The 72,089-nt window shown below is 34.0% G+C and overlaps 3 protein-coding genes across 4 annotated transcripts; 1 reads left to right on the top strand and 2 right to left on the bottom strand.

The window, feature by feature from the left end:
* Positions 1-40,390: 40,390 nt before the first annotated feature.
* On the bottom strand, positions 40,391-41,408 carry LOC148176426 (nitric oxide synthase-interacting protein homolog). Its single transcript, XM_088034088.1, has one exon. The coding sequence runs from the start codon at positions 41,323-41,325 to the stop codon at positions 40,453-40,455; it is 873 nt and encodes a 290-aa protein (XP_087890214.1). The 5' UTR covers positions 41,326-41,408; the 3' UTR covers positions 40,391-40,452.
* A 3,380-nt stretch (positions 41,409-44,788) lies between these two features.
* On the bottom strand, positions 44,789-49,937 carry LOC148176425 (BTB/POZ domain-containing protein 9-like). 2 transcript variants are annotated; one of them, XR_015769941.1, is made up of 14 exons: positions 49,598-49,937; positions 47,902-47,955; positions 47,779-47,842; positions 47,476-47,729; positions 47,166-47,427; positions 46,848-47,119; positions 46,537-46,798; positions 46,287-46,488; positions 46,072-46,231; positions 45,903-46,024; positions 45,769-45,854; positions 45,509-45,711; positions 45,334-45,459; positions 44,789-45,250 (listed from the first exon to the last, which is right to left on the bottom strand). XR_015769941.1 is itself a non-coding variant. In XM_088034158.1 (13 exons), the coding sequence occupies exons 1-13, from the start codon at positions 49,739-49,741 to the stop codon at positions 45,418-45,420; spliced, it is 2,127 nt and encodes a 708-aa protein (XP_087890284.1). In that variant the 5' UTR covers positions 49,742-49,937; the 3' UTR covers positions 44,789-45,417. The 2 variants fall into 2 exon arrangements, 1 of the variants encoding a protein (XP_087890284.1); XM_088034158.1 differs by having other exon boundaries at positions 44,789-45,459.
* A 5,001-nt stretch (positions 49,938-54,938) lies between these two features.
* On the top strand, positions 54,939-70,607 carry Cdc16 (cell division cycle protein 16). The gene is made up of 7 exons (XM_088034974.1): positions 54,939-55,102; positions 55,147-55,473; positions 55,522-55,684; positions 62,058-62,504; positions 62,555-62,954; positions 69,980-70,332; positions 70,386-70,607. The coding sequence occupies exons 1-7, from the start codon at positions 55,031-55,033 to the stop codon at positions 70,541-70,543; spliced, it is 1,920 nt and encodes a 639-aa protein (XP_087891100.1). The 5' UTR covers positions 54,939-55,030; the 3' UTR covers positions 70,544-70,607.
* Positions 70,608-72,089: the final 1,482 nt, after the last annotated feature.

Raw genomic sequence — 72,089 nt, 5'->3', positions numbered from 1 at the left:
TCTGAACACATCGGTTGCTAAATCAACTTCATCAAGAGCTATGGACGTCCAACAGAAGATTGAAAATGAAAAAGCTTCTACTAGTTATGAATTAGAAGCAACAAACAATAGTAACCAGCTTCAAGCGGCCGGCTTTGAAATTTCAAACAATAGTAATTGTAATTTTCATGTTTATATTATGAATAAAAATTGGTCCTGACATTTCACTATTTCTTGTTACCAAGACGACTTTAAAGCTTTAGTGTTTTAAAGAGCCCTTTTTGCACGCTTTTGCGTGTTTTAATTTAGAATTATGATGCAACTATAATAAAAAAATAATTTTACACAAAAAATCAACTTATGATCGTTTTGTTTTATTGTACAATTGACAAACATTTCGAAGCTTTTAGAATTTCATTGTCTTTGTTGACTGGGCTATCAGTTACATCGCAGTTATATTAGATTTGCATACAAACACAGAACTGCAATTCTAAGAACTATCTAGACACCAGATAAAATACGGCATTTTTTGTGTAAATTATTATTCATTTCTGGAAAAACTCGGATAAATTCCGGATAAGATCGGATAAGGCGGAGGAATTCAAAACCACAGGTTGCTCGAATAATTGGGAGTCGGATAATCGAGAGTCAACTGTATTGTGTTTTGCGAAAAAGTAACTTAGAATGTAAATTTTAATATCACTTAATAAAACGTTTGTAATGTATTGACTTTAAATTGCTTTAATTTAAAATCTAGTGAGTATAGAAAACTTTATTTTACAGATTCGCTCTTTTACAGCAAAACAGTGGAAACCGAAAAAGTGCATTTAGAACTTAGAGCTAAGTTATACTAATCTTGCAAGAATTTACCAAAAAAATGCTATTTTCGCCCTTTTAACAGACAAATAGCTAATAATAACATTAATATTGAAAAATTCGGCGTTAATCATTTTTGTTTAATGGACGACATTTAAATTTAAATCCTAAAGTGCAAAACATTAAAGGTAAATAATTTAAACATGTTTCATTAATGTCCCCATTGTTTTCAAAAATGCATAATTTACACTAATTTTAGTTGCTTATTTTTGCAGGACCGTATTTAAATTTTTATGATAAATTTTATAGGGGGTGATTTTTTAAAAACGGCAGGCGTTGTAGAATTTTAAAAACAAATTAAATGATTTTTAATTTCTTATAAACTGATAATTTTAAAATTTTTCTAAATGTCATAGTATCTTTTGGGCAATACTCAACTTTCTTATTTTAAATTGACACCCATATTTCTTTTTTCATAATTTAGAAGATATTAATTTTCTTGATTCAGAAATGTGTAATATGTTCTACTTTTAACAAAAAATATTTAAAAAAAAATATCAAAAATGAAAAAATTTAGGCAATAAAAGTTAATAAAATCTAGGTGCGTGGTGTCAAATAACACAATATCGTTATTGTAATGTCAAAAAGCAGCAAATAACAGAAAGAATAAGTTTTCTTTCAACAAGATGGGGCTACACCTTACAATGCACAATGCATTTTTCGTAGGTGTCAATTGCGCAATAAATAATCCAGCATGGTGTTTCAACAGTATTTTAATTAAATTAGGTAGTTGTTTTTTCTGATTTGTAATTATTATTGTCTTTTGTTATTAATAATTTCAAAAAAAATGCCGATCCTTTCTGTTATTTGCTGCTTTTTGACATTACAATAACGGCATTCTTTTATTTGACACCATGCACCTAGATTTTATTAACTTTTATAGCTTTTTTTTCCATTTTGATAATTTTTTTAAAAATATTTTTGGTAAAAGTAGAACATATTACACATTTCTGAATCAAGAAAATTAATATCTTCCAAATTATGAAAAAAAAATGGGTTCCAATTTAAAATAAGAAAGTTGAGTATCGCCTAAAAGATACCAAGAGATTCAGAAAAATTCTAAAATCATCAGTTTATACTAGTAAATTAAAAACCATTTAATTTGTTTTTTAAATTTTTGAAATCGGTTTATAAATAAAAATTCTACAACGCCTGCCGTTTTAAAAAAATCACCCTGTATAACATTATGTTTCATACCCAAAGTGATCTAATAACTCTTTAATTTTTTTCAAAAATTTTAGAAGAATTTGTACTTTTGCTTTAAATTATGTTTATTTCTTTCTTTTATTTTAGCAAGAATAAATTTTTTAGGCGACTTAAACTAAAAATGAAATTTTTAGGCCTTAAAAGCGGCCTAAAAGTGAGTCTTTTCTGGCCGCAAACATTTTCGGCCGATCTATGGTGGCGCCATCTATCCATAGTTTTGCATATTACATCAAGATACCGATATTACCCTCAATTTTATAATTATTAGGGTAAAATCAAATCGACAAACGGCTGTAAAGTGCAACAAAGGCGCATGTCTAGCAGTGCTGCTTCAACAACATTAAAAAACACATTAAAACTAATTCATACAAATTGTGAAGCTACACGTACTGAAACTGCAAATGTAAATAAAAAAAATATGAACTTTTCTAAAGGACTCATAAATATTTCCAATTATTCAGTTGTTATAAATGATTAAATTAATAAATCATAAGTAAAAATTAATTAACTAGTAAATTTAATGATGTCGCCTAAAAAATCTTGTGTGTATCACGGCCAAAAAGTGCCATTTTGCCCTCGCCTTCTTTCTGGCTTCGGCTAGCGCCTCGGCCATTAAAAAAAAGCTCGGCCAAAAAAGAAACACTTTTTGGCCTTGGTACACAAATAACTATTATTTTAAATTGTTAAAAAACAACAACTTTTTTTAGATTTAATTTTTTTTTCAAATACAGATGTACGCGTATAAAGTTCAAAGATTTTAACCCCAATATCAGACACCGAAGTAAATAATGTGCTTGTTTTGTTTAAACATGCGCAAAATAAAAAAATTGCGTATGATAGCTCGTTTATACTGGATGTTGTCGCACTTACTCCTTTAACCCGTGCGTGCGACAAAATCTTCAGTATAAAACTCGTATCATAATATACTATTTTGCATGTTTTAACATTATCGTTTTCTTTATTGTAAACGATAATATAAGTTAAGTGAGTAAAAGGTTGCCCACGAACAGGCTCAGCACACAAAGCTTCATTTTTACTCTTAATGACATAACGTACTATTTCCGGCGGTATTTCAGGTATTTTTAATATCAATGCATGATTTGCCGGCTGAAATCATGCCGTAAAGTGGGTTATTAATAAATGATTTAATGTGCTTATTATAGGCAATCAATTACACACGCAATTCAATAAATTTTAATTTTATTTTAATTTTAAATTTAATTTTAATTGTAAAATATTCGTTTCTGCTGACGATCTCAAAGTAGCTAAACGAATATCAGATCCTGATGATTGTGAACAGCTGCAAATCGACCTGAACAAATTTTGTACTTGGTGTGACAATAATGGTCAATTTATGAATAAGAATAAATGTAAGTTGATAACATTTAGCAGGTCTAATACAATTGTAAACCATCAGTACACACTTAATGGAGCCGTTATTGTGAGAGTCCATCAAACTAAAGATCTGGGAGTTATTGTAGACTCGCAATTGTCGTTTGTCCCGCATTTTAATTACATAAGTGATCACGCTACCAAAATGCTTAGTTTTATATACAGAAACACTATAAACTTTACCAGCATTCAAGCCCTCCTTGCATTATATTACTCGTATGTTAGAAGTAAGTTAGAATATTGCAGTACCGTGTGGGACCCATATTACAATGCGCATGTGCAAACCATAGAGCGGATACAAAGGAAATTCTGTAAACGTATATATTTTATAAAGTATGGTAAATATCCTGATAGATCATTTTCTACTGAGGTACTATTTAGTGATCTTGGATTAATTTCGTTAAAAGCAAAGAAAACTTTCTCAAATTTGCTTTTTTTGTATAAATTGATAAATGGTATAATTAGCTGTAATAATCTACTAGAAAACAAATCAACATACAGGGTGTTCAAAAATAGCGGACCAACTGATAAGAACGTCAAACTCTAAGACGCTGTGAATGCTGTTTAAAATTTATATTTGAAGCTTTGTACGGGAGCAAAATAACTTTAAATATTGCGAAAAACGGCAACACTGTTCTATTTTTTTGGAAATTATTAGGAGTATAATTTTGAGACCAGAGCAACACTTTGGTAGTTACAATTATTAATAAATCATGTAATTGGTTACTATGGTTTGCAATTAAATTTGGTAACACCTGACCAGTAAAAGTCACAAAGTAGATCAAGAACCATTTGTTTTCTTCTTGGTGTGCGAATAGTCCTGGGTCCTCCATGATCCTGATAAATTTGGTTCCAATCGGCCCATCTCAGGTACCTGTTGATAAACTCGTTGAAAAGTATTCTTGGAGGGAATTTGCCAATTAGGAAATTCACAAGCCTTACTGTCCCTTACTGCTTCTCGACTGTTTCCTTCACGTGTCGGTATATTCAGCAAAATTATACATCTTTAGAGAAATAAACTCCTCTAGTTTGTGACACCTAAAAAATGTTTGACTTTTCTAAAAAAATGGTTATTGTCAGGCACTAGGCAACAATTAATTACTGAATTCTTGAAGTGAAATGTTGCCAGATTAATTTTGCGCTTTTGAGCTTAATTTTAAAAGTGCAAAATAACGTTTTGCATCAACATTTAAGGCATTTAAGGCATTTAGGTATGTAAATATCACCCAAAACATGAACTCTAGTAGAATTTTGTAAACCTTGAGTTCATTATAAGGAAAAATTTGTGCCATAATTAGCGCCCCTTTAAGTGGCTGTAGATTTCCAACGAAGCACTCAATAATTGAAAAAACTTCATTTAGCTACTAGTTGTTATCTGAAGATTCACGTAGGGAATAGTTGGTCCGCCATTTTTTGAACACCCTGTATGTATGCACCTCTAAATAACATATGCCGATGTTATAATTCTATTTCACAAGTAGCGGACATATTCAACTGTAATTTATATGGTTTTTGTCGTGAATGTAAGAAAGCCATAATGTAATTATGTGAATAAGTTTCTGTTATGCCTATGAAATGTAATGGTTATTTTTATATATGTATTCATCTGTATTGAGATTTGTAACAATCCTATTGGACACACAGTCCATTAGGACTATTAGATAGAACGGATCTGAAGGCCCTGGTTCTGTTTGTTTACTAATACCAAATCAAAACGACGATTTTTAGACTTCACATAAAGACTCGTAGTTCGATAGACATTGTTTGAAATTACAGTCAAATTTGACAACTCCGGACAAATCGGGCACATCCATCACAAACATAACCTCACTTTAGTATTTGCATATTTGGTTGCATAACCACCTTTGTTCAAATTTTTTTTTGGTGAATTTTTCAATATTCGATCACCGAAAAGTTTTGTAACTAACTCTATGGTTAATGAGCGGTTAATCTTGCTTATTGACGACACTTACTACGTTCGTGCCGGTTAAAATCGTGCAATTCTTAATCGCTTTCATTAACCAACCTGTTTGTTAAATAGCTAATTTCCGCCGACCGTTCATTAATTCACGAATTTGATTTAAAAACGTTCCTTAATGATACCTATTAATAACCGGCTTTTTTCGAATTTGCCGCTTTTTCATTAAAGTACTCAATTTGGAGTCAGTCGTTTATAGGTATCTATAAAAGAATTCAAAGTAGGAAATTTTGTTTTTTAAGAATTGACAGAACTAATTCGTCTGGCTGTCACCTGTGTCGTGTCAAGTTCTTGGTCAATTTGGATTTTACAATTCGTGTTTAATAAATTGCTGCGTGAATAAAAAATGTATCAATATAATTGAATTGTCCTTTGCGACCAACTATAATTGTACCTAAATATAATAGATGTGAATACTGGCTGTGAAGTTAGGTTACGTTAAGTCAAAATTCAGTGATAGTGAAACTCAATAAATGTCAAATTTTAAATTGAATTTGAAAATCAAGTGGCAAGTCGTGGTTAGAAAACCATTACCAAACGTGTAACACGAAAACTCTTAGAATTAGAAAATTTAATTTTTTTAATTAAATTAATAAATAATTCGGAAAAAATAGTATAAAGGACTTGTTTTATAATGGCATTGGTGCACTCGTCCCATACAAAACTCTCCTACGGCTCGTTTTGTACTCCGGGACCTCGTACACCAAATTGGCCATTATAAAACACGTTCTTTAATATACTATTTTATTCCTGCATGCAGTACATTTTGGCGACCACTAACAACACCGCAAATTGAACCGGTGAATTCTAGGTTTGCCAGCAGTAGCCAATTGATTTGTTAATGTAGTCGATAAATAATTACAATTTAGTAATTATCGATTGTTATTAAGCATCTTGTTTGTTAAATAGAGGAGAAACTATTAAATAGTATATTAAGTATTAAGAACGGTCAGGACACTTTAACAATCGAAGACAATTGTTTGGAGGAGGAGCGCAGCGACGACTCCAATTATTGTCTGAGATCGGTAAAGTCCTTAACGTTCGTGATGCTTATAATATTTTTTGCATGATAGACAATTTTTCAATATTTTTATAAAACTAAAAATGTTACAAATAATTGACAATAATTGTTCTTCAATAATTCCTGAAAACTCAAAATTTCGGTATTAGAATGTACAGGGTCCGGCAACACTTGTGTCCACCCCCAAAATCGTCTTTAATTTTAAAGATGAAATTTTTAAAGTTTGCATACGCTCAAAGTTGACAAAGCTCTAGAAGCTGACCCAAACATTTGCTTTTTATCACTGATAGTTTTGGCGTCGCGACGCCTTAAAAATTGTGATGTCAACCCCTGATTTAATTTTCTTTTTTCAATATAAATATGTTTAAAATACCTCAGTTGTTATTTTAGATTCAATGCAAATTGTCTTCAAAATTTGAGAAAAAAATGCTGTTTTAACAAGTTAGTTTCCAATTTCATTACGTCAAAATTGGGAACTACGTTTACACCCATCTGTCAACATCTTGTGTCACAAATGACATCTATCCTTTGGCTCGCTTTAGATTGTAACAAAAGTCTTACTTGGTGAAATTGTCTTTATAAAAGTGAATAAAGTGACTTGTGAAATTTTGGTGTAAACGTAGTTTGCCACTGCACTGTCATAATTTAGAAAACTAACTTGATAAAACAACGTTTTTTTCGCAAATTTTAAACACAATTTGCATTAGATTTAAAATCCCTTATAAGATTTATGATCTTGCTTCCAAGCCGCAAACTGGCCCCAAAGTACCTAGGAGATTACCATGGGCCTGATAACAAACAGTCGGTCTGTCCGATGGAAGATCCAGCCCATTGTGGGTAAAAATATTACCCATCATAAATGGCTTAGTAGGGACTAGTTTGCGGTGAAGAATCAATTGTCGTAAACCTGTCTAAATTTTAAGAATTATTTAATATCTCGGTACCAGATATTTTCATTCAAATTTTAATATCATTTTCATCCTTTTGATGAAAAATGGGACAAGACAGGTTGATTTTTCCAAACGTAGTTTTTTGCGTTTATTTCACATATGGTTAACACAAGATTAAAACTGATCACATCACTTTGTGGCGCTCCTATACCTCTTCATGTACAAAAAAAATTATTTTTATAACTTCATAATTAATAGCAATTTTGGGACGGGACACTAGTGTTGGCGGACCCTGTATATAAATTCTTTGTTTTAATGACTATTTTTAAATTTTTACTTACCGTTCTAGAACGGTATATTTTGTATTTACCGTTTTGTTTATCTTGCTAACCAGTAAACGCAACTTACTGTTTCAATAGCAAGCGCGGTAACTAAGTAAAATTGTTCTATCGTGCAAAATAGTAGATCTTGTTATACGGCAGAAAAGTGGTACTTTTTGTCGAGCAATACCTATGCAAAATTGCGAGACAGCAAAGCCATTTTTTCTGCAAACATTAAATTCAGTTCCACGACAGAAAATGAGTGAACGCAAATTGAACTATAAACATGGATAGCTAGACATGCAGTTGTCATTAATGACATTTACTGTGAAAAATGTTAATTTCAAAGAATTTCAAAGTTAAGATCGTGCAAGTTCCATACAAAATGTAAGTCTCAAATAGTAACCGTCACAAATAGTAGATTACATACCGAGGTGGGAAGTTCATGATTCCACACGAGAGAAAAAGTTTGTCACCGAGGCGTCAGCCGAGGTGGACAATTTCTCGAGAGATAGGAATCGAACTTCTACCGAGGTTTGTATACTATTTTATTCACAATCATATTTAAAAAAAATAATAAAGAAAGTTAAAAGTCCAATATTCTTAAACGTTTATTTGCTTTCAAAAACTGTTACCAAATTACTTCCGCCCATGCTCTACATTGGAAATGACTCGTCTGGAGTGGATATATCTAGACAATCACTTTTTCACACGCGCATGCATCAAGAGAATAAGTAGGTAGTTCAACTGTGGTTCAACTTAGTTTAACCCCCTCCCCCAACCAAAGTCGCTACTGTCAATTCATGAAGTTTTAGGTTAAGACTTTTTGTTTTCAATACAGCTTTATTATTATAACTATCTTGAATGAAGATGAACAATATATTTAACCAATGACACTTAAAACTAACAAGTTAAATTATATTAGAGGGAACACCGTTAATGGTAAATGTGAACTAAGAGTGATCATAACCTACAACATTCAATGTCAGACCTTGTTTCAGTTGTTCACTTGAAAAGTTAAACTTCTGTCTTGACGATCCAGGGACAGCAGAACCAGTGTTGCTATTTTCAGCTGACAACAAACTTGCAGTTTTTAATTGCCCGTCCAGCGAACTGTCGATATAACCTTCGGCTACCGTATTTGATTTCCACCCTCCAAGTCGTTTAAGTTGCAAAAGATCTCCACCGTTGTTTGCCAGTAGGGTAGCTGCCGTTCTTCGAAAACAGTGTCCCGTGTATGTTTCCACATTTTTTAACTTCAAGTAAATTGCAATTTTTTTAGGAATCTGGACAATACTGTTGTGGCCTAGAGGTTGTTTGGTGATTTTTCCAAATCTCAACTGCAAAAATAGCCTTTCGCTGTCCACATCCTTACGCAAATCGATATATTGCTGTAAAATTTGAATCCATTCTTGATCCGTTACCACAAATGCTCTAGGTTTATGTGTTTTGGTATCAGGGATCACAATAACAAACTTATTGTCGGAGAAATTGACGTCTTTTAGTTTCATTTTAAAGAGCTCGTCACCCGACATGCGCCCGAAATTCCAATGATCAAAGCAGCCTGCAATGTTCAAAATGTGTATTTCATGTTCAGATTTAAATAGGTAATTTACCTTTTGGGGTAAAAACTCCAATAGGGCATTTTTCAAAAACGCGGTAATTTCGCTTTTGGAAAAAGTGCTCGACTTTTTAGCTTTATAGCCTGTATTTTGCTTCTTCAGAAAGGCTATGACTTTTGTATATTTCCCAATATTGACATTGTTCTTCAAATTGATGGTGCTTTTTAACATTGAATATGTGGCCATAACGTGGATGCCTTTTTGTTCTTGGCTTCAGCTTTCAAATAAGCTAGCACCACGCTCTCCGACGTTGTTTTGAGCTCCATGCTCGCTTGATCAGCTGCCGCCCTAAGTTCCGGAGGGGTGCAGTTTGAAGCTTCAGCATCCATTTCACACATTTTCAAATCAACCTAGACGCCAAATGACATAAGATAGAAATGTCAAATTCAGTAACGCGGCCTACTTCATTTATCAAAATATAGTTATCTGGCATTTGGACGTCGGGAAATGGTCACTTCTCAGCGAGTTGGGAAGTGAATTACCGTAGTAACAGCTCACTTTCCACCTTACGAAAAGTTAGAAAATGAACAATTGTTGACTGATTGTGAATAATAGTAGATTACAACCCGAGGTGGGAAGGCTTCCATTCTTCTCGAGAGAAAGATAGTTTACCGAGGCGATAGCCGAGGTGAACTATTTCTCGAAAGACAAGAATGGAGCTTCCACCGAGGGTTGTATACGATTTTATTCACAATCATAAATAATACAATTTCTAAACAGATGAGTTGTGACAATCAAGAAACTTCAATAATTTGACGTTTTGATCAGAATTCTAACCAAACTGTTTGAGCTAACATTCATTGTCACAAAATAAACTTTGACGATGCTTCTGATGCATAATTTCACACTCCCTGCTGGGCACACTAGTTCTTAAAAAATTTTTCGTACCGACCTTTTTTATTTTCAGGCAGCAGGTCCGCCGTAACCTTTATGCTGCCACCCGCAACTCGAGAGGAGTAGGTACATTCAAAATTAGTCATCACAAGTCAAGATCTACACAATGCTAGCCAAATAAAATTTACGTTTGACACTTATGAGAAATGTCAGTTGCAGAATCTTGCCTACTTTTTTAATCAAAATCTAGATATCCAGCATTTTGAGGGTGGGAAATAGCTATTTCCTAACCCGCGGGGAAGTAAACTATCATGGTAATAGCTCATTTCCCAACTTTTAAAAAGAATGGAAACTTATGTATTATTAACTGATTGTGAATAAAAGTACTTTTTCTGCCTAGGCCTAGTGTTTCCATGTCAACGAGCGCTTTTCATTAAAATTGCCTACTTTACTGTGTAAAAATGACTAAAAAAATAGTGACTTTTTGTGACGTTTGGAGAAAAAATAAGTTTAATTAAAAATAATCAGCAATAAAGTGTTTTCTTCTGATTTGGTATATATTACAGAGTTGCATTTTATAATTTCCTATAAGAAAAAGAACAAATTTTTGTAATTTAATACTTCTGCCAATTTTTAAACCCTCCGTATCAGTAATCTTCAAAAAACGTTGAAAAATCTAAAATAATAAAAAACATTTCCGACAAAAAAGTATGTTTATTAGTTTGTTAAAGACATCCAAGCCATTCTTTCAGTGTTGCAAATTTTACTAATGACATCAATCTTAATAAAGACTATCCAAAAGCAAAGAATGTACCATAAAATGTTAAAGACGAAAGACACAACTTTTAGTCTCTCAAGTTTCTTCTTAGCCTTTTCAAAGTCATCTTCTTCCTTTAAGATGAACTTTTTCAGACCTCTAACCATGCTGAAAACATAAAATGACACGTCAATGTTTGATATCTTATATTCGAAACCATCGACGTCATTTGAAACAAGCTGCTTCTCTAGACTCAAGAAATTGTGATTGATAAAATCCCATTGATGAAAGGTAAAATATGACAGCGCCATAGACGAGTTGTAGATCTTTCTTTGCAGCTTCATTACCCTAAAAAAATTGATAACCGAAGCTATGGAAAGCCGTTTGCCTTACATTGGTTTCTTTCCAAGAATTTTCAGGATAGCATCGATGACCACGGCTGAAAGAAGTTGATAAAAAAGCATTTTTACGTAAAAAATGAAAAAGGATTGAGTGTATGACCACGTGGGGTACCAAAAGAGTTTACTAAGAGGCGTCTTAGTCGTGGTTTCGTTTATACACAGTCCTAAGCTGTCCTTTTGCTTGTACGGTATTACCTCACCGTTACTACAATTATACACATTGAGATTCAATTTCGAGTCTTGATCTTCGAAAGTTGCTTGTTTCCACGCAGAAATGATGATGGATTTGACGACGATGTCCACAGGCACAAAATCCAGAATCAAATCAGGATCGCCATAGATGATCCTCATGATGCCAGTTCCACAGCCGGCGGTATAGGCTAAAGGACCATTAAGGGAGTCAATCCAACCGGGAAAGGGCTCCACTAAACTTGCCATAACTTTAAAAGTGTAAGTACGGGACTGGATTTTAATCACTCACCAACTGATGGTCGATGGATCACTGCAGGGATCCGTCCTTGGCACAAGTCTTGGACGACATGCTCTGCCAGAGACTTAGTGAAGGTGTAGGTGTTCGGCAAAGGGTGGATGTACTTTTCAGTCAAGAAAGTCAAGACGTTGTTATCAACATTTTCAGCTATTTCAATGGTTTTCCTCCAGTCGGCGTGGGGAGCATATATTTTCTCTTTAACGACTTGCTGATCCGTGTTACAGAAAGTTGTAGAGACATGCACCAAAACGTTAAAGCTCTTCGTTTCAAGTGCTAGATTAACCACCTCGCGCGTGCCTCTAGTGTTCAACAGCACAGCTTCTTTCAAACTGTCATCGAAACGCACAGACGCAGCCACGTGGAAGATGACATTGACTTCACGAGTCAACACTTCTCGGTCTAGTGGCGAAACTCCAAGGCCCAGTTCCCGGACATCTCCGCTGATTGTTCTAACCTTCTTCAAAGCGTCTGGAGTTTGAGACCTCACTATGTCAAACAACTAAACCAACTTTGGTTGACAGCATTTGTACAACTTACAGGAAGAGCCAACAGTTCGTTCAATCTTGTTTCCAAAGAGCGTCCTTTTTTCTCTCTCATCAACAAATAAACATTTTTAACGTCAGGACACGAACGGAGGAGTTTCTCAAGAAGGACTTTTCCGATGAAACCAGTGCCTCCGGTTATGAAGACACTTTTGTTGGTGAAGAACTCCGGTATTGTCGGCAATTGAGACATTTTGAGGCTATGCATTTATAACGACACTCCTATTTATTAGAGCGAAATTCAATGTGAATTGGTAAAATTTGATTTGCAAAGCTAATTTTGGTATTTGGCGACCGTGCGAATATTTTAACTTGTGAGTTCAAGTTCATTTTTTACGTATTGTAGATCTGAGTTCAAAGTGTTAATAATTTAAATTATAATGGATAGGTATAGTAAAAATGGCAGTTAAAAACTATGTTTAAATTAAAATCATCCCAATTTAAACTCGATTCGTCTCTCTCATTTTCCGTCGAAATAATGGATGGTGTAATTTCGCGTAAATACGAAATTTTCTGTTCCAATATTTCAAAATTTTGGTTTTGACGTGGTCAATTATTTTTCTTCCAATGTTTAGTGTATTTAAAGCTTTATTCTACATATTAAGAACGCTTTCATTTTTGTATCCGTCGCGGCCTAACACTCGAAAGTGACAGACAAACACTCATCTCTTGGTTTAACAGTTTTATTCTTGAAAACAAAAGAAAATGTCAGTTTGAATTCAAAATATCGGAGAATATTACTTTAAAATCAGGAGTTAGACGACATTAAAAGAAAATCAGGGAAAGTTAAACGAAATCACAAGGAAATCAGGGGAAGTTAGACGAAATCACAAAACAATCACAAGGAAATCAGGTGAACTCAGGTGTTTGTATGACTGTTTTAAATATGGCTGCGAAAATCCCAAACACCCTGTATGTATAACAATTCTAATTATCGAGGATATTGAAATGCAATGTTTCATTTGTGTTAAGGCATCATTGCCACCTTAACAGTTTCATTTGTCCACTCAGCAAAATATAGTTTAAATGTGTAGAAATAATTGTAAATAAGTAGGCCAAATAGTATGTAAATTATTGTTGAATAGTGAGAATATAGTGTTAAAATAACATTCATCGAGAGCGGTTGATTACCTCATTGCATCTACCCTCTACCCCCTTATACTTCCTCAAACATGGTCCTTCGAGCCTAAAAAATTACCAGCGTCCACAAGTCGACGTCCCTTTTCCTTTGCATTCGTTGCAAATTTGTGTTCAATTTTTCCGTGTCGTGTAAAACTCGTCGCGTCTCACGAACTTTCGCGTCTTCAGTACCGAAAGTGTACTCCATCAGTGGAAGTATCAGTTGTTAACTTAAGTAACGAAACGCTTAAGAAATTTCACGTGTCGGGTCAAACGGGCCGTTCGTCGTCCGTCGCCGTCGCGCATCCTTCAAGTTATCGTCGCGCCCAAGTGCCAAAAATAACTAGTGTGTGGACAAATCCAACCACAACAGTTTCAACAATTCAACCATCGTTTCCAAATTGTGAAGTGCAGTAACAGTCATGGATACATTCAACGAATACGTCAAGGCCCAAGAGGAGCTGTACGAATCAATAAAAAAGGTCCTTACCAACATGAAGAAGGACTCCAGTGCACGTAAGACTACAGAATATCTAGACGAGCGTCAAGATAAAATAGAAAGACTCTGGGACAAAGTAAGTCGTAACCACGATAAATTGGAGCTTCTTATGACAGTGCTCAAACCAACTGTGCACCAGGATTATTTTAAGAATAACGTGCACGAATTGATAAAAGACACTTACATAGAGGCAGCTCAATACATTGCCCAAAAACGAAGCGAAGTGCTCAATCAAAAACAGCAAACTGCAAGTCCCTTGAATCAAGAATTCAAGTTAATGAAGGAACAAAAAATTAGAATAAGGGATTTGTTAGACCAAATATCTCTGATTCGAGAACAACTAAAATCTTCATCCGGAATCTCTATCAATGATGCCGAGGAGAATCTAGAAGACATCAAAAAACAGTTCGAGTCGATAAACAACATTCACATAACTCTGAGAGTCAACGAGACCGAGATGACCGACTCATATTTCATCAATAACGAATTTGCTCGAGTTAAGCAATTCTACAGCGAAGTATTAAGAGAACTCAGCCTTCGCATCAGGAAAAGTAACCAATCTCCAACCAATGTTAAACTCCCGCAACTGAAAATCCCCATTTTCACCGGAAAATATGAAGAGTGGATCACATTTAAAGATCTATTTACCAAAGCGATTCATAACAATTCTAACATAAGTCGAATTGAAAAAATGCAGTATCTCAAGACTTATGTGAAAGATGAAGCAGGTAAAATGATCCAACATTTCCAGATCAGTGAGAGTAATTATGATGAAGCCTGGAAATCACTGACTGGTCGATTTGACAACAAGAGGATCATTGCAACAAAGCTGATCTCAAACATCTTAGACATGCATTCAATTCGTCCAAATTCAATTGAAGATTTGAAAAATGTCTACAACACCACATCTGAATGCCTGGGTGCCTTAAAAGCCTTAAAAGTTATTGTGACTCATTGGGATCTAATCCTAACGGTAATCCTGATGAAGAAGCTAGACGCGAAGACTGCAGAATTGTACGAGTCATCTATCGAAAATCCACTAGAAATTCAGCCACTAGATAACCTGATGTCGTTCATCATGAAGAGGTTTCAAGCTCTGGAATCCCTTGGAGAGAACACCACTTCAAACCGTAGTATGAAGGATGTCAACGTCTCAAAGCTTCATAACTGTAAGTACTGTAATTTATCGCATCAGATCTATCAGTGTCCAAAGTTCAAATCATTGTCAGTTTTCCAAAGATTTAACTCTGCAAAGGAGTTAAAATTATGTCTAAATTGTCTTGGATATGATTCTTCTTCCAAATGTCCTTCAAATTATACATGTCATCTTTGCCACAAAAATCATCATACGTTGTTGCATCGAGACTTTGCACAAAACTCTCCTTCAAAAACAACCACGTGTCAAAGTCAAAATCAGACCAAGCCCAATACGTGGCAAAAGTCCCAAGATTCGCGAAAACCGTCTTCTTCCAATGTTTCCAATCACTTAGTCGAAATCGAGGACACAGTTCTTCTCGCAACTGCACTTATCAAGGTCCAAAATTTTTCTAATTCATTTGAATTAATGCGAGCCTTAATTGACCCTGGATCACAAGCGTCATTCATTACGGAAGAAGCAGCGAACCTGCTCAATTTACCTAAACAAAAAGCTTCAGCAGAAATTAGCGGAATCGGAGGAGAAAAAACAATGAATTGCAGATTCAAACTTGCCGTCGCTTGCAAGCCAAGAGTTCCGAGTGAGTTTGTATTAACAACCGACCTACTTGTTCTTCCAAAATTGACTAGAAGTTTGCCTGATAAAACAATAGATGTAGAGATTACGGAGAAAAACTGCATTTTCGCCGATCCAACATTCCACAGACCTGGTCCAATAGACATCATTTTAGGCTACGTCAATTTACCTACGTCAAGCTGGGGTCATGTCAGGACAGAACAAAATCCCGCTGACGCAGTGTCAAGAGGAATTGACCCACATAAAATGAAAGAACATTGTATTTGGTGGAATGGTCCAACCTGGCTCCAGAATTCAGAATATCCCAAGACACCATCAGTCATTTCTACAGAGCTAGAAACAAAAAAGATTCAGGTGACGAATTACAACAAATTTCCAAATTTTGGGAATTAGAAGAAGTACCTACCTCCAACAAAGCATTATCTCCTGCCGACAAACTTTGCGAAGGTCATTTTGCGAAAACCATCAATCGTGGTCGAGACGGGAAGTACACAGTCAAAATTCCGTTTGAAGATGACAAAGACATAAGTTTAGGCGAATCTAGGCCACGAGCAATGGCTAGATTTCAACGATTGGAAAAACGTTTTGCCAAAAGTGATGAGCTCGCGTTTAACTACAAGGAATTTATGCGTGAATACCTAGAATTGGGTCATATGAAACGCTTGGAAAAAAGTGAGGAAGGTCGGGGATACAAATCTTACAAGGGCTACATTGCGATATTTATCTGCTTATCCACCAAGGCAATACACATTGAGATCGTCAGTGACATGACATCTGAAGCATTTTTAGCAGCTCTTCGCCGATTTGTAGCCTGTAGAGGCACATGTCTGCACCTCTACAGCGACAATGGATCCACATTTATTGGAACAAATTCACTCATCAAAGAAGCTACAGGAATTTCTCAATCGGCTCAAATCCAAGATGAATCAACGACAATGGCAATACATTGGCATTTCATCCCTCCATCCTCACCCCACTTTGGCGGCTTGTGGGAAGCAGGGGTGAAATCAACAAAATTTCATCTAAAAAGAGTAATAGGCGACTCTACTTTAACCTACGAAGAGCTCGCCACACTATGTAGTCAGATAGAGGCCTGTCTGAACTCACGTCCACTCTGTACGTTAACGGATGACATCAACGACATTCATGTCCTTACCCCAGGACACTTCATGATTGGAAGAGAGCTCCTTTCACCTCATTCAATTATTCCAGAAGAAATTGATCAAAATCTGAACAATAGATGGAAGTTAATTCAAAAAATGAAACAGGATTTTTGGAAAATTTGGCACCAAGAATACTTACATCAACTCCAGCAACGTTATAAATGGAAAATATTGCAACCAAACTTAAAACCCAACGACGTTGTCATCATCAAAGATGACAATATGATCAGTGCAAGCAACTGGCCGCTTGCAAGAGTTATCGAGATCCACCCGGATGATGAGGGCACAACACGAGTTGTGACAGTTATGAAATCAGGTGGGACGACTATGAATCGACCTGTCCACAAACTGATTTATTTGCCAACATCTGAAGAAATCTCAACAGATCAACTCACGCAAAACAGAAAATCAATTGGTCGAACGTCCAAAAATCGAGCGCGATCGTGTTGGAAAATGGCGATTATAACTGTCCTTTTCATCTTGAGTCTGAGGAAATCGGCAGTATCCCAACTTTTCAACATTGAATATCCAAAACCAGGAATTTTCATTGAGCACGTCGGACACGCTCGCATTGAACGAGGAACTTTCAGAATCGACATAAAATTCAACAAGTCTGCAATTATGAATGACACAGATACAGCAAACGCGATGATACAACAAATGGAATTGTTTTGCAACAAAAGTTCACAGTTATCAGCTGATCACATCAATTGTAAACCACTGATTGTTGAATTGCAAGAGAAGCAGCGAGAGTTGGAGTGGATTAGACTCGGACTAAAAAATGAAATTCTAGAAAGAGAAAAGAGGGGAATTTTGGGCAACATGCTTACTTCAATTTTTGGGGTAAATGACGAAGTTTACCGAGAAATTGATGAGCTTGACAATTATACATGCGTCCAGTCATCAAACGAAGTTTATGTTGCAAGCCTTATCCAAATTTAATCATACGGAAGACAGAATCTACAAAAAATTGAACCAGTTTCAGAAAAGACTAAACGAGGGTCTGACGGACATAAACAAGATGCAATATTGGTATAGCAACGTAGATCATTACAAGCTTAATATTCATCTTCTCAATACATATCAAATTATTCTTGGATATTTAAATGACTTAATCGCCCATTATAAAAATCTCCTAAATATGCATTTCAATTATTCGAACTTATATGAGTTTATATCTCCAGCTCAGATTTCAGAAATCATCTCCAAAGCAGCAGAAAAATTACCTGCACACATCAACATTCTTCCTTTTCCGATTTTGAAAACCCAAATTGTTCACAGTAACAATTCTATTCATCTTTTCGGTTATTTTCCAATGGCAGAAATCACAGAATTTCTGTTAATTAAGGTCATCCCTATTCCCTATAAAATTCAAAAATCTTTTTACTGGACACTAGATATTGACAAGGATCTGATTGCGATTGACTACAATACGCAGCGTTATTTTGAAGTCAACGAAAATGAGCTAAATGTTGCTACCAAAATTAAAAATGGATCGTTCATCGTTTCTCCATCTTTTGATGGAAAACACTAAAGCTTAAAAGTTGTCTAAGCAACAAGAAATAGTAAAATGTCAGGACCAATTTTTATTTATAATATAAATAAACATGAAAATTACAATTACTATTGTTTGAAATTTTAAAGCCCGCCGCTTTAAGCTGGTTACTGGTGTTTGTTGCTTCTAATTCATAACTAGTATAAGCTTTTTCATTTGCATTTTTCTGTTGAACGTCCACAGCTCTCGATGAAGTTGATTTAGCAACCGATGTCTTCAGAACACCAGCAATGCGTTTGGAAACAACAATTTTGTTTGAAGTGGATTCTTTAATATAGCCACTAGCCACACTCGAAAATTTCTATCCCACCTGACGTTTCAACTCATCGATGCTCATACCACTGTTTGCCATAATCGTATGAAGTTCGTCGGAAAGCATGACCAGTATATTTCTCAGCGTTGGGTAGATTCAGAATTAATCGCAGTTCTGCATGTTCTGCTAGCCATTTAATATCTTCACTCATTTTCTGAACGGATTTTTACAAACGTGAAAAAATGTGCTTAACGACGTAAACAAACAATTGCTAACCGTCTCTACGAAAACGATTCACAAACAACCTTTGATAATTTTATTGTGTAAATTCACATTTTTTCTAAGCTCCTGGATTGTAAATGGGTAGGTATAATAAAAAAGAGCGTCGTGCTCTTAAACTCGTCGTGCGTGTTTTAAAGGCTTGCTTATAAACTTGTATTATAATATACTATTTTTAACTTTTCGTTTTTTTTTCATTCTAAAATTTTCAGGAAAATCTGCATATTGCCATGCGTAATTATTTGTATCCGAGTTTCAAAAATAAAAAAATACAAAATATGAAGTTATTTTAAAACTTTCTTTGCTAAATGTTAAACGACAAAATACAATTAACTAGGTGGCTCTTGGAATTCTGTAAAAGTCGCTTTTTTTGAGGACAAAGGTTCCGATTTCATGTTGACTTGCGGCATTGCAAATCAGAGTTGCCCCTTAGCAACCCCAATCAAACTGATGCTACCTTAGCAACAGCGTCAACGTAATTTTGCGTCACTGACTTGAAATCGGACCCTTAGCTTTTTCGAGGTCTTCTTTATTTCATAAAATAACAAATAAACAATTTGTAACGGTCAAAATGCGCGGTGGCGAAGATATCGAAAATTGCGCCCTGAATTGTATTATTCGCGAGTTTTGTTTGGAGGAAGTTACTTGATTGGAACCAAGTAACCACAGTTTCTTCTGTTACCTGTTCCAGGGGTTACTGCTTGGACACCAGTTGCCTCAATTTTAGAGTCCACGTTTTCTTCCCCTACTTTGGTTTTAGTCTGGTTTTTTTGTTGTTCTGGTGATCCTAAAAGGTTTAGTATCAATAAGGGAGTCATTGTTGTGTCGTAATTCCTGTTGTAGTCAAATTCCTGGATGTCTGAGGACTTCGTCGGTTTTCCGCTGAACATTTTGTAAACAAACCACATAACCCGACTTCACGATCAGCTGTCATCTAGATCGCCCGGTTATTTTGGTTATCGTTGGTTGGTGACACTGTCCCTCGTGACGTGTTTCCCCTTTTTTGTGAAAGATGTTGAGGGAGGACCGGATCTTCGGTCATTTTGGTTTTGGTGTTATCATAGTGAGGATTGGTGTGTAAACGGGTGCAAGAATCTTAAGTTTTGGGAATCATCCCTGTGTGTCCTGGATTTTGGAAAAGGGATTCCTTATCGACGGTGTCGGATAAGTGATTAGCAACCCAGATTTTTTGGATTGGAAAGGGATTAATCCAATCCTTGCACGACTTGGTCGGATTTGTGGTTACCACCAATCTCACCCTCACTTAAGCTGCCCTCCATCACAGGTGACTATTGAGAATTTACGATATTTCTGGCGTCCCCATACTTATAGGGATTTTTCCTCCATCACAGGCTTTCTTTCTTTCTTCTTCCTTTTTGTGTGTTCCGTCGTCTTCCATTTGGTGTCCTTCCTTGGAAGTTCGTGTTTGGCAGTCCCGCTCCGGAGTTTTCTACCCAGGCAGGAGGAACCGTGTTCCTACTGGACGTCCCGGATTCCCGTTGAACCGTGGGAGGATCAGCGACGCCAACGCGATAAGTACCTTTATGTAACCACGCGCACGGTTAGCTTGATTAAGTCGGGATAATAAATGCGTTGACAGCTGTCCGCGTGTTTCCGCCGTTCGCGCACATTCTCTGATTTCAACCTACGGGATTCTGTCGTTTTGTAATCGTCAATAATTAATTAACTGGATAATTTTGTAATTTTGTAGCTTGGTAACTGGATAATTTTGTAATTTTGTAGCTTGGTAACATTAACTTTTTTTTTTTGCTTGTAATACCTTGTTAAACCGTCATTTGTTGTAATATACATATATTTCTTTGGTTGACCTTTTTTTTTTCTTTTGTTGTCGTTTACTTGTGCCTCCGAACTACATTCGGGTTTGTGTAGTAGCCTCCTTGAGTCCGCGGTCTTGTACAAACCCGTGGCACTCTCATACCATCTTGTTGGAACCCCACCCTTCTCCATTGGGGTAGTCGTGGCCGAGATCGCAACCGGGCTCAAGGGGTAAGAAGGAGCAAGGAAGGAATTGCTCCGGAGGAAAGGAGCGTTACAAATTCCAAATTAATATCTAACCCCACGGAAAAACGCGGTCCACGAAAAAAAGGGAGATCTACAGAATTCCGAGGGCCACCTAAATTTTTATATTATTTTTCCTAATTTGCTCTTGCAACAAAGCTATTTCCGCTATTTTCGCATTCGTTTTCAATGCTAACGTGTGAGCCTCAATTTTTTTTATGGAGTTAGCCGTGACCAAAGATCTTATAGTAGAGTAGATAGGTGGTAGAGAGAGAGAGAGGTATTGAAATGAACATAAGAATGAGATAGCGAACAGCGATCAGCTGTTTTACGGCAAAACACGCGGGTGATGTATGCTTTTATATAGTAACCTCAGTTGACATATACCTAGTAAACATTTTATGGCTTAAGTCAAACCACCCATAGAAATAAAACTGGATGTTGTAAACTGCAGCCGACAAAGTTCTAGGTAGAGAGTTTTCAGGTAAAATTTACAACTTTCTTATTACGAAAATTCATGTGCTGTTTAGCAATTTTGTGGGGTTTGAAAAAAAAAAAATTTTATTGCTGCTGAAAAGTTAGGAGTGGGCAATGCAAACAGTGTCTAATACCACACTATCGGATCACAAGAGAAATATGCTTCGAAATTACCCCGTTGTAAATTTTTAGGCCCAAAACCGTTCTATCTCTCAACTATTGTGCCTACCCAAACAGATAACGACACTGTTATAAAATGTCCGAGTCCCGCACTTGTTGACAGGTATAGTAACCTCAGTTGACATATACCTAGTAAACATTTTATTATGACTTAAGTCAAACCACCCATAGAAATAAAACTGGGTCTTGTAAACTGCAGTCGACAAATTTCTAGGTAGAGGGTTGACCGATAGTTGAATAGGCCCGCACTCATTTCGTGCTCATTTATGGTCTCCAATCGCAAGGATTAGTACTGCCCGGCCCTCTCATAATGTGGCCATAAAATTTACTAGGTATATGTCAACTGGGTTTACTATATAGGCTTTTCAGCCGTTTCGTTTAATTCTAGTACAGTAAACTGTTTTTGTTTTTACAATATAAGTTTATATTATTATATGAACAGTTAGTAGTTCTTAGTGGTTTCAGTTTGTGTTGACTTTTTTTAACAGAAGCACAGCAGAATATCCATTCTAAACACTTCGACGGAATTAATTTTTTTTATTTAGGCTATTTGTTAATTGTACAAGACGTATAGGGTCAAATTGATACTACTGTCTGGTTATTCTGAAAATACGATTATGTGAATTTTGTAAAGTACAGGGTGTTTTTAAAATACACTACCAAAAATTAAACACGGTCTTTCGCAGCCTTAAGGATCTCAATTGACTATTATTTATTTTTTTTAAAGGATATAAAAGAAAACACTTTTTACCACTTACTTGGAACACCACTGATGAAAATATCCACCTAAAAGAACAAACCTTAAATTGTTGCTAAGCAATCAACACTACATTCTTAAATCCAGTGGCGAACTGGAAATTTTGATTACATATTTGATTAATTTTATCTCGAAAACGAAAAGACTTCTACCTACAACATTTTTTGTCAATTGATTCTACTTGTCTTCACCAATTACCGTGTTCACACAGGCTATCCGGTCAATTAATACTCCTGGCATATGGAATGACTTGTTTCTCAAGCAACTAGCAACTCGACTGTTTGTTCACTTTTAAATCAGTGACGCACAAGTAAATTTATTAAAATTTTTGTGTAATTTTATATCGAAAACAAAAAGACTCTTTTACTAAAACTTTTTCTCTTAATAGGCTCAATTTGTGTCAAGGAACTACCACTCTTTTTGTACATGCATTTCAAAAACACCCTGTATCGGGTAATAAAGTAAGGTTAACTATATTGGAATATGTAATAATTTTATATTTTATCTTTATCATTTGCACTATTTAGCGGCTTTAGAGGATTTCATGCACATTTTAGTCAATTTCTCCGGATTTAACCGTTGAATCTTGATAAAACTTAATTTTTTATGCATTTCGATTTCTGCTTTGCGGATACAGCTTTAAAAACCATTTCTTTATACAGAAAATCGTCATTTAGCTTCAAATTTAGTTCATTTTTCGACAAAGTTCGCGGATTTCAATCATATTTCAGCCGATTTCTCCAAAATAAACGGTTACATCTTAGGAGTAATAAAACTTCATAATTGTATGCATTTCGATCTCTACTTGCGGATGCAGCTTCAAAAACCGTTTCTTTATTATAAAGAAATTTGTAATTTAGTTTCAAATTCAGTTGATTTTTCGACGAATTTTGTTTGTTTTGTTTGGTAGTGAATTTTAAAAGCATCCTGTATGAATGGGTTCTACATATTAGTAACTTAAGTAAAACTTGTACACATCAAATTTCTGATTGCTAAAATTTAGGTAAAATTGATTAATATTTTGATTCAATAGAGACTGAGAATTATCAATTAGTCTAAATTACATTCGATCTTACCCCAACTATTAATGTCAATTATCTTTCTCACCCTTTTAGAGCTATGGCGCGGCGGCCCGTAGAAGAATTCAAAAGCTGACAAGTTTTTTTTGAATGGTCTGCATGGCGGTGATTTTGTTAAACTGGAGACTACAATTTTTACTGGCCAAATTTTAAGGGTTTATATGCACCTGTATTTGGCGTGTTTAACAGAGTCGTAATGTGTCAAGTTTTATTGGTTGCTAGAAATTGATTCCAAGTATTGATTCTTTCAGTTCCCAACAATAAGAGTGATTTTTATTAAATATTTATAAAGCTTTTTTGAATTCCTGTATGTATTTCTGGATGATCAGGAAGAAGACAAGATAGATAACACAGATAGGAACGTTCACCAAAAAAGTTCAAAAACAAACAAGAATAAAGCAGATTGAAATATTATGTAGGTAACATGTAACGTGACAATTTCGAGTTAGCGGGAAAGTGTTAGAAATGGTTGATTTCGTTCAATGAATTGGTGACAAAATTGAACTCTTTGAGGCTTATCGACTTCTAAGCTCTCGTGGGTAGCTTGTAAGAGGTACAGATACAAGTTTAAGACTTCTTTAAGAATCCGCCTGGTAGTATTATAGCATACGAAAGATCAACTTCCTGTTGCAAGTGGCGAATTGAAGTACAAAGACGCTCTTCCATTACAATCCTTACTGTTTCAACTGCTTCCTCATTTCTCACGCATGGCCTTTCACTACCCTTCTTGCGGTTAAAACTGCCTGTTTCTCTAAACAATTCCACAAAACGCCGAACAGAAACACGGAAATGATTATATGGGACAGCTTGATTTGGAAACTCAATAAGAAAATCGTTGTAAGCGTCTTCAGTTGAATAAACCCATATGCCATCAACTTTTCTACCATTCCAAGTATATTTTAACCATGAGTCTTTTTTGTTGGGCAGTAAACACAAAAGCCATTGTGTTTTAAATCAACTTGTCATATCCAAATGACACTTTAAATGAATTTTGCTTAGACATGGCCAAGGATCTAATAATAAGTAGATGCGCCGTGCCTGTATATCGTCCCTATGCGGGATTGAAACGAACACTAAAAAGAGATATCATGATAGAGGACGTATCGAGAGGAACAAGAAACACAACAGTTGTACCACGTCCTATCCTAGCTATTAGAAACAGGTTTAAAACGTTATTTTTTAAATAGAAACATTAATAAGAGGAGTATAATATTATAGTCAGAATTTTGTAACTTTGGTTTAACTCCGCCTACCTTTCGGACCAATTGAATTGAATTGAATTTTAGTTGGAAGTCTGATTCACTCTGCAAAATTTTGATAGTTCGTCGATATTTGCTAAAAGTCGGGGTAGAAATGTCCACACATTAGAAGATGAAACACTATCAAAATCGACGAAACTTTCACGATTTAATAAATTCTCGCAAAACCGCAAATCTTCTTGCCATGTGTGCCACTTGAGCCGTCAAATTTTTGATAGTGTTGAGTAAAGGAGGCTAGCCATTTCTTGATTCGACAAATTCAAATCGTCATTTGTTCATGTGGGCGGGGTTAAACCAAAGTTATAAAATTCCGACTATAATTTATTTTGTCAAAAGGGACAATACAATTTGTTTACATCATAAACAATAATAAAATTAAACAATTTGAACATGAAAATGGAAAATTATTGATTTTTAAAAGTAATTAATTTAGAATTTGATTCATTTGTTGACGGCACTCTTTTAGTGAGTTACCCATGGTCAGTTTGCGTACAACGATAATAAAACCATAAATAAAAACTAGTTCTTAAAACCCCAGCTCAAGTGGTTTACTATTAGTACCATTTTCTTGTGGTCAGGACAGTGGTTAATAGTTTTGACTGCACTGTTGGAAATTATTATTGCCCATGACCAATAAATTTCAAATACTATGATAGTTGAGTCCGATACTTTACAAATTACACCCATGAACTTAATAAATACCTCATTATCATTATTATTCAGTGTCCATATTCATAAATAAATTGGATTGTTCCTCAAAAAGGGGGATTTGTGTAATTGAAAAAATTAAGAATTATTAGATGCACTTGCAATCTTCGAATTTTAAGCAAGATTTTTGTGATTTTAAAAAAATAATGGACATAAATAATAATTATATTTATCCAAATGCATTAATAAAGTAGTACTTTATTCACTCAGTTTAGACAAATAAAGTACTCTTTTACTCTCTAAACACTTTAAAGAAAATTATTTCCATGACAACAATGCAAGCATGGCTTTCTAAAAGCTAAAAATTTGTCACTGCTGTCACTTCTGACCATTCTTTTAATGCCTTAATTACAACCAACAGAGGTTCTGGATTAAATCGAGTATTATATTTGAGTGTAAGGACAAATTATTCACTCCAAAAATCTTATTCTCTCGATCTACGACCTCGAGAATGACTGATTTTTGTGGTGAATAATTTGCGTCTTTACACTCTTATATAATAAATATCTATTATTTTTTTGTAATTGATCTATCTTTTAAGACTTTTAAATTACGAGCAATTTTTCAGTCTTTTCACCACCCAAAAGTCATAATTTTGACAACAAGACGTGATTTGCTGAAGGATCTGACGAGTTGGTATTGGGGTACAATAAACAGTTTCTTTAAGATGCCCCCACAAATAAAAATCAAGAGGATTGCAGTCTGGAGAACATCGAAAGAATCATCAAGGACCTCAACCCGAAGAAAGCTCCGGGAAAGGACGGAATCACCAACACGGCAATCCAAAAATTGCCACAGGTAGGTAAACAAGCACTACTGAGAATAATCAATGCAATTTTAGGTCTCCGGATGTTTCCGGAAGCATGGAAGGAAGCAAGAATCATCATGATCTACAAACCAGGAAAGAAGAAAAAGGACCCCGCCAGCTACCGACCCATCAGTCTGCTTTCCAGTCTGAGAAAGGTAGCCGAACGAGTCATCCAAAGAAGAATTCTGGAAGTAATTGAAGAAAGAAACATCATCCCGGAAGAACAACACGGATTCAGAAGAAGACACGGAACCATCCACCCAACGACAAGGATCACAGACTTCATCATCCAAGGATCCAACGTCTCAAAAGTGACAACAGGAGTCTTTTTGGACATCGAAAAGGCCTTCGACAGAGTCTGGCACCAAGGACTCGTCCGGAAACTTATCGATTTCCGGATCCCGTTGGCCTACGGTAAGTTAATCTACTCGTACCTTACTAATCGCTGTTTTCAGGTCAAAGTCAATGAAGAGGAATCCACCAAGAAGTGGAGCAAAGCAGGAGTCCCTCAGGATTCTGTTCTAGGGCCGCTCCTGTATTTGCTCTAAACCGCGGACGTTCCAACGATGGAGGACACCGTCATCGCAACGTTCGCGGACGACACGGCCATTCTGGCCCAAGGAAGACACACAGCAGGACTCGCCAAGAAGATCAACACCCACCTGGAGGAAATCGAAAAATGGACAGAAAAATGGAAGATCAAAGTCAACGGGAAGAATAGCAATGGAATCATTTTCACGAAGAGACCAAAGAAGCACAAACCAATAAGAAGCATCAAGTTCAGTGACGAAGACATCCCATGGAAGACGGAAGTCAAGTATCTTGGAATCACCCTGGACCAAAAACTTGACTTCCAGAAGCACATCAACGAAGCGGAAATCATGGCAAAAAGGATCAATCAGGAACTCTACCCACTCCTCAAGCGGAGGAGTAAGGTAAGTATTGAAAACAAAATACGTATTTACACATCTGTTATTAGGCCCACCATGACGTACGGAGCACCAACCTGGAACCAAGCAGACGGAAGAAGAAAGAAGAAACTCCAAATCGTGCAGAACAGGACCCTGAGGAACGCCATCGACGCCCCATGGTTCATGACCAACGAACAAATCCACAACGACCTGAAGATTCCACCCATTGAAGATGTCATCCAGAAGATCGCCAGGAGGCACTTCGAGAAGGCAGCAAAACATGACAACCCAACAATTCGGAAACAAACAGAGGAAACCACCACGAGAAGATTCAAGAGACCAAGACTCGCAATGGAAGAAGGATAGAAGAAAGAAGAAGAAGAAACGGCCCCACACTGGAAACACAAAACCCACCGAGGAAGATAGAAGAAAACCTCCGAAAAAAAAGGCCGCCGAAGAAGACAACAAGAAAGAAGAAAACCACCACCGAAGAAAAGGACTCAAGACTGTGGAAAAACACGAAAATCGTGAGACCACGAAAAAGGAACCACCGACAAGATAATGAGTCTGGAGAACGTGCAGGCCATCGCACTGGTCCTCCACGGTCAATCCAGCGGTTGCGGACATTAATGCTAAAATGCGCAGGGGCTCCATCATACATTAACCACAACTGTCTGCGCGTCTCCAGTGGTACATTCCACTAAGGAGTACCGGCAAGTCATTTTCTAAAAACTGTCTGTATGTTACTCCATTTAATGTTGGCGGAAAAAAAAATGGTCCAATTCAGAAATCTTCAACACTACCTTCCCTCACGTTGCACGAAAATTGCTGCTGATGTCGAGATTCAATAATAAAGTAAGGGTTTTTATCTGCCCAACGATGGTTGTTGTGAAAATTAACTATGCAGTGTCTTGTATAAAGGTTGCTTTATCCGTAAAAAGTACAGTGCAATGAAAATTGGGACGAAGACACTGACGTATAAACCATTGACAAAACAACATTTGAGGGTGAAAGTCTGCTTCTAAAAGGACCTGCATTCGTTGAATGTCGTATGGATACAAAGCCTGCTCTTTACGTATACTCCATACATTGCATTAGAAATCTGAAATTCAGCAGCCATTTCCCTTGTACTCGCTTCAGGATGTTCTCCGATCGCTTCTAGTTCTCAGCACACCTCTATCAGCAGCAGATGAGCAAAAGATCCTGTTTCTTGAAGTCTGCGGTGAATGGCAGTACCTTTGGCGAGTACAACTCTTGCGGGAAACATATCTCTGTAAATTCGTTGAGCTTCACGAGTGTTCCCATCACCTTTTCCGTAAACATTTCGTGATTTATGTATTGATTCATTTTGTTAATTTTTTGCATACAATTACAAAATAAAGATCCGTCAAACGATTTTAATTTTTTATCGAAACATAAACATTAGGCCATGTTCAACGTTTTTCTCTTATGGGGAATCCCATGTAAAGTTCTGGGAAGTTTTCAGACTTAGTTTCATAGGTATCAATTTCGTTCAAAAACTCATCTGTTTGTAATACAATTCTGTAACGATTGGCCGAAACAAAAAAAATATTAAAAAAAATTCGGCAAGTTATAATAGTTTAATAATTCAGAATTTTTAGACCATTCCATAAAATAGAACCTGTTCAAAAAATCAGGTTTTTTCTTCGACCAAATTGTAGAGAATAAACTTGTGATGACATTGATAAAAAAATTTCTTAAATTACATAAAAAATGATTTAGTTATATTCGCAGAACGATTACAGTCTATTTCACCAACTTATCCCGATTTCTCATAAAAATTTAAGAGTATGGTTCAAGTACCGACATCCCGCTCTGTCTGTATTTGACAGTACGCTGTCAAATATTACTTTATTTTTAAAAATTTAAATTTTCATTATTTTGTTATAAGTCAGGTTCAGTGAGTCACCCGTATTAATCCCTCAGGTACTTAAGTGAACTTACATGGAGGTAAATTTTTTTATGTTTTCTTGGAGTAAATTTTGTGCAATTGTCCTATTGTTGTCGGTGTTAGCATTCCTAGTTGCACCCAGAGAACTGATCTAACACTCGGCATATTTGAGAGCTTCCGTCTCTCTTTACTTCTTAAGGCGAGTGCCAAGACATTTTTCTTATGGAGAATCCCATGTAAAGTATCGTCTAAATATTTCGCTTATTTTTTCATGTATCAGTTTCGTTCTTATTCTCAACTGCTTGTATTCATATTTTCTTCTAAAACTAAAAATCAAACATTGGAAAAAACATTTAATTTAAAAGTTAAAGGATTTGAAAATTCGATAATTTAGGGGTAGTTTTACGAATAGAAGTTTATGTCCGATTTTTGTGAATTTTTAAACTTAGAATTAGTAAAGAATACTTTCAAAATCACTTTCCCGCTAAATTTAAATCGATATCATTAAAATTGGTCTAGTTATGAGTGAGATAAACTAAAAAATTTTCAATCGAAGCTCTGAGCTTTGCAGATAATTTACGACTATGGTGATTTATAACCGAACCCTCATTTGCGGTTTCTTGACCAGCTTTGGAAGTTGTAAATCAAGGGATTTCTTCTAAAATTTTTACCTGCTTGTTTCGCACAGAGGATAATAAAATGGTTACAATTAGAAGAGCGTTATTAAAAGTGCTAATAAGTACAAGCACATCGAAGTTTCATAATGCTTGATGTATGAAATTATAGAAACAACTATGTAGTATGAAAATTCATTTAATTTATAGTCATGTTTTCAACTAAAGTCTTTTAATGACACACGAATTAATTTCTCGACTATTTCACGGTGTTGGACGTAAAATTTAGAAAATGAAATTTAATAAAATAGTAATTTATTATTATTTTTCTTATTACATATTTTATTATTTATGTTTATTTTTTTCTTATTTCACTAGAATTTAAAAGTTCATCAATGAATAAAAAATGTTGAATGAAACAAAATTGTTTTGAATGGTATGACTCTATGGAACGACCTGACCGGATGCAATTTACCTGATGTTTGCAATATTGGATTAGAGTTTATCTAAGAAACTGACCGGAGTTTTACTAGGTGATGACAATTTCTTTCATTTTGCCGCCGGCCGGTTCAACTTTTACTGAAAAACCCACTAAATCTTGTTCCTTTGAGAACAATATAAATTTTTTTTGGGAGAATAAAAAGGTTGACTTCTGGTAACTAGAAAAAAATGGAACATACATTGTAAATTCAAATCATAATTGGTATTACCAAATCCAAGGGCAGTTAAGAATAACACGAAAAAAAATGTGTATTCTGGGTGTTTGGTTTGGACAAGAAAGTGATATGAAATATGAATATATTTATGAAGACACAACTTTTTGGAAAAAAAAATGGAACCAAAATTGATTAAGTTTTATTTTGATCACATGTTGCTGGAATTAATTGACTCTAGGAAACAAAGATTGTCTATTCCGATCTGCCGTCATTGAGTTTGTATTACCTATGTATTAGTTAATTGTCAATATTGTAAATAAGTACCTATTATGTAAATACCACTTTTCTTATAAATACTTACTAACATGTACATATTATACACATTATTATACTATGAATTTTATATCTTTTGAGTATACCTTCTTACCAAATACGTATCTATTTGAAAACAAATAAAATTAAACATAAAACAGATAAGTTTAGTTTTTTTTAGAAAATTTCTGTTTGGCATTCTAATATTAAATAATACTTTAATCTATTTATTATTTGACTAGTTAAATTATTTTTTGAACAACGTACTAATGTACTTACAATTTTAAAATAAATTTTTTTGATTCATATTATTTTACCCATGAAGAAGTATTTCTACCAGACAGAGGCAAAATAAGCATTTATCATCACTTTACGATAGCACAGTAAGGGGTGTTGTAAACAGAGGTACCGCTTGACAACCTTCCCGATGTGACAGCTCAGCTCGAATTCTGACCAGCGACGAGTCTTGGCACTCGCCTTAAGATGTATTTTATACGTTTCTATGCTTACATGTAAAGTACATCATAATAGTGAAGATACAAATAATTCGTAATAGGATAGTTACTGTTTCATAATATAGTTGCTCGTAATCTATAAGATTCAATGCATTTTCGGAAATGAAAGCAACTCTGAAGACCAATATCTGAAGATTTCTATTTATTTATATTAAGGGGATATCAAACAAATTTCAGTATAGGGCAAATTCAATGTATTTTTCCAAACACGATTACTCGAAAACTATTTGAGTAAATTGTTTTCTGTTTTTTGCATTTATGGTTTTATTACCGTAGTAAGCAGACTGACCATGGGTAACTCACTAAAAGAGTGCCGTCTACAAATAATGAGGGTTGAAGGGAGATGCTGCAGTTAACGTTTGGATGTTTAAAATGTTTCATATAATTTTTCCTTTTCGCAGAATTTTGAAGCAGAATTTACCGTTACAGTTTGTTAGATATCCCCTTAATTGTAACATAAAATATCTTATAAAATGCTTTCCTCGCTGTTTCATCGCGTTCAAAACTTAAGTCAAAAATTGGAAATTTGCAGAACTGTTGTGTGGTAGCAATGCCTCATTCGTATATGTTTCGATAAAGCTTTGTATTTCCGACGGATATTATAACTAATTCATAAAAAACTCGGACGTTAACAAGTAACGTCCTCGTTTATTGTGAATTCCTTAATATCCTTCTCAAATAAGTAGCTATTATCGAAACATGAATATTATAGATTCATAAGAACATAGTTACTGTTTCATAGTAGCATAGTTACCGTTTCATAATAGCATGTTGGCCATCAATCCGTGATAATCAATGTATTGTCTTGTATTGTATTGTATAGTCATTGTTAAAAAATACACTTCGCGTATAAACTGCTACTACATTGTATGTTAATAACTCAAGAACAAGACATTTTTGAAATTGGCATAATAGGTTGAATTTAGTTTGTATGACTTGTGAAAGATGCTGTTAAGGCGAGTGCCAAGACTCGTCGCTGATCAGAATTCGAGCTGAGCTGTCACGATCAGGAAGGGTGTCAAGCGGTACCTCTGTTTACAACACCCCTTACTATGCTATTGTAAAGTGATTGTAAAATGATAAATGCTTATTTTGCCTCTGTCTGGTAGAAATACTTCTTCATGGGTAAAATCATGTGAGTCTGTGTTCTTTTTCCGTTCATAAATTGTGGCTAAATTGGACGCCGTTAATAATTTCCTTCTTTCCTTGATCCAAATGGTACTATCTGCTTCTAGTAGCGTTATTTACCAGAGCAATTTAGACTTACCAAAAAAGTTTTTACTTTTCTTCAAAAACTTGCTTTTATATATCCGGTTTTAGACAACTCACGCCATAATCTCTATCTTGTATGTTAGCCTTTTGTCCCACTTTCTTTCTTTTGTATGCCCTTTGGTTATTTTTTAAAACCCTTAAAATGCCGTTTGTTTCCAAATTTATGATTTAATTTATTGCGGTTTATAAATATTTCTCTTCAAATATACTTCATAGAGTCTTACCAATCAAAACAATTTTTTTCGCTCAACATATTTCATTCATTGATGAACTTTTAATTTATGTGAAATAAGAAAGAAATAAAACATAAAACGTAAAATATTACACAGAATTTAAACCCTCCCTGCATCAATGCATAATCATTTTGATCCATTTTTTGTTAATAAAACATTTGATTAATTTATTTTATTCAATTTTATTTTCTAAATTTTTTGTGTTATTGAAATTCTTTAGTTGAAAACATGACTAAATTGAATGAATTTATATTCATAGTGTACCTATAAATTCATTCATCAAGCATTATGAAACTTTGTTTTGCTAATGTTATTATTAGTACTTTTAATAATTATTATCTTCTAAATGTAATCAATTAGTTGTCCTCTGTGCGAAACAGTCAGGTAGAAATTTTAGACAAAATCCCTTGATTTACAACTACCAAAGCTGGTCAAGAAACCGCAAATGAGGGTACGGTTGCAAAGCAACCTAGTCGTAAATTATCTGAAAAATGCAGAGCTTCGATTGAAATTTTTTGATTTTGTCTCACTCATAACTAAGCCAATTTTAACGATATCGATTTAAACTTAACGGGAAAGTGTTTTTGAAAGCTTTCTTTACTAATTCTTAGTTTAAAAATTCACAAAAATCGGACATAAACTTCTATTAGTAAAACTACCCCAATTTATGGAATTTTTAGTACTTTAACTTTTAAATTAAATGTTTTTTCCAATGTTTGTTTTTTTTAGAGAAAAATGTGAATACAAGCAGTTGAGAACAAGAATGATACATTAAACAATAAGCAGAATATTTAGACGATACTTTACATGGCATTCTCCATAAGAAAAATGTCTTGCCACTCGCCTTAAAGTATGCCCAAGCATTTCAGAAACATCGTGTTGAAATTGGTTTCTCATACTTCATACTCCTTCTAGAGTAGTGCAGATTTGTTTTGTATACAGGGTGTCTCGCATAAGGTTAGCTTCCAGAAAATGTGAGATTTGTGAGTTTATAAGGAACAAAAAATATATACAGGGTGTTCAAAAATAGCGGACCAACTGATAAGAACGTCAAACTCTAAGACGCTGTGAATTGGAAATGCTGTTTAAAATTTTTATTTGAAGCTTTGTACGGGAGCAAAATAACTTTAAATATTGCGAAAAACGGCAACAGTGTTCAATTCTTTCGGTAATTATTAGGAGTATAATTTTGAGACCAGAGCAACACTTTGGTAGTTACAATTATTAATAAATCATGTAATTGGTTACTATGGTTTGCAATTAATTTTGATAACACCTGACCAGTAAAAGTCACAAAGTAGATCAAGTACCATTTGTTCTCTTCTTGGTGTGCGAATAGTCCTGGGTCCTCCATGATCCTGATAAATTTGGTTCCAATAGGCCCATCTCACGTACCTGTTGATAAACTCGTTGAAAAGTATTCTTGGAAAGAATTTGCCAGTTAGGAAATTCACAAGCCTTACTGCCCCTTACTGCTTCTCAACTGTTTCCTTCATGTGTCGGTATATTCAGCAAAATTATACATCATTAGAAAATAAACTCCTCTAGTTTGTGACACCTAAAAAATGTTGGACTTTTCTAAAAAAATGGTCATTGTCAGGCACTAGGCAACAATTAATTACTGAATTCTTGAAGTGAAATGTTGCCAGATTAATTTTGCGCTTTTGACCTTAATTTTAAAAGTGCAAAATAACGTTTTGTATCAACATTGAAGGCATTTAAAGACTGTAAGTGTGTAAATGTCACCCAAAACATGAACTCTAGTAGAATTTTGTAAACCTTGAGTTCATTATAAGGAAACTTTTGTGCCATAATTAGCGCCCCTTTAGCCGGCTGTAGATTTCCAACGAAGCACTCAATAATTGAAAAAAATTAATTTAGCTACTAGTTATCATCTAAAGATTCACGTAGTGAATAGTTGGTCCGCCATTTTTTGAACACCCTGTATACAGGATCCGGCAACACTTGTGTCCACCCCTAAAATCGTCTTTAATTTTAAAGATAAAATTTTGAAAATTTGCATACGCTTATAGTTGACAAGGCTCTAGAAGCTGACACAAAAATTTGTTTTGATATCACGGTTTCTTTGGCGTCGCGACGCCTAAAAAGTTTAATTTTTAGCGATTTTTGGGTTTTTGCGGTAATATTAGCGAATTCAATTTTTTTTCAACATAACTGTAATACAAATATTTGAGTTTTTATTTTAAATCTACTTCAAATGGTGTTTAAAAATTGCGAAAAAAACGCTGTTTTATCAAGTTAGTTTTCAACATTTTGACGGTGCAGTGACAAACTACGTTTACACCAAAATTTCACAAGTCACTTCATTCACTCATATGAAGGTGAATTTTGATTAGCACGTTCTGGACACTAGAAATCGTTAATTAACATCGACAAAGCGACAATTTCGCGATGTAAGACTTTTGTTACCTTCTAAAACGAACCAAAGAATAGATGTCATTTGTGACACAAGATGTTGACAGATGGGTGTAAACGTAGTTCCCAATTTTGACGTAATAAAATTGGAAACTAACTTGATTAACAAGCATTTTTTCCTCAAATTTTGAATACAATTTACATTAAATCTAAAATGTCAACTGAGATATTTTTAACACATTTATATTGAAAAAAAATTAAATTAGAGGTTCATTTCATAAAACTTCACAATTAGCTAAAAAATACACTTTTAAGGCGTCGCGACGCCAAAACTATAAGTGATAAAAAATAAATTTTTGCGTCGGCTTCTAGAGCCTTGTCAACTATGAGTGTATGCAAATTTTCAAAACTTTGTCTTTAAAATTAAAGACGATTTTGGGGGTGGACACAAGTGTTGCCAGACCCTGTATATTTTAATATAAATGTGTTAAAAATATTTCAATTGTCTTTTTTGATTGTACGCAAATTGTGTTTAAAATTGTGGAAAAAATGCTGTTTTATCAGTAAGAATAGTAAGAAGTTATTTTTTAAAACTCAATAACGTGAAATTGTTTTTGTTTTTGGGTAAACCTAATAATGTGTATTGTGTAAAATTATTGTTTATTCATTGAAAAAGCTCTTGCAAAAACACTGTGTCCGAATAGTTGAGCTAAAGTTGAGCTAAGTTGAACAAAGTATCGGTTTTTTTAATTCCCTGTACAAAATGATAATAGTCATTAAGGCAGTAAACCTTCATATTAATCTTGACATTGTAAATGATTCGCGATGGCAGGGAGCAAGAGTATCTTCAATCGAGAGATTTATTTATTTCAGAAATGAATACAAATTTTTTAGAACAAAAGTGGATTTAAAGTTCTTAAAAATAAGTCCCCAAGTCAGATTTTTAATTTATTACGTCAAAACTGGAAACCTGATTTCATGTTGACTTGCGGCATTGCAAATCAGAATTGCGTCTTAGCAATCCCGATCAAACTGTTGCTATACTTTTCCAATTTAAGACTCGTTTTTATGAGGGTGCTTCTTTGTGTAAAAGTTAAATTTCCTTACAATGTAGACCATAAATTGCGGTTGCAGCTCATCACTAGGGTTCGACCAGAACCGCACCGGACACAAAACTTTGCATTTGGTGCCAACGCTATCCGTGACAGTCAACCCTAAATATTTTCTTTAATTTTTTTTAAATATATGTACCAATTTTACTAAGTAGTGTTAGAATTTATTTTATTTACTAAATTTTAAAAAGAAATCAGAAAAAAAATTAATAAATGTCAGCCGTTCCTGGTTTGAGATCTCTCCGACTACCTAGGAAATAATTTATGGCAGGGTTCTTTACAACCTTGAAACCACTGATAATGTTTGCGGTAATCGTTATTGCAGGGCCATAATAACGAGTCTCAACTTGGAAAAGTATACCTTAGCAACTGCGTCAACGCAATTTTGCGCCACTGATTTAAAATCGGGCTCTAAGTTCTTATTTTTCAATGTAAATAATTAACTATTTCTATTTAGTATCAAAATCGTGCAACAATCAACGTTAATCAAAATTGACCTTTATACCATAGAATGAAGTGACTTGTAAAAATGTGATGTTAAACGTAGTTGCCACTGCCCGTCATAGTTTTGGAAACTAACTTGTTAAAACAGCAATTTATGCTCAAATTTTAAACACAATTTGCATTAAATTTAAAGTGAAACTGGTCACAGTTATGTTAAAAAAAAGCAATTCGCGAGTATTTACGCAAAACATGGGAACATTTTCTATTTAATAAACTTTATCCGATAACTCTCACTTAAAACCGGTATTTACATTTTCACTTTTGGAACTATTCCTAACATTTTTCATAACCAAATCTTGGTGTTGGCAAAAATTATCAAAAACACAATTTATTCGCAAACACCAAATTTCGTCAAAAACTGCTGACGCGCATTTGGATAGTAATGCTTACCATCATCAGAACGATGATTAAACTGCATTTTTTGACGAAATTTCGCGACCTGAGAACTATAAGGTTCTAACTAACATTTTCATTAAATTGATCAGTGTTCACGTTATCAGTGATATCTCTTTAATTTATTAAGCATTTATCTAAAAAAATGGGAGAATCTATTAAAGTCATTTTGGCTTGTTAAAATATTAACTCACTTCTTTTTTATACATGATAGAAAATGTTTAAAAAAATCGCAAAACAGACAATTGAAACTTTCACAAAAAATCACTTAGAACCTTATAATTCTCACGTCGCGATTTGTTGATTGAGAATACATTGTATTTTATCAAGAACCGTTTTGCAATTTGCTTCCTACTTTTTTGGTTAACTGATGTACTTACATGATTTTTTGAACCCTTTGCCTTTGTAAATTAATAGTTATTTACATAAAAGTCAGGAAAATGTCTCATTACTGAAGAGGAGCTATGTTCACTTTGTGCCGAGTATTTTAAAGCTCCGAGTCAAGTAAGACATTTTACTGACGAGTTTTGTATTAAATTTTTCCGGAAATCGCAATAAATCGCTAAAAATCGAGATTTTCCAACAAGTTTTTTAATTAATTGCGCAAAAATCTAGTTTGTCAATTTGTTGAAAACGATGGTTACAAACAAAACAATTATAAAATTTTGTGCGTACGTCAGAGCTGTGTGTTTATTTCATTAATTAATTATGAATACAAGCGAAAACACTGGTGAGGATGTTCCTTTTGACCTAAGCAAAGCAGCCGCTGCTGCTACAGAAGAATTGTTACCGTCGAAATCTAAGGAGCGGTATGAAAAGCAGTTCCAAATCTTTGAAGATTGGCGCAGGCTTAAAAATGTTACTTCGCTAACGGAAGACGTATTTCTGGCTTATTTTGCGGAAAAATCAAGTTCTTATAAGGCTTCAAGCCTCTGGAGCACTTACTCTATGTTGAAAGCGTTGCTTTTGTTGAAGGAAAATTTGGATATCAGCAAGTTTTGTAAGGTAACTGCTTACCTAAAACGAAAATCGACTGGTTACCAACCAAAAAAATCGAAATGTTTGTCTCGGGACCAGATAGATAAATTTCTGCTTGAAGCTCCCGACAAGGAATTTTTATTAATGAAAGTAAGTTATTACAATGATTACATATTTAAGTTTTATTAAATTTGGTAATTTCAGGTGGCGCTTATTTTTGGGGTGTCTGGAGCCTGTCGATGCGACGAATTATCAAGGATGTTAGTTGACGACATTGAAGATCAAAATAACGTGCTCATAGTACACATTCCTGATTCTAAAACAAAAAAACCTCGACGCTTTGTAGTTGTTGATGAAAGAAATCTTGCTACATACAGACGTTATTTGGAATTACGTCCGCCTAGTACTCCACACAAGCGCTTATTTTTAAATTACAAGAAAGGGAAATGTACGGTCCAACCAGTGGGCTTGCATTCATTTGGTAAATTTCCTTCTCAAATTGCTACCTACCTTGGTCTACCAACACCTCTGGAATACACAGGACATTGTATGCGGCGCAGTTCCGCGACGTTACTAGTAGACGGAGGAGGAGATATTACCAACTTAAAAAGGCATGGAGGATGGCAAAGCAGTTCAGTAGCAGAAGGATACATAGAAGAGTCCATCGAAAATAAATTAGATATAGCTAATAAAATACAAGCTGGTCCGAAAAAAAGACCCTTCACTAATATCGAGACGTGTCCCTCTACAAGTAGTGATTCATCTGAAATCTGTTGCACCGAAATCTCGACTGAAATTTTTGATAAAAAGGTTAAACTTGATCATAAATCTCTGTCTGGAATTAACATTGCAAATATATCGAATTCTACAATTAATGTTAATATCTGTAAATAGTGTAATTTACGAAATTTTGAATAAATTTTTCTTGTTTAAATAACTAATTATTTTGCGTCATTTTTGTAGTTTTTACAGTACTAGACAGGGAAATCCAATTTTCCTGCGCCTAATGTCGCAAGGAAATGCTGTTTCAATGACGATTTCCGGAAAAATAATTAAAAGCAAATAATAATCTAATTTAAAGAACAAAAATTGGCCATCAACGATAAACACTCTCTCTCTCTCTGTAATAAACAGCAAGTTTAATAAAAGCTATTGACCAACTTTAATCGACAAAATTCTAGAAATTTAAAAAAGTACATTGATTTACAAGTCGAGGACAGTCAAAAACAAGTATCCAAAGATTGCAAGAATTTAAATATTTTTTTCAAGATATTTATTTATAAGTTTTCCCAAACACATTTTTAATTGCTTTTGGATGATTTGAAGTTTTGGGTTTTACAATCTTTTCTTGAAATGAAAATTATGGTGTTAGCTTCGACATTTTTCAAAACAAAACGTCTTATTGGTAACGTATAAAATCCACCAGTAGCAAGTAATGATTAGCTTATTAGAGACGAGGATTTTTATGTAAAATTCGTACAAGTAAAGACACAAGTGGATACAGGTTCTTAAAAAAATAGTTTTTTGCATAATAACATTAAACGCCAATTTTGATTTTTCTGAGTGGCTCTGGCTTAAAAAATATTAACCAAATATTAACCAATATAGAAATATAGAAATCATAATTTGAAATGTTAAAATAGTTAAAAATAAATTAGGGAAGTATTTTTATTGACTAGCGGGGTGTATTATTATGAAGAGTTAATTTTTAAATCACAGAAAACAACAGAGTAAAAAAGGCCCTCATGTGTTAGGTAAAAGGTTTGGTTAAAAAAAATTAAATGCGATTTTCTCAAATAAAAGTAATAAAATAATACGTAATTTTAAAATTTCCCCGGCGACCACATTTACGAAAATTACATTTTTCAATTAAAAAAGCTTTCTTCCATTACGTACTATGGGAACTGCAATTTTGCGGATTTTATACATACATTTTTCATTAATTAAAAAAAAAATTACGCCCGTAAAATTTTTGCCTACTAGAACCAGAAATTTGACGGACTCAAAACGCAGAGAAACTCAAATCCTAATATTTTTAACTCATCTTTGGTCCAACACGAATTTATTGTTCCAACGGCTGGGTTTCTTAGGAAATTTGCAGGTCAAGCGACCGTTTCCATAAAGTTTATGATTCCCTCATTACCAAATCCTCGGTAATCCCTTTTGGCAGCTGTCAATCAAAGGTGTTGTTAAAGTTGCATACTTTTCAAACACGAAATTTTCGGGCAGGCTCGTAGACCCTTAATCAGTTGCATGGAATGTGCTGTATTCATGGTTGCCCAAATTCGATTATTAAATTTGTTTTACCCTTCAACTTTCAGTTGTAGCAACTTGAGTTTCATTAACGAACAGATACAAAGCAGGCCCGTCCTCCACTTTTTTCACTCCCCCGAAAGATACGTAAAACAATACTTAAACGTTGTCTATTTAAAAAAAATCAATTAAATTACAATACATGACATTTTAAATTTAAGCTTGCAGGGCCGGCCTCTCCTGCTTGGCCTCCAGCTCCACATTAGTCTGTGCATATCCAGTGCCCCCTCTCTCCATGACAATAACATCTTTTTCTTGCAGTTTCTGCCCCGTCAGAGGATGCAGCCAATCTTTTTTAATAATTTTCTCCACGCACTCCAACGTGACAACATCACCGGTGGGTTTGAGCACCGCACAAGGAACAGAATTACTCAAAATATCGTGCGTGACAGCACACATATATCTGCTCTCTTTCGTAATCAAACTCTTCTTATCATTCGTGTCTTTCACCGCCGTGAACTTAACATCAATGAGATCCTTTACTTTCAGAGGCTTCCCGGACATGGGACACGGAATGATATTATCCGGTTTCTGCAGCTTCGCCTTCTCCGCCTGTGGCGTCATCGACGGCACCCAGAAACTCGGCAGTTCTTTATCTCTCCCAACGGCCATGTTGGAAATCGACGACGTCGACGCCTGAGGCTGCGCCTGTTTGGGTTTACTGACGATGCTGTTTTCACCTTTCACGAACTCGCTGACTTTTCTGCTGGTCTCAGCCGCGGCCTTGTCGAGATTCAAATCGTCTTCTTTCTTCTTTAGACGCTCGTATTCTTTGAGTTTGCGGCTGTTTTCGTTCTTTTTAGCTATGATGTACTCAAGAATTACTTGCTTGTCGTAGAGGTACCCGTCTTTGGTGATGACGGGGTCGCGACAGGGCTGCAGAGACAGGCAACAACAGTCGAAGTCTTTGATTGAGTCTTTACCCAGGCGCTGGGAGTTCGTGCCGTAACCGGAGGCTTGGGCGTCTTTTTTCTTCTCATGGTAGGTGTAGACGGCGCCGGCGGTGCAATTACGCGCGTGGCGGGTCATTTTAGGGGCACAAAACGGGAAAAGATTTGAGGTTAAGCTGTCAAGTTGACAATGACAGCTGACGTTTGCACAGACGCTTTAGTTTCATTGGTGGGTTAGCAAGGCGCCATATTTGATTTGGGAATAAATATTTTTCTAAATTTAAATAAGTGGAAGCGGAATTTGCCGTCGTGGGGGTACCTTTAACAGTGTAACCAACTCGTAAAAAATGCATATTCCTTTAAACTTCAGTTTTTCGACCATGTCAATTAAAATGTTTTATTCCAAAACCGCGACACGACTTTAAAACTCAACGAAAAACTCGTTTTCTTGCTAAAACGGAATCTTTGCTGCTTCTTTTTGATGAATTTTACTCTCATTTTTCTTAGATCTAATTCGACCTCCAAGCTGTGCTTCTTGGACAATTTTATCTTCATTATAATTTTATCACTGTGATATTCAAATTTAGTTTTTTTCAACCCTGCTATAAATCTTCGTCTCAATTTTTTCATTTTTAAAATTCCATTGATAAAAATTTTCGGAAATTTTTGTTTTTTCAGGTATGCTCTACATTTTCTTTTAATTTTTTTCATACTAGAAAAAGTTTTCTTGAAAATCGGCTATACATTAAACTGTATAGTCGAAAAACCAAGGGCCATTGCAAAATTTCAAGAAAACCGGTCGATAAGAGCAGTGGCTGCTGATTAGTAAGAGTTGTATAAATAATTAATACAAGGTGTTTATAAATGTTTCTAGCATCATGGATGGCTATCAAATGTCAAAGAAATTTGCCGCTCATTACAAATGTGTTGGTTTCAATTTTTCAACTGACATTTTCAGTTAACCTCAAACTTGAAGCAAAGTTAATTTTGAGAAATAAACTGTTCTTGTTGTGATTTAAAACCAGAAAATCAAAAACTTGGACACAAAAGTGTAACTGAAACATCATGAATGTAAGTTACATTATAAATAATTTTCAAGATAGTTATATTCACTATGAAAACAAAGCGGCAAAATAGTGCACGGCAGGAATTACAGAGCCACCCTTGATGCTAGAAACATTTATAAACACCTGTATAAAATGTTTATAGAAAAATCAAAAAGGACGACAGTTCTCAAAGCCTGATTTACATTATGGAAATTACGAGATATATAAAACGAAAAAGTCGTTCACATTTCGGTGTCGCCAATAGTACCTCAATTTTAATAATTTTTTTAAAAATATTTTTTTGTAAATGTGGAACATATTACATATTTCTGAATCAAGAAAATTAATATCTTCCAAATTATGCAAAAAAAATATGGGTGCCAATTTAAAATAAGAAAGTGGAATATCGTCCAAAAGATTCTAAGACATGTAGAAAAATTCTAAAATTATCAGTATACATATAGTAAACCAAAAACCATTGAATTTTTTTTTTCATTTTTGAAATGGGTTCATAAATAAAAATTCTACAACGCCTGCCGTTTTTTAAAATCACCCTGTATTAATAGGAAATTCATCCTTTAGAGTTTTCCGACGCAAGAAATCGTATGAAATGCTTTGAAAACTTCAAAGTTTTACGTGTTTTATAACAATCAAAGATTGGGAATTGAGTTCAGAATAAGGCAGGACTACAAAGCGTATTAGCATAGGAAGCTTAAAACAAGTTGTTAATTTAAATTGTGAAGTCAACAAACATTGTTGATTTTACATACGAGGCGTAGCCGATTCAAACGATCAAAGTACCAATTTTCTGATAAAATTTTAAACAATTGTCATACAACGTATTTTGGCACAACATAAAATACAATATTTTTAATAGAACATCCTGTAAATTACTTAATTTCAGCATTTTGAAGATTTTCAAGTCACTTTCCCGTCACATTTCAAGCTTTAAATCAGTAGCGTCAATAAAAGGGAAAAACAATAACGCAATTTTATTCAAAAAACAGACAATAAAGGAACACTACAATAGATGTTCAAAATGGCCACCATCTTGTTGAACACATAATTGTAAACGACGCAACAATGTTTCCTCAACTCAACACAAGTTCGTTTTGACGAACTTGATTTGTGAAAATACGCCACTGATAAAAAATAAGAACTGTCAATTTGACATCAAACAAAAAATTTCCTTCAGTAACTCTGATTCAAATTTTTGTAACCTTATGCAAATTGTTCCCTGATTGGTCACATTCAAAGCCTTCCAGCTCTTAAACGGTTCAAGAAAACCAGAAAAAAACTTCGAAACATTACTTTTCACGGCTGCCTCCATCACTCCTTTTTCTATGGCCGTAACGTTACCTAACACCCTGTATTAGATTCTTATTCCCAAAAATTTTTATAGGGCTTTCATGTTTCTCGATTCTTTTGGATTTCGACAGATTTTTTAATGCTTGACTATACTAAAAATGTTTCAAAAAAATTGACAATTAAATATAAATTGATTCTACAATTATAGATTTTTTTGATCCACTGTACCATTAATGCACGATTTATTTGAGAAAAACTGAGATAGCTCATGTTGCCGTTTATGCTACTATTTATAAAAATCTCAATTAACAAAATATATTTTTTTTTGTAAAAATAAAGGTCATGTGCAAAATGCCTTCAATATGAAGCCAATATCTGTACAAATTTCATTCAATCATGTAGTTATTGTAAGTACAAGGTGTTTATAAATGTTTCTAGCATCAAGGGTGGCTCTGGAATTCCTGTCGTACACTTATTTGCCGTATTGTTTTTATAGTGAATATGACTGTCTTGAAAATTATTTATAATGGAGTGCGGGCACTACCGCCTGTAAAGCATGCAACCTCCCACTCTGGAGGATCAACAAACCCTGCCGGTCCATTTAAATACTACTGAAATAGTTGTTTAGACACAGTATTTAATTATTTTTTGTATTGTAATTGGGTTGTTACGACTTAAAATGTATTGCCTTAATGATAATTTTGATCAGTAAACAATAAATGTTTAATTTCAGCCAGAATACAAACTGCTATTAAGCTGTATTAATTTTTGGCATATTTTGTTAAATTTTGATAAAACCGTAAATTTCTTTTTTAGGGATATTTATATGCAACTTTTCAAAATCCATGACGATACTAAATACAGCAGATCTGGCAAATTTAAACTATTAAGATTTTTTTGAATAAAGGCAATTTTCTTCTAATTTACTTTACGTTAGGAGTATCTCTAAAAGTTAGGTATTATTCTAAAAGAAGTTGCTTAGAATCGAATTTTAAATTCATTTATACCAAATGAGGAGTTTTTAAACGAAAAATTTCCAATTTTTATTTTATCACATACAATTCTTTTAAGCAGTAATACATTGTATAATAACAATTGGCCAACCACAATGAGCCATAAATTCTTTAAAAAAAATCGAAATAAGAATTTTAAGTTGAAATTTTGCAAGAAATGTATTCTGAGCAACATTTCTTAAAAATCGAAGATGTCCAACACCAAGGAAAAGTTCACTTTATTCAAAAACTCGTAGACAATTCATTTATTTATTTATTCATTTAAAGTACAAAGCACTGTATTATTTTTTTGTCTAATCTGCAGATATTTTAATTTTATTTTAATTTTTATCGTCAAGCGACAAACGCCTGTAACTTTTTTTGCGACTTTTAAAATATCAAATTTGGAAAGTCGTCATTCGTTGGCGTTTTTGGGCCACTAATAACGCCAAAAGTGTCCTAAAATAAACAATTTCTACTCAATGGCAGTATATATAATCCATATTAAAAGAGTTGAACCCAACTATAGTAAAAACACAGTCAAAAATAATTAAATACGGCATATAAACAAATGGACCCACACGGTTTGTTGATCCTCCAGAGTGAGAGGTTGCATACTTTACAGGCGGTAGTGCCCGCACTCCATGTTATTTACATCAATGACGTTTCAGTTACAGTTTTGTGTCCAAGTTTTTGATTTTCAGGTTTTAAACCACAACTAGAACAGTTTATTTCTCAAAACTTACTTTGCTCCATGTTTGAGGTTAACTGCAAATGTCAAGTTAACAAATCGAAACTCACATTTGTAATCAGCGGCAAATTTCTTTGACATTTCATAGCCACCCTTGATGCTAGAAACATTTATAAACACTTTGTATGTATTTTCTATCTAGAACTGCATTCGAAATGGTAACACCAAAGTTGTGGCTGAAAAAAACTACCAAAGTCAAAGTTTAATGTATGGTTGCGTACTTACCACATCTTTACAGGATATACCAACAATACGTACAAAAACTGCAGGTCTCCCGCAGAATTCATCAACTTGCCAATTTTTGTAAAAAGCGTTTATTTTATTAATTGCAATCTGCCAGTTTGTTTTATCTATCGATGTTTCTACACGGTACTGGTAGCCGTGCCAACCAAGCAATAACCTAATGCAAGAAATTATATACGGTTGAGCTAAAAAGAAGAAATGTGGTTTTTTGAATAGTTAAAAATACTTAAAAATAGGCATACCTAATTGTATCATAATGCATTCTGATCCAATTCGGTGCCAAGTCATCATTCGTGGATTCCCGTTTAGTAGATTTTCGGGAAAATTCCTGTTTGATTGATCGTGAAAAGCGCATCCCTTTTATGTAAACACTCACCCTTTAATGCAGACGGTTCCGTTTTCTAATGTTGCAACGTTGTGTTCTGGTCGAATTATCCCATTTATTTGAACCGGAATATTTGTTTTCATAAATGCTTCTAAATGCGCCAGTTCTAAATTCTAAAAAATAATAAAATATACTCTGGTAACACTTCATAAGTACTCACATTTCCTTCGGAGCAAAACGTTCCAACAATTTTGATAAAACGAACAATTTGTTTATCAAAACACAAGTCCTGAACGGAGTTACATCTATATTTACTGTAATCGATAATTTTGAGCCATTTTTTGCCATACCGAGAAACTTCAATGAAGTAAGAATAATAACTACAATTACAGAATGATTAGAATCTTAATTTTCACGTCTGATCGACATTTTTACCTTTTATTTCTGTTAAAGAGTATCATCTTGATATGATTTAAATAAAAAGGACGATGAAGCTTAACAATGATATTAGAATTGCCATTAATTGCATGATAGCAACAATAATCTTCAACATTTGTCACAGTTAATAACTTATCAGAATTGCACCCAGAAGTAACTTGCGCTCCATGGTTTAAAGACGCGACATTTTCCTCCAGAACTTAAAACAAATTTTCTTTTTATTGAAGTTAATTGAACTTTCACTCACCGGAGACAACTCTGTCGTCCGAAATCTTCGGTTTTACTCCAACAATCTCTGCAATGAATTGCAATAGTTTTTCACTCTTCAGCAAGTTAGAAGGCCAAACGATGGAGATTATTTCGGGTACCGTCATTAAAGAGAATTGAATACACTCAATTACTGTTTCATCGAAGTTATTGTTGTTTTTGCACCATTTATCGACGATTTTAAATTGTTCTGAATCGGGTAAAATGCAAGAGTCACATCTCAAGAAATTTATGAGAGATTCCTAAAACTTCAATTCAGTATACTTACAGTTCAAACTGGGCAGTTCTTACTTTCGTTAATTGCAGAAAATGACCATTTTTGAACAGTTTTTGGAAATTTCTATCGATAAACTCGTGACAAACCCCTTGTAAATTGACCAAATCGCAAGAATTTGCTGCGTTTAGAGTTGAACACACATTCTCCATCCTTATGGCTGATTTAATTTCGGCAGTAATACCGGAAGCGTTATGTTCCACAAGGGTTTCTTCTGATAGACCTAAACTCTTTAAAACTTCTCGAAAACTTGAAGTGACTTTGGTGGTCAGTGATGAAGATCGACGTCCTAGAAACAGTTTTTTATATACACTAATTTAACTAACAGTTATTACCAGTAACATTTCTTTCTTGGTCGGTGGTTAAGTTCCCCTTTTTAATATCAGAAAGTGCACTAAGCAACTTCGTCGCCTCTATTAGATTTGAAGGAAAAACAGTTTCTATAATTTCATTGTCTGAAAGACATGTCAATCTCACGCAATTCTTAACCAAATCGTCGTTGTCTGCGTTGACTTTGCACCACTTTTCTACCAGTGTGAAAACATCAATTTCAGGTAAAGGAAAATCATTACGTTCTAGCAAGTTGATCATTGACGCCTTCAAAAATTAGTTCAAACTGAGTTTCGTAAGACAGTGGTACTTTACCTGAGACAAAATTAGTGGAGTGTCATTTTTACGAATCTCTTCAATGTTCTGATCGATGAATTTCAAACATTTTTTCTTCAATTCTTCGAGTTCGCCCAAAATTGCTGTGTTTAAAAGGTGACAAACGGTTAGAGGGGTTAAAAAAGAAGCGACTTCTGCAGTCATAAACGTCACCAGTGAGCCCAACGAGAATTTATAAGCGAGATTTAAAATATCAAGTATTTCATTTTGGTTTGAAGGTACGGATACCGTTCCTGAAAGAGACGATGTCAGAAATTTGAGTATAATTGACTTTGAATGTACCCAAATAGATGTACTTTAAAATTTCTTCAAAAGGTCGCAACGGTACGTCCAAAACAATTTCTGTCTGTAAAATGCAGAATTTAACAATTTTTACAATAATAAATTAAAGAACTTGGTACTTACATCGCCATCAGTTAGCAAAGAGTTGAAGTAGGATGAACAAGTGGCAAGGATGACCTAAAATACGCATCATCATTCCCAATTAAAAGTATTTCATCTCTCAAATGAATTAAATTATACAGGGTGTTTTACTTTTATTAGCATTTTTTGACAATTAATTCTACTTGTCTTCACCAATTAATAGTAGTGTATTTAGTATATTCAGTATTTTCGTTTTCGAGATAAAATTAATCGAATATTTGATCAAAATTTCCAGTTCGCTACTGGATTAAAGAATATAATCTTGATAGCTTAGCAACTATCGAAGGTTTATTGTTTTAGGTGGATATTTTCATCAGTGATGTTCCAAGTAAGTGGAAAAAGGTATTTTTTTATATCGTTACAAAAAAATACTCAATTCGATTCCTTAGGGCTGCCAAAGACCCTATTTAATTATTGGTAGTGTATTTCAAAAACACCAGCATATCATTTTTCCTGCAGAGAATTTACCGATTTAGGCAGTAATTTTAGAAATTACACTTTTTGTCATAGAGTTTTACGTTATGTCCAGAACATCTAATGTGAATCATGCTTTAATGTCCTTATGATTAATGATTTAAAACTTTAAAGTTGGCTGTTCATGGAGAATAAAAAAGTCGTTTCACATTTGACGGTTGACATCTAAAATTCTGTGACCAAGAGTATACAATCGCGTTGAAAAAAAATCAAAGACAGTGAAATTTTAGTTGACTAACTTTGGTTTCAATTCGTAGGTAAAGTCCGTTTTTTTAAAAAAAAAACACCAACACCGCAATCTTCCCCTGCATTACAACCGGCAACGTTGCCTAGGGAAATTTTTGGTGAGAAAATAATTGTCAAATTTTTGACATTTCTGAAAATTACGCAGTGTTTCCGTTAAAAACGTTTCTTTTACACCTTGTTGGATTGCAAATCAAAGGATTAAATAGTGAAAAGACTCGGCACAGCCTGAAAGGCCGTTTTGTGTAATCATATTGTCAATTAGGCAGCTAACCTATTTCATTTTATCACCAAAAAGTCACTATCGACGATGTTGCCGGTTGTAAAGTCCTAGTCTCCTCTCGTGCGGTGTTGGTGGTTTTTTGACTTTAAAGTATTTAACTACGACCAATACCAACCTACTGACGTTTAAAACATCAAAGTATTGACAAGTTGTCAATTGACTGAAGTATTTAAAGCCCATCAAATGAGAATAGTAGTCTCTTTAGTATACAGAGTATGATCTAGTCAGGTCCTTACAATATTGGAATGACCGAAAATTCTAACCGTTTTAAAATAAAAAAACTAAAACTGTCAAAATTTACAAAAAGTATGGTTACAAATTTTAAGTGGGGTTTTACACCATGTGACAATTAGATGACATTGACGTCTAAGATTTTATGTCCCCGGCTGTACCGTTTAAGCCTTTTCTAGAACGCACGGTACTATACTTTAAACTTTACTTACTCCTCATTTATTTTGAATACCGCATTTCAAGGTCATAATTTGTGAAAATTGTGGAGCTCTACGGCAAATTTGAGAAGATTTATCCATTGAATTGAACATAAACGAGTACTGGAACACCCAAAGACCTGTTCGTGATTGTTTTCAATACATAAATCCTCTTAAATTTGTCGTAAAGCTCCACAACTGTCACAAATTATGACCTTGAAATGCGGTATTCAAAATAAATGAGGAGTACTTTGTGTGCGCAAATTTTACTTTCACCAACGACGATCTTAACATCGGAAAATCGTTTACTAAAATAAAATAAAGACAGATTTTCTTGAAGTTTGTCACTGTTAGAAATTCTAGCGGTTTCCACTTTGTCGCTTTCTTGTGCCATTTTATCACCAACTGACCAAACTTAAAGTAAATTTAAATAATTTACTTTCTGAGATCATTACTGTAGAACCAAGCACGGCACTATACGAACTAGCAGTTTGCAGTACGAGTGGCCTTGTTTGTTGAATTTATCCTAAAACAGATAACAGAAAACAGTCGACTCTTGATAATTTGAAACTCAAGAGACCTGATAAAGTGTGTCACATTAGTTTTTCTTAACATAACGTAAGAATCTTGTTTAAAATTCTAGGACCAAATGCGTAGAATAAATAAAAATTTTATTAAAAATTAACAACATAGTATACACAAACCACGCACGTTTAGACCCGAAAGTATAGGTATAGTGACCTTGGCATAAGGTTTTATTGGTTTGAAACATGGATAAACGTTTCCCCTACATCCGTTTGATGGCGCTTCAGCCAAAAACCAGCGAAATGTTGATAACAATAGCAACCTGTTTTGTCGATTTAGACACAAGCGACGCGCATGTCAATAATTTGTCATGCGCATTTTGTAAAACAGTTTTTTTAACTTGTTTAGCGCGAAATTTTCTGGTTTTACTCAAGTGTTTGAGTCTGCTTTGTCCAAAAATAAGTTCTTTTCAGAACTATTCACAATCTTGTTTCTAGTTGTGGTAAGTTTCACTGAAATAAATGCAATCACCGTTGATGCAACGTTCATACAACAATTTGTAATGGTTTTCAGATAATTTCGTATATTATCAGCAGTATGGACGAGACAAAAAGTGTGATTTATAAAAATAAATGTTGTGTTCCGGGATGTACTGATAGAATTCAAAAAAGGCATCGGTTCCCAAAAGATGCCAAGTTTTTGAAGAAATGGGTGGCTGCAGTGCGAAATTTAGATTTAGGAAACCTTACCTCGGAAGAGATTTACCGCTCTTACTTTGTTTGCAATAAACATTTTAGTGAAGAGTATCTTGTTCCGGGTACAAAACGTGGTCTCCGGAAAGATGCTGTGCCAACACTATTTTTGCCAGGTAAAGAACAAAGACAATTATTATTCAAACAACGATTTATAATCTTTGAATTGTAGTTCCTATCACTATCCAAGTGAGCCCAACATCAACATTAAGCCCAACATGTAGTTTAACTACTCAATCACCTTTTGAAGGTAGGGGTGTTTCAACTTTTGTGAGTAACTAATTTCAAAGCTTTTAGAGTATAATAAATCTATCGATGTTATTGCATCTGAACCGCAGCCTTCAACATCTGGAATGAATTTGTTAAATTTTGAAGCAAGTAATTCAGCCATTCGTGAAATCGGTAAAGTATTTTTTTTCTGGAAGATTTTGTTTTTCTAGGATTTTGTCTAAACTTTAAAGACCGAATTTTGAGCAGTACAAACCTTAAGGTCAAAAATTATTCTTTAAAAGTATATTCATAATTTGAATCATTTCAAAGAAAATTACCTAAAAATAGGATATAGATGCACACAGAACTTACAAATTTATTTTTATTACCTGATTCTTTTCATAAATTTTAAAAATGTGTGAACAGAGTACGCTCCGTACTAGACGGCCATTGTATTTTATTTATTCTAATTTTGGGAATTTGGCCGGTATGTGTTATGTTTGCGCCGTTTCTTTAAAAAATAAACAGTGTTGTTGAGATTGACGAATGCTATGCATAGTGTAAAATCTGATTTCGACTAGTCTAGTCTAGTTGATCGTACTTATTGTAAAAATAAATATAATTTAGCAATATTTTTTTAAGTGAATACGTAGATTTCGTAAATAAAAATAAAAATTTTTGAGTAGTTATAAATGCCAAATCAGCGTTACTGTATGTTAGTTAAATACAGACACTCTATTATATTTTGACATATTTCTTAAGAAAACACTTTTTTACCTTAATATTGTTGTTCCACTTGTATAAACGTGATGAATAGAGTTCGGACAAAATATTAAAAATATTCGGTCCTGGGCTCATCAGAGCGCGATCAAAGCCTGACCTTATCAGTAACTAATTATGATAGAGCAATCTAGGCGGAGAAAGACAACAGCTAATAGGACAGTCCTTACGTTAAAATGAAATCAGTCATCGATTACTTACAGATATCCAGGAAAATATATGAGTATAGAACAGTATTTACAACACTATTGATTTTGTAGGTCCCCAAAAAAGAAGAGGAATTCTGTATTCTGTGGGTGTTACCAGAGCAATGGACTTGACTCCCCGCTGCAAAAAGTTTTACAAGTCTTTTGGAGAATGGGCAAAAAGAACGGCAAAGGCAAACCAGAATGTCAAAAATATGAAAAAACGTTTGGTTCAAGCTGAAAGAGCCCTTAAAAACCCAAGTTTGGCCAATTATTTACACCCTGTAAATGAAGCCACTCAGATGTTTATTATGCAGCAGATTCGAACACAGCGCATAAATCCTCGTGGCCGAAGATTCACGCTTAATGAAAAACTTCTGGCACTTTCTCTATTAAAAAGCAGTGGAAAATGCTATAAACTGATTTCAAAAATTTTTGCCATGCCGTCGCCACGAACACTAAGTAGCCTATTAAGTAAAGTGCCATTTAGTCCCGGAATAAACAATTCAATATTTCATAGCCTTGAGGTAGCGGTTAAAAAACTCAAAAACAAAAATGACCGATTTTGCGCTCTTGTTTTTGATGAAATGTCACTGTCCTCATTATTGCAATACAATTGCCAGCAAGACCTAGTTGTGGGCATTGAAGATAATGGTGAAAACAGGGTTCCACGGATAGCAAGTTCAGTGAATGTTTTCATGCTAAAGGGTTTGAACCGACAATGGAAACAGGCCCTTGCATTTACATTTAGCGCTGGCCCAATAAAGTCACTGCCATTAAAAAAGCTGATAAAAAAATTGATTACAGAATGTCAGAAGGTTGGATTAGAAATCCTTTGCACAATTTGCGATCAACGGAGTGCCAACCAAGCGGCAATCAACAGCTTGGTTCGTGAATCAAATAAGCAGGACAACAATTTTTTGAGCTTTACGGTGCACGATAAGGAAATTGTTGCACTATATGATGTGCCTCATTTATTTAAAGGAATTCGAAATAATTTTTTGAACAAAAATATTTATTTTGAAAGCCAAAATACCCAGAAGGTCGGAAAATGGAGCCACATCGAACAGCTATACCTTTTAGATAAACTAGACGATACTCGATTGTGTCCAAAATTAACCGATGGGCATATCTACCCAAATAAAATGAACAAAATGAAGGTTTCAATTATGGCACAAGTTTTCAGCCATAAGGTGGGTTCTCTTCTAAAACGAATATCGTTTAGAGGTAAGGTTTAATGATGTGATAATTTATTGTTAACTTGTATTCATTGTAGACACCAGAGGGGAATATAATTTACCACCAGAGGCTGCCGATACGGGAGAGTTAATTTTGTTTTTGGACACCCTTTTTGATAGCCTTAATGGCAACACAAAACTAGCTCCTACTGGGAAACCTCTAAAGGGATGTGTTACAACTTATTCGCAGCACGAGGATTTTTGGAGGGATGCCTGTCGCTTTTTAAAAAACTTCAAGTTTTATGATCAAGAAAAGCGGAAGTTTATCAAAGTCCCTTCTGTAATAAATTTGTGCTCAACTCTAAATGGTTTCATAGAATTGAAGTACATACTATGTTCAAAAATGAAGTACTTCCTTCCAAGAGCCTTCAATCAGGACTGCCTGGAAAATTTTTTTTCCGCGATAAGAAGCCATGGTCGAAGAGAAACGGCGCCTGATGCAGCTCATTTCATTAATTCCTTCAAGGCGTTGGTAGTAAACAATTTTATGGCGCATCATTCTCCCGCATCAAATTGCGAAGCAGATCGGACAACCGGAGCTTTGGATAATTTGAGGTCCTTTTTTACAAGTTCAGAAACCAATATAAATGCAGCGTCCGATTTAAAACCAAGTTTTTCATTGCCAAAAGGAGGATTTTCCGCGAAAAAGACCAGAGTGGCCAGATCCACGATCGCCTACTTTGCAGGATATATTGGGAGAAAAGCGTTAAGGGGAAGAAATTGTACCATTTGTAAGCAACAATTAACTGCCAGTGATGGGGACGTGCCTTTAGAAGTTATAGAAGGAAGTCAGTACAACGGGTCGACCTTATTTAAACCTGGTAGCTTTTTATATTTTGTTGTATCGCAGGCCTGTGCGTATTTATTTTATTTGATGCCTCGTTATTGCAATAGTAATAATCTGGGTAAACATTTGCAAACATTCTTGCATACACAAATTACAATGAATGTTTTTAAGTGTAACGATCATTCGGATCTTCCAAACTATATTTCATCATTAATTGTAAAGGTTCTGTTGCACTTTTGGTGCAAACAAGTGAACCGAATTCTAAAAGGCCAGGATGAAAAATTTGTATTATTTTTAAAAACCAAACCGAATCAAAATTTAATTGATCCTATCAAATATCAGGCCAGGCAAAAATATTTGTCCAAATTAAAACGTAAAAACACATAGATTTTTCGGCTAGGATTTGGTAATTTGGGCGTTGAGAAGTTATGCGCATGTCTTTTGAAGTAGTCAACTCTTTTTATTTCATAAACGAAACTTTTTTACACAACTCAAATATAATTCATTCAAAATTAGTGTAAAAGTACTGATCCCTCTGAGTTTGATTCGACAATGAAATTTTATATTTGTGCCTAAAATAGTTATATAATCATAAATTCGTCATTATCTTTAAAACATCTGAAAAATACAAACTAACAACCTCATTTCCTTGTTGTTTTACTATTTCTCAAATTGATGTAACAAAAGAATGGTACATTTAGCAAAAGTACGTTTCGTACATCGTACCACAGTTTTTTAACGATGATTTTTTCAAATATGTTGCAAACTTTGACGAAATATTTTTTGTTTGTAGTACAATAAAATTCAGTTTGTCCGAAAAAAATTACAAAATTTTGCAACGTATCATAAAACATCTACGTTATAAAACCATAGTACCTTGTACGGAATGTGGTTTCGGCAATTTTCGTTATAAAAAAAAATAAATAAACGTAATACTAAAAATCTCTTCATTTATATTTCCCGCTTAGCAAAATAGTTTCCCCTACAACCACTTTGTCGCTAGTGTTTTCCCCCTCCTTTTAGTATTGGAGTTTCGTGTCTAAGCCTACGTGGTTTGTGATAGTATACAACCAGTAATACACCAATTGTAAGGTTGGCACTTCTGCTCTGAACTGTCAGCTCGACTGTCAAATGTCAACTCAAACGTCAATTTTAAAGTTTCAGCGGACTAATTCCACAAATAACTGAAAAAGACTTTCGCAAAACATGAAAACAACGACCACCACCACCATAAACGTCGACAATTACCGCAAATTAGTGAAAACCTACCTCGATCTGGTAAGAATCACTCATTAAAATCTTAACCTCAAATTCTCTTCTAGCATTCGTACCAAGCCGCTTTATTCTGGGCCGACAAAGTCGTGACATTAACAGGACACCCCCGAGACATATACTGGTTGGCACAATGCATGTTTCTGTTGAAACAATACCACAGAGCTTCACATCTCCTGAAGTCTCAGAACTTGGATAAAAATTATATTCTTTGTAACTGTCTCACTGTGAAGTGTTTGTTGGAAGCAAACGAACTAAATGAAGCCAAACAAGTTATAGAAGCGATGGATTTAGAGCTGTTTGTGCATAGTACGACGAATCAGGCTCAGTACCCCCCTGGAATTGATTCTATGTTGATTGATGATACTCCAAAGAATGTAAGCGTGGGGTAGTTGTGTACTTTTTTGTAATTTGTGGAGTTGCAGCAAGTCGTCGCGACGGTGTTGTTGCTGAAGGGAAAACTTCTGGAGAGTATGGATAATAGGGGGCCTGCAGCAGAGTGTTACAAGCAGGCGCTGCAGTATGACGTTTATTGCTATGAGGCGTTTGACGCCTTGATAAAGTACCAAATGTTAACTGCAAGTGAAGGTAAAAATAGAACTTACTATGTCTTAGCAGAGGGGAACTAAGGTGGGTTTGAGGCCCCAGGCGCATGAGAATTGTTGGGCTTCTTAAAAAATCTTTTTACATTCACTTTTTGCTGTCTGGGCTTTGTAGTTTCTGTTTAAATTTCAAAATATAATACCTAGTGTTGAAATTTTTCATTTTTTGCATGTACGCACTAGAAAAATAAATTCTAGAAATTTTTACATGCCGCACTAAGCAAAAATGACTTATCTACATAAAAGTTCTAACTGAGATATGGAACTATTTGCGTTTATATTTGGTTCCACTATTTACCTTATGATCTTGTACTTCAAAATCCTAGTATATTTTTTAAAAGCGCTTTAAAATATAACCCTAAACTTGTCATTCAATTATTTCTTTCGGATTAGTTAATTTTGCACTTCAAGCGTTTCTTTGAACAAAATATTCCACATTTACTAAGCACAAATACCTTATCTGCAAATCAAATAATTATTAATATTGTTCTCGATAGTTTAACTTTATTGTCATTATGTCATTAATGATAATTTAACAATTGTACAGGAAATTTATTGGATCAATTCTTGGTGTTGTTGACAAATTATCAAAATTACAATTTATTCCCCAAACACCAAATTTGACAAAAAATGCTGACGCGCGTTTCGATAGCAATGCTATCATCATCAGAGCGATGATTAAACAGTTTAATCATCGCTCTGATGATGATAGCATTGCTATCGAAACGCGCGTCAGCATTTTTGTAATTGTAATTAATTAAAATTGTAATAATTTTTGTAATAATAATTGTAATTTTGATAATTGTACAGGGTCCGGCAACACTTGTGTCCACCCCCAAAATAGTCTTTAATTTTAAAGTTACAATTTTGAAAATTTGCATACGCTCATAGTTGACAAAGCTCTAGAAGCTGACGCAAAAATTTGTTTTTTATTACGGTTTGGTTGGCGTCGCGACGCCTAAGAAGTATAATTTTTAGCGACTTTTGAGTTTTTGCGGAAATATTTGCGAATTCAATTTTTTTTTTTCAACATAACAGTGATACAAATATCTGAGTTTTTATTTTAAATCTAATACAAATTGTGTTTAAAATTTGCGAAAAAAACGCTGTTTTATCAAGTTAGTTTTTAAAATCATGACAGCACAGTGGCAAACTACGTTTACACCAAAATTTCACAAGTCACTTCATTCACTCTTATAAAGGTTAATTTTGATTAACACGGGCATGTTGCACTTGATAGACATCAGAAATTGTTAATTAACATCGACAAAGCGACAATTTCACCAAGTAAGACTTTTGTTACAATCTAAAGCGAGCCAAAGGATAGATGTCATTTGTGACACAAGATGTTGACAGATGGGTGTAAACGTAGTTTCCAACTTTGACGTAATGAAATTGAAAACTAACTTGATAAAACAGCATTTTTTTCTCAAATTTTGGAGACAATTTGCATTGAATCTAAAATAACAACTGAGATATTTTTAACACATTTATATTCAAAAAAATTAAATTAGGGGTTGATATCACAAACCCTTACAATTAAATAAAAATTACATTTTTAAGGCGTCGCGACGCCAAAACTATTGGTGATAAAAAACAAATTTTTGCGTCAGCTTCTAGAGCTTTGTCAACTGTGAGCGTATGCAAATTTTCAAAATTTTATCTTTAAAATTAAAGACGATTTTGGGGGTGGACACAAGTGTTGCCGGACCCTGTATATAAACAAATGAAATCATTTTTTTTAACAAGTTATGAACAAAAAATTAAATTATCTAAATTTGAATCGACCGTTGTTGTAGACAAATTAAGCCTGTTTAAAATCTTTTTTGTATTTAAGTGCTTTGTCTCTCTTTGGAATTTTACCGTTACAATTTATGTAAATATTGAACGAGGATTTAGCTTATTTACTTTAAATAAACTGATAACATTCGTTTATGTAAAAAAAATATTCATTTGTATGTCAATCACTGACGTTTTAGAAGATTTATTCTTATCGCATTTGTTGAAATCCTGTTGATTTAATTTGTACTACTGCAAGTTGCACTTTCTGGCAATTAACTAAGTAAAAAAAGAAGGAAAATAACGCCCAATTCTTATTATTATTATCATAATTTAACATCCAAAACTCTTCATTTATTTCACATTGTTTGTCTTTCCCTACACTATTTCTACAGTTTTTCTTACATTTACATGCGTCTTTGACAGTGCTAAGCTCGCATTGCAGTTTGCTTCTTTTTGTTTCGTTCACTTAAAGATTTGTCGCAACGTCTTCTTTTCCTTAAAATTCCTTTTTTGTGAAATAATTTTTCTTCTCTAGCTTTTTACTTTCCATGTTTTCCTGAATACCACAATCCGTGCTCTCATTGTCGCTCACATACATAAAATGCATCTGCGAACCGATATAATGGAAATGGCACTTTTTGAAGTAATTTTAATTTACCCTGAAACAACTCTGCTTAACTTAATAAATAAACAAACAACAAATCCGTACACAAGTAATTACAGCGTTGTCCAACCAAATGAAAATGACAAATATAAAATTGAATTCTACCAGATAAGTTTTTGTTGCACATGAACTTAGTGAAAATGCAGATAGGTCTTAATTGCTTAGCAAACTTATAAAAACTGCAGATAAGGTATAATTCATAACAGTTTTTTCATTACATAGAATGAATATTCGTAATTTTTTGTTTATTGGAATAATAATACTTGGGTTTAACAGTTTGTATTTATCAAAAACTCCATTTTCCAAAAAAATGTAGATAGTTCATTTTTGCTTAGTACAACAGTATATTGGTAAAAAAATGACAAATTTCAATTTTTTTAAAAGTGTGACACTTTATTTTTGAAAATTTAGTGCTTTAGTAACTAAAGCCCAATAAGTGTACTTTTGATGCAATTAAATTAATAACACTTCTTGTTTCAGTAAAAAGGCATAAAGCATAAAGGACTAAATGCAATTAATTGTGTATAATCGATGGACTAAAAGTAAAAGTAAAAATTTTGGAGATCTAGCTCATTTTGTTAGTACATATAATTTTTCAATTTGTTTTTGTTCCTGTGTTGTTTTAGTTGACAAATCAGTTTGTTAAAAACCCAACTTAATAGCAGAAATATATGTAGACAAATTAAGACAGAATCAGAAAAGAAAAACTTCTAAGGTTGCTTCCGTTTCAGAAAAACCTCTTAAGAATTTTTTTTTGGAATTAGTGATTATGAAATCTGTCTGTTCAAAGTGCAAATTTTATTCGACTTTATAGGCTCTAAATAAGGAAAAAATAATATTGCTACAATGATCGGCAGTATAAGAAAATTGTGTCGACTAAAAGAAACGTTTGCCCATCTCCTTAATATGAATGAAAGTAAAGTCGTTTTGCTTTATTTTGATTTTTTTGTTCGGTAATGCATGCGAAAAAATCGACATTTTAACACTCAATAGATTACAAACTAAAGCATTCTGTCCAAAAGAATTGACAGCAAATTAGACTATAGATTTTGTAATTCTATTTTTTTTCAAACGTCAAAAAAATGACACATTATCTATCTCGATTGTCAAGGTAAAAGTTTCACTATACTATGCTTAAACAGAACACAGCACTTTATATGCTTGGGCTCCACCGTAACTATAAAAATGTTTCCATTGCACTATGCTTCTGCATGAAAATATTTTTTTTAAGTAAAACAGCAATTTTTTATCGTTTGCAAAAAAAAATCGTATATGCCATTCCGAGCAAAAATGGCTTTGTGTGCTTCGCCTGTTAATGTCTTCCTCCCCACATTTGACCGACACACGAACAAGCTCAGCATACAAAGCTTCATTTTTACTCTTGATGACACAAAGTACTATAAATCTCTATCAGATCATCTAGCCAGTTTTCCGTTTTCTTCTCCTTGGATTCCTGCTTTCTCTGCATTGTGTAGAATATTTTTTTAAGATTCTGTTTAATTTTTCTAAATTGTTTAGATTCTTCATTTTTTTCTAGATGTTTTTGTTTCATTTCAATTTTATAGATTGTTTTTTTTTAATTTGCTTTAAATTCTATAAAAACTTTGGGTTTTCGGTTTTCTTATTTTGCTAGATTTTTTTATAATGAATTTTGAATGTTTGAGTCTCAAGATATTGTGTGCAATTCCTAAATTCTGTTTGTGTATTCTATATTCTTTCTAATTTCCTTAAATTTTCTGAATGTTCTTCCAATTTTCTGTACGTATTTTCTATATAATTCTTATTAGACTTTTACATTGTTTTTATATACGAGTCACATTTTCCTCTTGTTTTTGACATAATATTTTAATTTTGCTTGATTTTTTAGATTCTCTTTGGATTTGTTTTCCAAAATAAGAACTTGTACTATTGGCGACACAGAAATGTGAACGATTTTTTTGTTGTCAGGGATTTTTCTCTTATTTTCCATAATGTAAATCAGGCTTTGAGCAGTGGCGTTCTTTTTGATTTTTCTTTAAACATTTTATCTTAGCTATACAACATTTCTTAATCAGCAGGAACTGCTTTTAGCGTGTTTTCTTCTAATTTTGCAATGGCTCTAACTTTTTCGATTACAGTTAAATATCTTAGGCATTTTTAATTATCCTAACTGTCATTGATTGTCATAAATGACAATTTAAAATACGCCTATGATTTAAAGTGAAATTCACGCAAGACAATTTTGCCGTACACACTTGGTTGTCGGCAGTTGTACAGCTTTTCAGATTCTTTGGTTATAAATAGTGAATTTTTCAGTTCTCTGTGCCTTTTTTTTAAATAATTTCTACATTTTTCTTGGATTTTATTTAATTTTGTCTTAATTCTCTTTGCCTTTTTTAGATATTATTTTGATTTTCTCTAGAATATGCATAAATTCTCTGAATTAATCATTCTTCTTAGATTCTCTTTAGTAGTCTGTAAATACATATAGGGTGTTTTTGAAATACACTACCAAACAAAACACGGTAATGGGCGAAGACAAGTAGAATCAATTGACCAAAAATGTAAAAGTTTTTTTGTTTTTGAGATAAAATTGATCGAATATTTGGTCAAAATTTCTGCTGGATTAAAAATTCTAATCTTGATTGCTTAGCAGCAATCATGTTGTTTTAGGTAGATATTTTTAGCAGTTATTGTTAGAAAAATAATAAAAAATAGTTAATTCGATTCCTTACGGCTGCCAAGGATAGTGTTTAATTTTTGGTAGTGTATTTCAAAAACAGCCTGTATGTTTATTACATTTTTTGTTATATTCTATTCAGAATACATATTCGGATATTTTGTAGATCGTTCTTGTTTTCTCTTTAAATTTGTTTTATAGTTTATAGTTTTTTTGTATTTTTTAAATTCGTTTTTTTGGTTCATGTTTGGTTTACTTTAGATATTTTTTATTTCTATTTTTTTTATTTTTTATATCTATACATTTTCTTAAATCTCTGTCTATCAAGTTTTTGGTTTTCTTAACATTTTCTAGATTTTCTTGTGATTTCGGTTCTTTGTTTTTTCTAAAATATTCTCTTTAAATTTTGTCTAAATTTTCTAGGTTGTTTAGATCGTCTGTTTTTTTTCCTAGATAATCTTTTGGTTTCGTTTGAATTTTATAGATTCTTCTTTTTACATTTGCCTTAGATTTTTCTTATCTTATCTTATTATTTTGCTCAAAACTCTACATAATCTTTAGATTCAACTTGCATTTTCTAAATTTACTGTAGAACGTAAAGTTCGTTTTTTTTTAAAAACCACCAACACCGCAAATTTTCCTTGCATTACAACCGGCAACGTTGCCTAGGGAGATTTTTGGTGAGAAAATAATTGTCAAATTTTTTACATTTCTGAAAATTAGGCAGTGTTTCCGTTAAAAACGTGTTTCTTCTACAGCCTGTTGGATTGCAAATCAAAGGATTCAATAGTGAAAAGACTCGGCACAGCCTGGAAGGCCGTTTTGTGTAATCAAATTGTCAATTAGGCAGCTAACCTATTTGATTTTATGACCAAAAAGTCACCATCGACGTTGTTGCCGGTTGTAAATTGCTGGGAGAGTGCGGTGTTGGTGTTTTTTTAATAAAAAAACGGACTTTACGTGCATTCTTTTTGAATGTTTAGAGTTTAAAGATATTTAAGAATTTTAGTTTTCCTAAATTTTCTGAATGCCCTTTTAATTTTCTCTACGTATTCTCTATATTATTCTAATTAGATTTTTCTTTTTTTTACAACTTTTTGTTCAGTTTCTCCAACATAATCTTATAGTTTTGGTTGTTTTTTTTTTACTTTATTTAAATGAGTTGTACTATACTACTATTTCTATTTTTTCCTATTTTTCTCTTTTAGATTCCTTTTATGTTTTGCTTGAATGGCACGTTATCTACTGTTTCAGAAAAAGACCTTCTTAAATCACTGCCTGTGAATCAACAATGCAACCCCGAAGAAGCAGAGATCCTCCTCACACTGTACGAAAGCAAATTGAAGAAGTACCACACACCCACTCCTCCCCAGAAGTTTTCTGAACTCATCTCACTTCCCGGTACTCCCAACGTCATCGTAACCTCAACTTCCATCAGTAGTACACCCAACATCACAAGAAAAAACGACAAGAATTTGATCATCAGCGAACAAATGCAAGTGGAAAGCTCCGAGAAGCTTGCATTGACGAAACTAAAAGACAGCTTAGACATGCAGGTGGCGGAAGCGGAAAGACTGTATTACAACTGTGATTACCAGCAGTGCAGCGAGTTGACTGAAGCAATTCTTAAGGAGGACCTCTACCACAGCGGATGTCTTCCTGTTCATATCGCGTGTCAAGTGGAACTGAAACAAAGCAACAGTCTGTCTTTCGTTACTACTTTTCAGTACTTTTTTCAAGATTTTTTTTAGAGTTGTTCTCTTTGGCGCACAACTTGGTGGACTTGTACCCAAATTTAGCAATCTCTTGGTTTGCGGTTGGGTGTTACTACTACATAATTGGGAAAAGCGACTTCGCACGGCGGTTTCTAGCAAAAGCGACTTGTTTAGACAGGTTGTTTGGTCCGGCGTGGTTGGCTTATGGTCATTCTTTTGCTGTGGAAAATGAGCACGATCAAGCGATGGCGGCGTATTTCAAGGCCTCGCAGTTGATGAGAGGGTGCCATTTGCCTCTGCTTTATATAGGATTGGAATGTGGTTTGACGAATAACATTGAGCTGGCGGAGAAGTTTTTCAAGCAGGCTCAAGGGATCGCACCTGATGATCCTTTTGTCATGCACGAAATGGGAGTTATAGCTTTTCAGACCAAAAAGTGAGTATTATGGGTTTCATATGTGGAAATGTTGTGGTTGAACCAATTTTATTACTTCTACAAATGCAAATTTCAAATTTCTAAAATTGTAAAATGCTGGGAACGTAGAATATCCTGTTTTTGGTAAAATTCAAGTTATAAGCAAAATTTCGAATAAAGTTTAAAGATACGAAATTTGCAAAATTTACAAGTCTGCAGTTGGGAATCATTAATACAGCAAATTCCATATGTCACGGGTGTGACAAAATGACAATTTTTTAATTTATTTTCGACTAAGCATTTTCAAGCAAAAGTATCCTGTTATCAGGTAGGTAACAGTGCTGCAAATTATCTGAATAAAATTTGTTAAGTTACGATTGCAGGTCATAGAGAAACAAATAAATTTTTAGGCGAATTAAACTGAAAATTTTTAGGTCTCAAATGCGGCCTAAAAGTAAGTCTTTTCTGACCGCAAACATTTTTGGCCGATCTATGGTGGCGCCATCTATCCATAGTTTTGCATATTACATCAAGATACCGATATTACCCCCAATTTTATAATTATTTTTGGCCTCATTAATTGTAAACGTCAAATTAACATTTAATTGACATCTTCGGAAACACTAGATTTACAAGCGCCCTGGACGTGTACACACGCCGTGCGGTAAAAATTGCCCAAATTGTCTGCTCTTCAGATGCGTTTATAAATTAAAATCACTTTACCATAATGAAGATTGATCACAAAAGTGGAATTTACCTAAATTATTATCTCAATTAAGACAATATTTCTATTTTTAAAGTCATATTAAAAGTTTTTTTATACAGCGCCATCTTGTGTACTTTTTGTGCACCAACTACAAAATTGACAGAATTGACAGATGATGAAATTTATAAATGTCAGATGTGACAGTTCTCATGAATTTTGAAAAACCCAATTATTTTAATTAAAATTTTTCGGCCAAAAAGTTTAATACAACTCTTGTGCGTTAACCATTTTACAGCGCTCAACTGATTTCGCGCTGTAAAATTTATGTTACCACACGCGACTGTAAATAACTATTGGGTAAAATCAAATTGACAAACTGCTGTAAAGTGCAACAAAGACGTGTTGAATTATTGAAAATGAACATGTCTAGCAATGCTGCTGCAACAACATCAAAAAGCACATTAAACCCAATTTATTCAAATTGTGAAGCTACACATGCCAAAACGGCAAATGTATATAAAAAAAATATGAACTTTTCTGAAGGATTCATAAATATTTACAATTATTCAGTTGTTATAAATTGATTAACTTGTAAAATTAATGATGTCGCCTAAAAAATCTTGTGTGTATCACGGCCAAAAATTGCCATTTTGCCCTCGCCTTCTTTCTGGCCTCGGTACACAAATAACTTTTGTTGGTCACTGGTGTTAAATTAATTGTTTTTAATATCATTTTTCTATTTTTCTGTGAATAACAAAACTATGATTTCTTTTTTTTTTAGTACACAAATACAGCCGCGGACACAAAATCTTAGACGTCATTTTTCTGACGTTTCAAAAATTTGAGTGTAGTCTCTGCATTACTGTCATTGCCATTATTGACGTCTAAAACATCAAAGTATTGACAAGTTGACAATTAAGAATTATCATGACTGAAGTATTTAAAACGGATAAAATTTGAATAGTCTCTTTAGTACGGAGCGGTATGATCTACAGTCAGGTCCTTGCAATATTGGAAATACTGAAAATTTTGAAATTAAAAAATTTTAACAATGCAAAAAATTAAAATTTCTAAATTATTAGTTTGTACTCTTAAAATTAATTTTGTAATCGTATTTAAATGCTAGCAGGCTGTGGATTCACAATATCAAATAGTGCGTAAAAAATTAAAGGAAAATTTACCCAATAATGTGTAAGTTTTAAAAAATTGCATAAGAAATGCAGTTGCATCCTTAACAATAATTAAGAAAATTCGAAACAGTCTTAAAGAATTACGAGTTAGAATTAATCTATGTGCGGAAACAGGTAATGGGTCAGTCAAATAATAGAAATTGGTTAGAGTCAAGGAATAACTTTCATTCCTTTGACATTTTTTGCAAAATTAAAAATTAAAAAGTTCTTCGTTATTTTTTGTTTTTTTCGATTTTAAGTACACAGTTTGATAATATTAAAGTTTTAATTAAAGATTTATTTATTTTAAATTAAGCAAAAAATATTGTTCCTTTGTAATTTTTTTGTAAAATGAAAAATAACGTTTTTTTTCCTCTTGTCAACTCAATCCGGGGACATACTGTATATTCGATTTTTAACAAAATGATATTTCTGCAAGATGTTTTAGTTTTTAATGTGTCAGGTTCATTTCGTGTGGAACTTCTGAATACTAACATTGGTAAAAAGTTTTGAATTTTGCCTTTGAAACTCGTTGTATGAATTTGGACTTTAAGGCCAAAAGACCGAGTTTGCAAAGCTCAGAAACTCAGAAGAAGCTGAAAAGTGAAAAAGAAGTTATGTGTATAACAAACAAAATCTGTTGCTTTATAAAATCTGAAAATGGGTGTTCAAAATTTCAATTTTGTAGCTAAATAACAAGAACGTCTGAAATATTCGAATGTCATGAAAATGTTTGTTATTCTGGATTTGGACCATTTCTTTGAAATTTGACAGATGAAGCTCAAATTCTGTAAATTTGTAAAACTGACGTCAGGGGCTACTAAGACAATAATATAATTAATTAATAAATATATAAAATTCTAAAATACATAAATAATTAATTAATACTAATCACTGTATCGTTTAAATCTGAAATAAAACTTAACAAATATTCTAAAATAGCAAGAATTAATTAAAAAAAACACTTGTAGACAAATTTTCGACGAAATTTGTACTTAAGCAGTGAGAAGTCATTTTTAAAGTAGAATTGCTTCCAGATTTCGAATCCAAAGCCCGTTTTGTTCTGTCAGGTCAGGAAGTATTTGTAAAATAATATAATATGTATAATTACGACGAGATTTGTGGATTTCATGCACATTTCTGCCGATTTCTCTATAATTAACCGTTGAATCTTGTTAAGAACTCACTATTTGATGTGTTTTCACCTCTACTTTGCGGCTGTAGGTCTTAAAATCGTCTGTCTACAGCAGAAATCGTCAATTAGCTTCAAATATAAGTAATTTTTCAGCGAGTTTTGTGGATTTCATGCACATTTCTGCCGATTTTTTCTTTATTAAGTTTATTAAGTGGGTTTTGCTGAAAACTTACTATTCGATGTATTTCGACCTCTACTTAACGAATGTAATCATCAAAACCGCATTAAACAATAATTTTTATCTCGAGCTTCAAAATGCAGTTTGGGTAAGACCTAAAAAAGTTTAAAAGCTTTTTTCTAACACTAATATGTTATACTGTTTCTATGGTGCATAAGAACTCACCCTTTATATTGCTCTTAAAATACGCTTTTTTTTATAAAGTACGTCGTCAATGGCAACGTATCTTATAGAGTTATAAAATACGATTCAAAAATTCACTTTATTCATTTTGCTTACATTTTTCATAAAAGTTAAATGTACAGTAATTGACCGACGTTGTTAGAACTAGCACATTTCTCCCGTAACATCGTTAATGTGTTTTCAGCTTCTTCTGCAAATATTTCATTCACAGTTGCTCTTGTAAAAGCCGTTTCATTCTTAAACTCTCTTCCAGCATATTCTTCTACTTCGACTGCTTCATTCCCAATGGCGCTCGTAGTATTAGATGTTCCATTGCCAAAAACTTGTCTAGCTATCTTTAATCTTTCTCCCAGCGACTCTTCAATATAAGATTCTGCTACTTTTGCAGATTCCCATCCTCCATGTCTCTTCAAGGACCTAATATCTCCCCCTACATTGTAAATTTTATTATATTTTCTGAATAATAAACTGACTACTCACCAGCATTAACAAAAAGAGTTGCCGAAGTGCGGCGAAATCAATGCCCAGTGTAACTCGATGGATTTTCTTGTGAATCGTCGTTCCTTATGGGTTTTAGAATCCGGAATAATGACATTTATTGTGTCACCACAATCATGTACGTCACTGAATTCCATAGCGGCCTATTCGGCTTTTTTACAGGCTCCAGCAACTCCGAAGATCAGTGCAACCTGAACAATTTCATAAAATTTATGTCTAAGTATAATTTATTCCTTACTTTGACAAATAAATATTCCCCTTCATCCGCTTGTTGTAAAAATGTTCTAATTTCCTCTTGTGTCAAGACCTTGGACTTTTTACTGCGATAACCAACATTTAAATTTTTTAAGAAAGGAATAACAGCACCAAACTTGTCAATTTGTATGTTGTCTTTGGCTTTTAGTGTAGCCTTGAGCATGGAATACTCTGGCCATAATGAGGCTGTTGACAACTTTTGCAACTAAAAAGTAAATGTGTTAGTTTTTCAAAAATGTTCCATTTCTATTTACGCACTTACCCTCATATCCAGGAATGCCAAAATGACATCTTCCGTTACTTCCGTGATGCCATTCTTATTTTTCCAGTCATGAAATGAATGATATACTTTCTCGTAGGCGGGTTTTGATTTTGCAGGTAACAAATTGCCCCGTAATTTCTTACCTTTTTCCTTCATTTTTTGAGGAACACTCTCGCACATTTTAACCGATGCAAATTGTTTTTTTCACAATTTGTTTACTGTTACTATAGGAAACCTACCACCGCACCCTTTACCCACCACACTTTGACACATTTTGCTACAACTAAGAATTTTTTAATCAAAGAAGATTTTTCATAAAACAAGCATTAGTGTTAGAAAAAATCTTGAAGACAACTCGTGTTTTATAGTTAAAAAATCTCGTTCTATAAAATCCTCGCTCGCTCCGCTCGCTCGGATTTTAACTACGAACTCGATTTTTAAACTGTCTATGAAACACTAGTTGTCTTAATAGCTATAAGTTGGTTCACTTTATAAAGAAATCAGAAGTCCAAAGTTTTCCGAAATTTTCAAGAAAAAATGATAAATACGGAAATTAGAATTAAGGTTTAAATTGCCAATTGACTGATAACACAGTCGAACAATTTTAGAAAAGTTTCTTGTTACCAAGCATTCTGAAAGTGGTTTCTAAAAGGTAATTTTTTGCTGAAAAACTATCTAAAAAGTCATTATGCCTACGTCGTCAAAAAAAGTCATTAATTTTTTTATTGTCTTCCGAAGACCAAATTATAAACAATATAGTTTATCCTATTTTTTACACATAAAAACGCCCAAAGGCACTTAAACAAATGTTCCACAGATTTATTTTAATAAATGGTTAACCTCTTGAATAATGTGTGTATTTTGAGCTCAAATTCACATTGCCGATTTTGAAAGAATTCTGCGCGACGTAGGAGCGCGGCAACTGCCTTTCTGAAACGGCAATGTGAATTTTTGCGCTCTTATTAATGCACAATAGTTATTTTTTTTAAATTACTATACAAATGTGTTGAAAATATCTCAGTTGTCATTTAAGATTCAATTCAAATTGTGTTTAAAATTTGTGGGAAAAATGCTATTTTATCAAGTTGTTTTCCAAATTCACAACGTCAAAATTAAAATCAACGTTTACACTAAACTATTGTAACAAAAGTCTTACTTTGTAAAATTGTCGCTTTTTCGTTGTTGATTAACGATTTCTAGTATCCAATAAGTAAAACACGCCCGCGTTAATCAAAATTGACTTCCATACGAATAAATGAAGAGACTTTTGAAAATTTTTTAAAACGCAGTTTGCAATTGTTGTTATTCGGGGTTTTGAAAACTAATGGGTCGATTTCAAGTCACTGCGTTAACGCAAATTTGCAACCGTTGCCAAGGTATGAGCAATGTGATTGGCGTTGCTATGTTGCAAATGGGATTTGACGCAAGTCACACTTGAAATCGATCTCTTACTTGACAAAACAGCGTTTTTTTCTTAAAATTTTAAACACAATTTGTATAAGATTAAAAATAAAAATTGATATTTTTATCACAGTTATGTTGAAAAGAATTCGAGAGCATTTCTGCAAAAATTCAAAAAATCTTTAAAAATTACAATTCCTAGGCGTCGCGATGTTAAACAAAAATAGTGATGAAAAGCAAATTTTTGCGACAGATTGTGGAGCTTGATCAACCATCAGCTTATGCAAAATAATAAAATTTTATCTTTGAAATTAGAGACGATTTTGTTGGTGACCATGTGTTCGACGGAAGGCAATAAAAAATTGTTTTTTTTTTGACGACGTGGACATATTATTTTTTTGAAGTGTTTTTTAGCACAAAATTACCTTTCCGACCATGTTAACAGTGTATACAGGGTGTCTCAGAACTCGTGACACGATTGGTCGGAAATTGGGAGAGCTTTTTACTCCACCTCTGGAATGAGCTTCCGGGATTGGTTGTTAATTTTTAATCCTTTCTCGAATACTATTCAACTTAATAAAATTTTTTGCACGATCGGGCGATTTGGTGTATTTACTGAGCATTTAATATTATTGGGAAGTTATGATTACCAACAACTTGATCGGTAAGTAATTACTTACCGACCGTGGGTGGTAATTGGAGCATTTGCGCTAACAATCTTCACACTTTCAATAATATCTGTGCTGGATACCTGAGATTGATTCGAAGTACTCGCTACAATGGCAAGAGCAGAAGTATTAGCTTCATTTCGGAACAAAATTTTGTTTGCAAATTCAATCTTGTTTTGGACGGAATCCTCCACGTAATAAACACAAAATAAAATAAACGCAATTACGTTACAAAATCAATTATTATTAATTATTAGATCGTGCAAAAAACGTAATAAGCATCACGGGCGTTAGGTGTTACTGATTTCGGGTAATATTGGTTGTCTCGGGCGCAAGCGCCCTCGACCTCCAAGCTTATTACCCTCAATCAGTAAAACGCACTATTGTTTTGAAACTTACCATCTGTATTGCTGTCGGCACCCTCCCTTGTTCTCTGGGTCATGAGTTCTGTGGACACCCTGTATGTAGCAAAATTTTACCTTTACCAGGTAATTCTAAACCTGATCACCTAATCAATTCCTGTCATTTTAGCTACAAATCCGCCGAGAAACACTTCCGAGAAGCCCTAGCCCGCATCAAAAAAATCAAAACCAACTTAATTCCAAAACGCTGGGAATCCCTCTTGAACAACTTAGGCCACACCTGTCGTAAACTACAAAAATACGAAGAAGCCCTCGAATTCCACCACCAAGCTCTCTTATTATCCTCTCAGTCGGCGAGCACGTACTCTGCCATCGCGTTCAACCACGCGCTAATGGGCCACACTGAAGAAGCTGTGGATTGGTTTCACAAAGCCTTGGGCTTAAAGAACGACGACTCGTTTTGTACCACCATGTTGAATTACGTCATCGAACAGTTGACTGAAGAAAAAGCGCCTTATCCTGGTGAGTTGGCTGGCAGGGCTGCCAACATTTCAGTTTTGACGGTTTGATTTTAGGTGCACCTGAGCATATTCCGGAATTTTTAAAGGACGTTGCCACAGATGGGGAAGATGGAGAAACGTCTCAAAGTGTGCAGTCGACGCTTGGTGGGAGTGATATGGGAATGAGCATAGAAATTGATATGGCGGACGCTAGTGGAATGATTAGAGAATAAAAATGAGTAGTTATTTGTTAAGGAAGAAAGTTTTTGAAGGAATAAATAAATTTATTGTTCCACAGTGGTGTCAGCTCTTTACAGTGTGAATAAGTTAGATACCTGTAATGAATACATGCCAATTTTGATTAATAGATGGCTTCACAAGCTGCTGACAAAGATATAAAGAAATAGCTGCTAATTTGCAGTGAAACTTACAAAAACAAATTTATTTATAACGTTCATATAATTTAGTAAATGTAACAGTTCTTGTATAACATTTTGCCGGAATTGCAGGAGTTTGGAATTTGCGCGAAATTCTGCGTAATATGAGTTCCAATAACACAAATGCTTTCAAAATAAGTGAAAAATCCACCGGAGAAAGTCTACAGTCATTTTTTTCGAAAATGGTTATCTAAGATTCAAGCTTGAAAAGTTTTATCGGCACTAATTCCATGAAGAAACTTTTTAAATGTGTATTTTACAACATTTTGTCTACGATTGTTCTCCATTTCTAATTTATGAAAACAGATACTATGGTGGACACTGAATCTTGGACAGAAATGTCATTTAATTGTCATAATTTATAAACAGAGCTTTACGGAGGACGTTTGTTTAAAACCAAAATTTTAATTTTTTAATTGTCGTTTTGTCATTTTAGCAATAGTAAAACCACTTGGCTCCAAAACTCTTCACCCATGACCAAGCGTTGTAGCGCAAAACCAAAATCGCTTTCTTGTGGCATCAATTGTTATTGGTCGCAGAAAAACGATTTCAAAATTTATTTTACTTTTGTATTAACGTTAATCATAATGACATTAAAGCTAGGATTTCATCGAGACTTTTTGAAATGACAGGAAAGTACTGTCCAAGATTCAGTGTCCACCATAATACATAAAAATAATTAGAAATAAACTGTCATCAAGTGTAAAAATAAATACACTACCGCTCAAGTAATTGCCCACTTAAAAATATTATCAATTATTTTGCGATTTCGCGGTTATTTCTGCTGATTCTGTGGTAAGCGATAATCATTGCACGCCTAACTTAACTTTCTTTACCATTTCTGTACAAAACTCACTATTTTTTTGAGAAAAACTGGAAGATAAATACACTTCCGCAACCACAAATTAAAAGAGTTTTGTTGTCAAACACCTTCACGATATTAAAAAAAACGATAAACGCTTTTGCTTTTGCATTTATAGGCTAATGGATTGTGAAATAGTATATTATATTATATGAACAATTATGGTAGTCATTATTCACGAGGATGACGTTTGCGAAACGAGCCGTAGGCGACTGAAGCAAATCATCCGAGTGAATAATGACCATAACTGCGAATATAATACTATACTTTTTCTACGACCAAGTAGTGAAATTAAATTTTTACAAATCAATATTTTAACTTTCATCAATTTTATTTTTAACCCTGTGTATTTCTGGACATTTTTTGAAAAATTCGAACAGTTTGCTATACTTTTAGAGATGGTGTGGTGATGTCCATCGTTAAATTTTCCTTTGATGTCTTAAACAAGGTGTTTATAAATGTTTCTAGCATCAAGGGTGG

Source organism: Gnatocerus cornutus, chromosome 4 (assembly GCF_029298725.1).
Source record: "Gnatocerus cornutus isolate USDA-ARS CGAHR chromosome 4, icGnaCorn1.1, whole genome shotgun sequence".
Lineage (NCBI taxonomy): Eukaryota > Metazoa > Arthropoda > Insecta > Coleoptera > Tenebrionidae > Gnatocerus > Gnatocerus cornutus.
This window is presented reverse-complemented; position numbering and strand designations above follow the sequence as displayed.

Bases quoted from the DNA above. Each gene is read 5' to 3' on its own strand.
- LOC148176426 (XM_088034088.1), bottom strand. From the start codon at position 41,325: ATGACCCGCCACGCGCGTAATTGCACCGCCGGCGCCGTCTACACCTAC.
- Cdc16 (XM_088034974.1), top strand. From the start codon at position 55,031: ATGAAAACAACGACCACCACCACCATAAACGTCGACAATTACCGCAAA. The intron at 55,474-55,521 runs GTAAGCGTGGGG...GTGGAGTTGCAG, and splicing joins TTGATGATACTCCAAAGAAT to CAAGTCGTCGCGACGGTGTT. The intron at 62,505-62,554 runs GTCTGTCTTTCG...GATTTTTTTTAG, and splicing joins GGAACTGAAACAAAGCAACA to AGTTGTTCTCTTTGGCGCAC.
- LOC148176425 (XM_088034158.1), bottom strand. From the start codon at position 49,741: ATGGCACAAGAAAGCGACAAAGTGGAAACCGCTAGAATTTCTAACAGT. The intron at 46,799-46,847 runs GTAAGAACTGCC...TTGAAGTTTTAG, and splicing joins ATTTTCTGCAATTAACGAAA to GAATCTCTCATAAATTTCTT. The intron at 46,025-46,071 runs GTGAGTACTTAT...ATTATTTTTTAG, and splicing joins CGTTTTGCTCCGAAGGAAAT to AATTTAGAACTGGCGCATTT.